We start from the raw sequence: 72089 nt of genomic DNA, 5'->3' as shown, positions 1-72089 counted from the left end.
TATATATATATATATCGTATGATGAATGAGGAGAAAAGAGATGTGTTTGATGTTCACCAAACTGCGAATTTTATAGGCATGTGGGCTGAAAAAGGGGCTCATGCGATCGCATGAGTTTTGCTCCTCCAGGACATGCGATCGCTTGGCCAGCTGGGGAGGCTCACATGTTGTTGTTTTCTTCTGCCGACGGTTTTTATAATATAATATATATATATATTAATTTTAAGAATTAATTATATATTATATTATATTCATGTGCATAGTTGACTTGTAATTTTTAGTCCGTTGCGTCGAGCGTTGAGAGTTGACTCTGGTCCCGGTTCCGGATTTTTGAACGTCCTTGCGTATAATTTAATATCTTGTACTTTGCGTTTTGCTTCATGTACTCTTGTAATTTTGAGACGTTTCTTATCACTAATTGGAACCTCTTTGATTGTACTTTGTACTTTTGAGCTTTTTTGGTCGTTTGCGTCTTCAATTCGTCGAATCTGTCTTTTGTCTTCACCTTTTATTATTTAAACGAATATCACTTGTAAATAGAACAGTTGCAACTAAAATCTTGTCTTTCTTGAGGGATAATGCTATGAAATATATGTTCGTTTTTAGCATTATCAAATATTCCCACACTTGAGCGTTTCTTGTCCTCAAGCAATATAGTCTTGAAATATACTAGAATCACTTCTTTATTCTTCACACTTTGTACATCAGTGATTTCTATACGGCGGTATGAACAATGATAGTAACGTTATGGTTTACAGTCCCACATGACTATAAAAATTTTAGATCTTTTAAGGAAATTGGATCTTTATGAAAATATTTGATCTTTTGAAAATTAAAACTAGTTTTTACCCTAGATAAGTTTTCCGGAATAACCCTTCACCGGTCAAATTATTTTTGTGAGTTTGGTGGGTTTTAGATTTGAAAATTTTAGCTCAAAACTTGCGGTTTTGTGTCACCCACTTGCTAACCTTGTATTGGGAAAGCAACACGTCCAGTATACTTGTTCCGTATATTACCTTTCGGTAAACTACCGTCCGATTGTAAAGGAAAGCGTTGAACAAGCAAATGTTAAGGCAATGTCCCCTGACATGCTTTTAATTATGGTCTATAACGTGTCGGATGCAATTACTATCCTTTGTAGGAGCAATAGTAAAGCTCACCCTTATAATTTTCCGGTCTGGCACAAGGTCCTGTCTTTGACCATGCTATGCAACCACCGTTCTTACGGTTGACACCCGATTTGGTTCAGGTAACCTAATCAATTCCAGGTGAATTCCTAGGATTTTACGTTCAATGGTAATGAACGCATTAAAAATAGGTTTTCAGAAAGCAAATCGGTTTGTAATTTTGATCAAAATATTTTCTCGTTCAAGCTCGAGTTTAGATATCATTGAATTCCATGAGTTTGTAATTCTCAATCTTTAAGGTCAATCTCTAGGATTGAGTAATATCAGGCTTAAAAGCTGATTTTTGATCTTTAAGAAGATTATCCTTTCTGGGAATCTGATTCATTAGTCTTATCCAGCTAATTTGCACGACGTCCTCCCTATTTTACAAGACAGATCCTCTCATGGTTAGGATAAGTCTGACCACTTGGCGACCCTGTTTGATGCTGAGGTCCGTGGATTTCCTGCTGATTTTAGTGATGACTTTTCTAAATTTTTCGTCAACCTACAGCTGGTCTGGACGACAACTTCATGACCTAAATCAAGAAGCGCGTGTCCTTTTCGGAAGACTTTACTTCCTTTTAATGATGGAATTGATTCATCGTGTAGTTCCATCTTTCTTTCAAATATATTACAGTAAATCGGGTAAAACTAATTAAAATCGTCCAAAACAAAAGTATCTTCAGTTATTTGTTACAAAAATATGTGTGATATATGTTTTAAATAACTTGGTAAATTTTCCCACACTCAGCTTTTATTTTCCTTTTTATTGTCCTCTATTCCATTTTAAATGAATTCTAACATTTTGGGTTGTTTCTCAATTTATGTCCTTTCCAAGGTAACAATAATTTCGGTGTTAACACCTAGTTTTATCGTTCATAAATATGTATAAACATGATTTTGAATTCATTTAATTGAAAATTTTGAAAAATTTTACTAGAATTGGGTAGTCAGTATATAAGACTAGGGCTGTTCTTTATTATCAGAGAGCACTAGATTCTAATACAACTACTGCATTACTAGTATTTTTAATGGTAACCAAGTGTATAAGTTAATAATTTTAAAAATTCCGAAAGAATTTAACCCCTTCCCATACTTAAGATCTTGCAATGCCCTCATTTGCAAGAAATCAGTAACATTTTAAATTATTGAGGGTGATTAGCGTAGAAAATTGATTAAATTTTACCAAAATTTCCAAACATATTGGCGTTTGTTTGCTGAATGATAAATGGTGCACATCATTTGTTCATTTCGTCTTGTTGGTACATCACATTTGTTTTTCATTTTGTCGTCAAAAGTACTAGCTTTTGCTGAACTTAATGCCAGTCTTTGAAAATGCGCTGTTTTACCCTGTTTTGTACAATCCACAATATACATACAATACAAATATAAACATCCATGGCAATTTGAAATGGGACTTAAAATCCCACTTTCAAATCCTAAATGTGAAATATTAGTACACAATAATAATAAAAATGATAAAAATTACATAAAAATATCCAATAACATAAGTTTAAACATAAAAAAGTAAAAAGATAAAAATCATAAAAATAACCAGTGGAACCAAACCAGTCTGGATGGGGGTTCCAGTTCATCTCGTCAGGTGGGTTCCATTGTTGGTTATAGGTGTTCTGATAGGCTTGGTTATAGTCATACCGGTTAAAGGGTGGTCGGATGTCGGGGTTGTGTGGCGGAAAATGAGCAGGTCGAGTAGGCACGTAATTATTTGGTACCTGATATGATAGCTGGCTCATGATTTGGTGCTGATGAACTAACCAGCTATCGTGTTGGCGTCGCCTATAGTCCTCATATACTCGCTCGGAGTTCCACTGCTCGTACATACTATGTCTGGCCGCGCTCGTCATTGCTTCCTCATCTATACGAATGTAGACGTCAAGAATAGCATCTCGAAAGACATCCCTAATGTCTTCCGCTTCCTTCATTTCCTCGTCTGAGCCTCTCTCTACCTGAGGATGATTACCTTCATAGGGAATTGCCTGGTTGCGTCTACTCTTCAATACCTTAGCACCCGTATAAACCCGCAATCCTATGGTCTCATCCTGTTCTCTACAAACCTGTAATGGACCCCCTTGGTTCCGATCAACACCTAAATACTCTCCAATGAGAGTAACAAAAATACCTCCTCCTATTATACTCCAGTCCTGCATTCCTTCTACCATTTTAGATAAATAAAAACCAACACAGTAAGGGATATTAACAAAGCTTCTTGGGTCTCGAATACACTTTAGGTAAAATAAATCATGTAAGGTCATTTTCTCCTTATTGTGACCTCTCTGTGTAATCGAGTTAGCCAAAAATCTATGAATTACACGAAGCTCAGCTTTGTTAATATGTAAGTAGGAGTGTTTTCCTCCCAGTGTAAAAACATTATAGTTTGACTTACGCCTCCAAACGGCGTTCACGTCAAAGTTCCTATCTACCCTTTCACCACGATAAATCAAACTCATACAGTCGGGTAGTAGCAATTCACTAGGAGTGTAAATCTGTAATGCCCTGGCCATGTCCATCATGGACATTCTGTACATCCTACCGCCAAGGATAAATCTAAGAAAACTTCTATCATCTAACCTATCTACATCTACATTTAATGCTATAGTACTCATCAGCTCAACACACCATTCCTTATATACAGGTCTACGAATGGTGAAAAGACGTTCTCAATCTGTAAAAGAAGAACTGCCATACCTTTGAATCAAATGCTGTCTAACACGGTCAGCTAGATGGACCATTTCTAAAGGATTCCAATCAATTACCCTCGGTACCTCTACCTCTTTTGTTACTAATTTGAATTTATTACTTTGATATGATGTGTAATCTCTCCATCGTCTATCGAATCTCAAATTAGGATGCAATGTGTGTTCAGGAATAGTTGGGTATTCTACAGGTGGATGTGGTGGAAATACTATGAATTCATTAGGTAACTGTAGTGGGTCATAATAAGGTACGTACTGATCAGGCTGTTGTTGTGGTACTTGTTCAGGTTCATATTGCATTTCTGGTTCTGGTTCTGGAGCTGGAGCAGGTCGTCTAGATGATGATGATCATGAACCTCCAGTATCGGCTTTCTGTAAAAAAACATTAAACACAAAGTTTGTGTATCCAAATATGCATTAGTGTTAGCAAAATAACAACTTAAAACAATCAAAATAACATGTTAAATCAAAATTAAACTTATACACATTTTCACATTTTTTACAATTCTATACTTTTTCAAATAAGCACATATGAAAATGTATACAAAGTTCATAAGCATTTAACTCAAATAACATGTCAAAATAGTTATTACTAATAATTAAACAAGTCTCAAATGGCAATTATATCAAATTAATCAAGTTCATGAATTTTAGACTTAAAAAGTCCACTTTAATCTCCGAAAATCATGTTTAGGATCAATGTTTGGATCATTTAACTACCTAAACATGTTACACTACTTAATTTAGTAATAATTCATGACAAAAATCGGCCATAACCTGTTTATATCAAAAAGCCCCAAATTGCTCAAGAACACAAACCCTAGATTTCTAAAAATTTGAAGTTTTTGGCTTCAAATCATGTTAAATAGCATCAATCTAGGTTATACATGCATAAAATACTAACAATTTAACACTAATTACACTAGAAATTAACAAAATTACATTAGGTAAAATATTGGTAATTTTCACAAATACTAGAAAATTTAAATGTTTAGGGGTGTAATTTTTACCTTTTTGCTGAAGAATGCGAATCTAGGCATGATTAGAGTAAGAAATTTGACGAATTACGGTGAATTTTGGTGAAATTTTGTGAAGATTTGAGAGTATTTTTGGGTATGTGTGTGTGTTGTGGTGTGAAGAACAGAACAGACTGCCTTTTGATCCTGGCCTGATTTTCAGCTCCATGCGATCGCATGGAGTTGAAGTGTAAACCCCATGCGATCGCATGAGGGTCCGGGTACAGTAATTTTGGCTTTTTTTTTATATAAAACCTTACACTTTATAAAACATAAAATTAATAAAATTTTAAAAATTTGTTTCTTTTTAGGATGAGGGCGTTTCGGATCGATGTCCTAGTCCGTCCCTCGACAAAATTTTAAAATTTGTCACTTTTTAATCGCGGTTTTAAAAGTAAAGATTTTTGGGTTTTTTAATATTTTTGGCATACTTTAATTCAATAAGATTAAAAATAATGATAATAAAAGTTGTCGTCCCTCCCTCGGGTAAAGCAATTTCGGTTCAACGACCTAGTCTTCAACTCACGACGAATTTTAAGAATCATATTTTTAACTTAGCGAAATAAAGTAAATTTTTGTTTTTAAATTCACATCAAACTTAAATTTAAAATGCGTAAAATTAAAAATTCATATTAAAAATTTACACCAAACTTAAATTATATTTTTGTTTTTATACATACAAACTTATATTAAAAATATTAATTTTTTAAATATTTACAATTTTAAATATATTGATTTAAAAAGTTTACAATATTATTTTAATATTAATTTTAAAAACAAAGTAAAAATAAAATTAAAAATCTTTTTGGTCTTTTATCCCACTTTAATCAATCAAATATTATCAAAAATATACGCCCCTCTTTTCGGTAAAGTAATTTCGGTTCAAATACCTAATTTAACTCATGACGAATTTTTGAAATATTTTAGGTTGATTGATTAAAGATATTTATACCTTAAGAATAAATGGTAAATTTCGCAGTGATGTAATAAATTTTTGTATGATATCAATAATTTCGGTCGCAAGACCTAATTTTATCGAATACCAATTTAATACTTTATAGCGAACAAATTAGCGTTTATTATCAAAAGGTTAAAAATAAAAATAAAAAATAAAAACTGTACAAACTTACCTGTGAGATAGATTTCTTAGTGATATGCTCTAGCCCACTCATAAGATAGTCGAACTAATTGGTTTTCCATAGCTACATAGGCGTAACCTCGAGCATTCAACGTTTTTTTTTCTAAACATATGAACGGTCCATCTCTGCATAAAGTAACAAATTCGGTATTTGAATATGTCTGATTCGTCGAGCATTTTCCTTCGTGTGACCATTTTCCGCATTTGTGACATCTTTCAAGGTGTCGTGCTCTTCTTTTTGCTGCGGATTTTGATTTTCCTTTACCAAATTGTAACTTATTTTTTTTGCATCTGGATTCTTTTCTTACTCCGTCCAATTTACTTCTGATTAATGATACTATTTCACTTGGAAGGGTGTCATTATTACGTTTAGTGATCAAAGCGTGTAGCATTAGACCATGGTTTAGTTCACCGGAAGTCTTCATTTCGTAAAACCTAAAAAAAATAAAAATTCAGAATGGGGGGAGAAGACTAGTTCTTTAGGGTCTGCTAGGGAAAGACCATTCGGGTTCCATTTTCGAGAACTACACGAAAACAGAAAATCTAACTCTAACAGAAATACATATTATTCTTTAAAGACTTGATTCTCCCCACACTTAGTTAGCTGTGGTGTCGAAATTGTGATTAACTTTGTTGTCAACTTCCATCGGACTATCTATGTAATGTTTAACTCTGTGACCATTAACCTTAAATTCAATCCCATTTGAATTTATTAATTCTACTGTTCCGTACGGGAAAACTCTTTTGACTATGAATGGTCCAGACCATCTTGATTTCAATTTTCCAGGAAATAGCTTGAATCGTGAATTGAAAAGAAGAACTATGTCTCCTTCTTTAAATTCTTTTGAACTTCTGATTCTTTTATCATGCCATTTCTTCGTTCTTTCTTTATAGATTAACGAATTTTCGTATACTTCATGTCTTAATTCTTCTAATTCGTTTAATTGACTTAACCGTAGACGTCCAGCTTAATGTAAATCAAGATTACATGTCTTCAAAGCACAAAATGCTTTGTGTTCAATTTCTACTGGAAGATGACATGCTTTTCCGTAAACGAGTCTAAAAGGTGTGGTTCCAATTGGAGTTTTGTAGGCTGTTCTAAAAGCCCAGAGTGCATCCTCCAATTTTATGGACCATTCCTTCGGATTTGATCCTACGGTTTTCTCTAGAATACGTTTTAAAGCTCGGTTGGTATTTTCAACTTGACCAACTTGTCTGTGGATGATATGCGGTGGAGATTTTATGAGTTACTCCATATCTTTTGAGAACTTTCTCAAGTTGATTATTACAAAAATGAGTTCCCCGATCACTTATTAAAGCTTTCGGTGTTCCAAACCTAGCAAAAAGACGTTTTAAAAAGTTGACTACAACTCGTGCATCGTTAGTTGGGAGAGCTTGTGCTTCCACCCATTTAGATACATAATCAATGGCTACGAGAATGTAGAGATTATTATGAGATTTTGGAAATGGACCCATAAAGTCAATACCCCAAATTTCAAATACTTCACATACTTGAATGACATTTTGTGGCATTTCATCACGTTGACTTATTTTTCCGGCCCTTTGACATGCATCACAAGATTTGCAAAGAAGGTGTGCGTCTTTGTAAATTGTAGGCCAATAGAATCCAGCATCATAAACTTTTCTTCCTGTGAGTTGTGACCCATAATGCCCTCCTGTTGGTCCTGTGTGACAATGGTTTAAAATTTTACTAGCTTCATCTCCGAATACACATCGGCGTATTATTCCATCGGGATAACTTTTAAACAAATGTGGATCTTCCCAGAAATAGTGTTTTATATCACTAAAGAATTTCTTTCGTTTTTGGTACGATAATCCTTTTTCAAGGAATCCACATACTAAGTAGTTTGCATAGTCTGCAAACCATGGAATTTCATTATAATCTATCTTCAATAGATATTCATCAGGAAAGTTGTCTTGTATGGCCGATTCATTTAGAACTTCTAATTCAAGATTTTCAAGACGAGAAAGATGATCACCTGCGAGATTTTCTGCTCCTCTTTTATCTCGGATTTCAATATCGAACTCTTGTAAGAGTAAGATCCAACGGATTAATCGTGGTTTGGCATCTTGTTTTGAAAATAGGTATCTAAGAGCAGAATGGTCAGTATAGACCACCGTTTTAGCTAGAACGAGATATGAACGAAATTTGTCAAAAGCAAAGACAATAGCAAGGAGTTCTTTTTCAGTAGTTGTATAATTCGTTTGTGCTCCTTGTAACGTCTTACTAGCATAATATATAGGTTGAAATTGTTTTTCAATCCTTTGTCCTAAAACGGCTCCCATTGCAAAATCACTTGCATCGCACATTAGTTCAAACGGTAGATTCCAATTTGGAGTTATCATAATCGGTGCATTAGTGAGTTTCTCTTTAAGAATATTAAAAGATTTGATGCATTCATCTGAAAAGATGAATGGAGCATCTTTTTCTAGGAGTTTATTCATAGGAGTGGCAATTTTAGAAAAATCTTTTATGAAACGTCGGTAAAAACCGGCATGCCCTAGAAAACTCCTAACTCCTCTAACATTGGTGGGATGTGGAAGTTTAGCAATTACATCTACTTTAGCTCTATCCACTTCAATTCCTTCCTTTGAAATTTTTTGTCCAAGAATGATGCCTTCTTTAACCATGAAATCGCATTTCTCCCAATTAAGAACTAGATTTGATTGTTCACATCTAATAAGCATTCGTTCAAGATTAACTAGACCTGATTCAAAAGTATCACCGAAGACTGAAAAGTCATCCATGAAAACTTCCATGCATTCTTCTATCATGTCGTGAAAAATCGCCATCATGCACCTTTGATGAAATGTCCCGTTCTTATTGATTAAAAACGTTCCATATTAATTGATTTCGTTGCGAGGTTTTGACCTCTATATGAGACGTTTTTGAAAGACTGCATTCATTTTAAAACAAACCATAACCTTTATTTCATCAATAAAGGTTTAAAAAGCTTTACGTAGATTATCAAATGATGATAATCTAAAATATCCTGTTTACACACGACCATTACATAATGGTTTACAATACAAATATGTTACAACAAAATAAGTTTCTTGAATGCAGTTTTTACACAATATCATACAAGCATGGACTCCAAATCTCGTCCTTATTTAAGTATGCAACAGCGAAGCTCTTAGTATTCACCTGAGAATAAAAATGCTTTAAACGTCAACAAAAATGTTGGTGAGTTATAGGTTTAACCTATATATATCAAATCGTAACAATAGACCACAAGATTTCATATTTCAATACACATCCCATACATAGAGATAAAAATCATTCATATGGTGAACACCTGGTAACCGACAATAACAAGATGCATATATAAGAATATCCCCATCATTCCGGGACACCCTTCGGATATGATATAAATTTCGAAGTACTAAAGCATCCGGTACTTTGGATGGGGTTTGTTAGGCCCAATAGATCTATCTTTAGGATTCGCGTCAATTAGGGTGTCTGTTCCCTAATTCTTAGATTACCAGACTTAATAAAAAGGGGCATATTCGATTTCGATAATTCAACCATAGAATGTAGTTTCACGTACTTGTGTCTATTTTGTAAATCATTTATAAAACCTGCATGTATTCTCATCCCAAAAATATTAGATTTTAAAAGTGGGACTATAACTCACTTTCACAGATTTTTACTTCGTCGGGAAGTAAGACTTGGCCACTGGTTGATTCACGAACCTATAACAATATATACATATATATCAAAGTATGTTCAAAATATATTTACAACACTTTTAATATATTTTGATGTTTTAAGTTTATTAAGTCAGCTGTCCTCGTTAGTAACCTACAACTAGTTGTCCACAGTTAGATGTACAGAAATAAATCGATAAGTATTATCTTGAATCAATCCACGACCCAGTGTATATGTATCTCAGTATTGATCACAACTCAAACTATATATATTTTGGAATCAACCTCAACCCTGTATAGCTAACTCCAACATTCACATATAGAGTGTCTATGGTTGTTCCGAAATATATATAGATGTGTCGACATGATAGGTCGAAACATTGTATACGTGTCTATGGTATCTCAAGATTACATAATATACAATACAAGTTGATTAAGTTATGGTTGGAATAGATTTGTTACCAATTTTCACGTAGCTAAAATGAGAAAAATTATCCAATCTTGTTTTACCCATAACTTCTTCATTTTAAATCTGTTTTGAGTGAATCAAATTGCTATGGTTTCATATTGAACTCTATTTTATGAATCTAAACAGAAAAAGTATAGTTTTATAGTCGGAAAAATAAGTTACAAGTCGTTTTTGTAAAGGTAGTCATTTCAGTCGAAAGAACGACGTCTAGATGACCATTTTAGAAAACATACTTCCACTTTGAGTTTAACCATAATTTTTGGATATAGTTTCATGTTCATAATAAAAATTATTTTCTCAGAATAACAACTTTTAAATCAAAGTTTATCATAGTTTTTAATTAACTAACCCAAAACAGCCCGCGGTGTTACTACGACGGCGTAAATCCGGTTTTACGGTGTTTTTCGTGTTTCCAGGTTTTAAATCATTAAGTTAGCATATCATATAGATATAGAACATGTGTTTAGTTGATTTGAAAAGTCAAGTTAGAAGGATTAACTTTTGTTTGCGAACAAGTTTAGAATTAACTAAACTATGTTCTAGTGATTACAAGTTTAAACCTTCGAATAAGATAGCTTTATATGTATGAATCGAATGATGTTATGAACATCATTACTACCTTAAGTTCCTTGGATAAACCTACTGGAAAAGAGAAAAAATGGATCTAGCTTCAGTGGATCCTTGGATGGCTCGAAGTTCTTGAAGCAGAATCATGACACGAAAACAAGTTCAAGTAAGATCATCACTTGAAATAAGATTGTTATAGTTATAGAAATTGAACCAAAGTTTGAATATGATTATTACCTTGTATTAGAATGATAACCTACTGTAAGAAACAAAGATTTCTTGAGGTTGGATGATCACCTTACAAGATTGGAAGTGAGCTAGCAAACTTGAAAGTATTCTTGATTTTATGAAACTAGAACTTTTGGAATTTATGAAGAACACTTAGAACTTGAAGATAGAACTTGAGAGAGATCAATTAGATGAAGAAAATTGAAGAATGAAAGTGTTTGTAGGTGTTTTTGGTCGTTGGTGTATGGATTAGATATAAAGGATATGTAATTTTGTTTTCATGTAAATAAGTCATGAATGATTACTCATATTTTTGTAATTTTATGAGATATTTCATGCTAGTTGCCAAATAATGGTTCCCACATGTGTTAGGTGACTCACATGGGCTGCTAAGAGCTGATCATTGGAGTGTATATACCAATAGTACATACATCTAAAAGCTGTGTATTGTACGAGTACGAATACGGGTGCATACGAGTAGAATTATTGATGAAACTGAACGAGGATGTAATTGTAAGCATTTTTGTTAAGTAGAAGTATTTTGATAAGTGTATTGAAGTCTTTAAAAAGTGTATAAATACATATTAAAACACTACATGTATATACATTTTAACTGAGTCGTTAAGTCATTGTTAGTCGTTACATGTAAGTGTTGTTTTAAAACCTTTAGGTTAACGATCTTGTTAAATGTTGTTAACCCAATGTTTATAATATCAAATGAGATTTTAAATTATTATATTATCATGATATTATCATGTATGAATATCTCTTAATATGATATATATACATTAAATGTCTTTACAACGATAATCGTTACATATATGTCTCGTTTAAAAATCATTAAGTTAGTAGTCTTGTTTTTACATATGTAGTTCATTGTTAATATACTTAATGATATATTTACTTATCATAGTATCATGTTAACTATATATATATATATATCCATATATATGTCATCATATAGTTTTTACAAGTTTTAACGTTCGTGAATCACCGGTCAACTTGGGTGGTCAATTGTCTATATGAAACATATTTCAATTAATCAAGTCTTAACAAGTTTGATTGCTTAACATGTTGGAAACATTTAATCATGTAAATATCAATCTCAATTAATATATATAAACATTGAAAAGTTCGGGTCACTACAGTACCTACCCGTTAAATAAATTTCGTCCCGAAATTTTAAGCTGTTGAAGGTGTTGACGAATCTTCTGGAAATAGATGCGGGTATTTCTTCTTCATCTGATCTTCACGCTCCCAGGTGAACTCGGGTCCTCTACGAGCATTCCATCGAACCTTAACAATTGGTATCTTGTTTTGCTCAAGTCTTTTAACCTCACGATCCATTATTTCGACGGGTTCTTCGATGAATTGGAGTTTTTCGTTGATTTGGATTTCATCTAACGGAATAGTGAGATCTTCTTTAGCAAAAAATTTCTTCAAATTCGAGACGTGGAAAGTGTTATGTACAGCCGCGAGTTGTTGAGGTAACTCAAGTCGGTAAACTACTGGTCCGACACGATCAATAATCTTGAATGGTCCAATATACCTTGGATTTAATTTCCCTCGTTTACCAAATCGACCAACGCCTTTCCAAGGTGCAACTTTAAGCATGACCATCTCTCCAATTTCAAATTCTATATCTTTTCTTTTAATGTCAGCGTAGCTCTTTTGTCGACTTTGGGCGGTTTTCAACCGTTGTTGAATTTGGATGATCTTCTCGGTAGTTTCTTGTATAATCTCCGGACCCGTAATCTGTCTATCCCCCACTTCACTCCAACAAATTGGAGACCTGCACTTTCTACCATAAAGTGCTTCAAACGGCGCCATCTCAATGCTTGAATGGTAGCTGTTGTTGTAGGAAAATTCTGCTAATGGTAGATGTCGATCCCAACTATTTCCGAAATCAATAACACATGCTCGTAGCATGTCTTCAAGCGTTTGTATCGTCCTTTCACTCTGCCCATCAGTTTGTGGATGATAGGCAGTACTCATGTCTAGACGAGTTCCTAATGCTTGCTGTAATGTCTGCCAGAATCTTGAAATAAATCTGCCATCCCTATCAGAGATAATAGAGATTGGTATTCCATGTCTGGAGACGACTTCCTTCAAATATAGTCGTGCTAACTTCTCCATCTTGTCATCTTCTCTTATTGGCAGGAAGTGTGCTGATTTGGTGAGACGATCAACTATTACCCAAATAGTATCAAAACCACTTGCAGTCCTTGGCAATTTAGTGATGAAATCCATGGTAATATTTTCCCATTTCCATTCCGGGATTTCGGGTTGTTGAAGTAGACCTGATGGTTTCTGATGCTCAGCTTTGACCTTAGAACACGTCAAACATTCTCCTACGTATTTAGCAACATCGGCTTTCATACCCGACCACCAAAAATGTTTCTTGAGATCCTTGTACATCTTCCCCGTTCCAGGATGTATTGAGTATCTGGTTTTATGAGCTTCTCTAAGTACCATTTCTCTCATATCTCCAAATTTTGGTACCCAAATCCTTTCAGCCCTATACCGGGTTCCGTCTTCCCGAATATTAAGATGCTTCTCCGATCCTTTGGGTATTTCATCCTTTAAATTTCCCTCTTTTAAAACTCCTTGTTGCGCCTCCTTTATTTGAGTAGTAATGTTATTATGAATCATTATATTCATAGATTTTACTCGAATGGGTTCTCTGTCCTTCCTGCTCAAGGCATCGGCTACCACATTTGCCTTCCCCGGGTGGTAACGAATCTCAAAGTCATAATCATTCAATAATTCAATCCACGTACGCTGCCTCATATTCAGTTGTTTCTGATTAAATATGTGTTGAAGACTTTTGTGGTCGGTATATATAATACTTTTGACCCCATATAAGTAGTGCCTCCAAGTCTTTAATGCAAAAACAACCGCGCCTAATTCCAAATCATGCGTCGTATAATTTTGTTCGTGAATCTTCAATTGTCTAGACGCATAAGCAATCACCTTCGTTCGTTGCATTAATACACAACCGAGACCTTACTTTGATGCGTCACAATAAATCACAAAATCATCATTCCCTTCAGGCAATGACAATATAGGTGCCGTAGTTAGCTTTTTCTTCAATAACTGAAACGCTTTCTCTTGTTCATCATTCCATTCAAATTTCTTCCCTTTATGCGTTAATGAAGTCAAGGGTTTTGCTATTCTGGAAAAGTCTTGGATGAACCTTCTGTAGTAACCAGCTAGTCCTAAAAACTGGCGTATGTGTTTCGGAGTTTTCAGGGTTTCCCACTTTTCAACAGTTTCTATCTTTGCCGGATCCACCTTAATACCTTCTTTATTCACTATGTGACCGAGGAATTGAACTTCTTCCAACCAAAATGCACACTTTGAAAACTTGGCGTACAATTCTTCCTTCCTCAATACTTCTAACACCTTTCTCAAATGTTCCCCGTGTTCTTGGTCATTCTTTGAGTAAATAAGTATGTCATCAATGAAAACAATGACAAACTTGTCAAGGTATGGTCCACACACTCAGTTCATAAGGTCCATGAACACAGCTGGTGCATTAGTTAAACCAAACGGCATGACCATAAACTCGTAATGACCGTAACGTGTTCTGAAAGCAGTCTTTGGAATATCATCTTCTTTCACCCGCATTTGATGATACCCGGAACGTAAGTCAATCTTTGAATAAACAGACGAGCCTTGTAGTTGATCAAATAAGTCGTCGATTCTCGGTAGTGGGTAGCGGTTCTTGATGGTAAGTTTGTTCAACTCTCGGTAGTCGATACACAACCTGAATGTACCATCTTTCTTCTTGACAAACAAAACAGGAGCTCCCCACGGTGATGTGCTTGGTCGAATGAAACCACGCTCTAAAAGTTCTTGTAATTGGCTTTGCAGTTCTTTCATCTCACTGGGTGCGAGTCTGTAAGGAGCACGAGCTATTAGTGCAGCTCCTGGTACAAGATCTATTTGAAATTCAACGGATCGATGTTGGGGTAATCCCGGTAATTCTTTCGGAAATACATCGGGAAATTCTTTTGCAATGGGAACATCATTGATGCTCTTTTCTTCAGTTTGTACTTTCTCGACGTGTGCTAGAACAGCATAGCAACCTTTTTTTATTAGTTTTTGTGCCTTCAAATTACTAATAAGATGTAGCTTCGTGTTGCCCTTTTCTCCGTACACCATTAAGGGTTTTCCTTTTTCTCGTATAATGCGAATTGCATTTTTGTAACAAACGATCTCTGCTTTCACTTCTTTCAACCAGTCCAAACCGATTATCACATCAAAACTCCCTAACTCTACTGGTATCAAATCAATCTTAAATGTTTCGCTAACCAGTTTAATTTCTCGATTCCGACATATATTATCTGCTGAAATTAATTTACCATTTGCTAATTCGAGTAAAAATTTACTATCCAAAGGCGTCAATGGACAACTTAATTTAGCACAAAAATCTCTACTCATATAGCTTCTATCCGCACCCGAATCAAATAAAACGTAAGCAGATTTATTGTCAATAAGAAACGTACCCGTAACAAGCTCCGGGTCTTCCTGTGCCTCTGCCGCATTAATATTGAAAACTCTTCCGCGGCCTTGTCCATTCGTGTTCTCCTGGTTCGGGCAATTTCTAATAATGTGGCCCGGTTTTCCACATTTATAACAAACTACATTGGCATAACTTGCTCCGACACTACTTGCTCCGCCATTACTCGTTCTGACACCATTTGTTCCTTTCGTTCTATTAACCCCTGGTCCGTAGACCTCACACTTCGCCGCGCTATGACCATTTCTTTTACACTTGTTGCAAAATTTAGTGCAGAACCCCGAGTGATACTTTTCACACCTTTGGCATAGCTGCTTCTGATTGTTGTTGTTGTTGCGGTTATTATTGTTGTTGGGATGATTGTTGTAGTTGCTGTTGTTGTTGTTGTTGTTGTTGTTGTTGTTGGGCCGTTTGTTGTAGTTGCGATTGATGTTGCGATTGTTGGGATAATTGTTGCGATTATTGTTGTAATTGCTGTTGTGGTTGTATTGGTGATTCTTATCACCGTTTTCCTCCCACTTTCTTTTGACTTGCTTCACATTGGCCTCTTCAGCAGTCTGTTCTTTAATTCTTTCTTCAATCTGGTTCACTAGTTTATGAGCCATTCTACATGCCTGTTGTATGGAGGCGGGCTCGTGTGAACTTATATCTTCTTGGATTCTTTCCGGTAATCCTTTCACAAACGCGTCGATCTTCTCTTCCTCATCTTCGAATGCTCCTGGACACAATAGGCACAATTCTGTGAATCGTCTTTCGTACGTGGTAATATCAAATCCTTGGGTTCGTAACCCTCTAAGTTCTGTCTTGAGCTTATTGACCTCGGTTCTGGGACGGTACTTCTCGTTCATCAAGTGCTTGAATGCTGACCACGGTAGTGCGTACGCATCATCTTGTCCCACTTGCTCTAGATAGGTATTCCACCATGTTAACGCAGAACCTGTGAAGGTATGCGTAGCGTACTTCACTTTGTCCTCTTCAGTACACTTACTTATGGCAAACACCGATTCGACCTTCTCGGTCCACCGTTTCAATCCGATCGGTCCTTCGGTTCCATCAAATTCCAAAGGTTTGCAGGCAGTGAATTCTTTGTAGGTGCATCCTACACGATTTCCTGTACTGCCAGATCCAAGGTTATTGTTGGTATGTAGCGCAGCCTGTACCGCGGCTATGTTTGAAGCTAGAAAAGTACGGAATTCCTCTTCATTCATATTCACGGTGTGTCGAGTAGTCGGTGCCATTTCCTTCAAAATAGTCAAATGGAACAAGTTAATCATACAGAATATTAAGAGTAGTTAATAGTATTTCGTAGCATAATATGAACTCATTTATAAAAGCTTTTTCTTCATATTAGCATTTTATAAGTTTAAATTCGGGTAGTACCTACCCGTTAAATTCATACTTAGTAGCTAATATACAATTCAACTACTACAATTCTATATGAAAAACTGATTGTAATAATATTTCACGTTCAAACTTTTATACAATATTTTACAAACTTACAATACCGCTTATTTTACATAAAGCATGAAATATAGCACACAATAACTTTGATACAAGATAGTTGTGAAGATAATTCTAGCTAGTACACAAGTCGTTCAGCAAAGGCAATAAAGACACGTAATTCATACGTCCAGAAACAAGTCATGCATTCTGGTTTTACTAGGACTACTTCCCATCCTTGGTCTTGTGGAACATAACCGTTATGGCCGTTGATAAGACAGCGTGTTGTAATGTCGTCAAAGGGACGAGGGTTACGTAATGACCAACAGTCTCGTAATAACCTAAAAACCTCATTTCTTATCCCAATTACCGACTCCGTTACTTGTGGGAACGTTTTTTTTAATAGTTGTAGCCCGATGTTCTTGTTCTCACTTTGGTGAGAAGCGAACATTACTAACCCGTAAGCATAACATGCTTCTTTATGTTGCATGTTAGCCGCTTTTTCTAAATCACGAAGTCCTATATTCGGATATACTGAGTCAAAATAATTTCTTAACCCGTTGCGTAAAATAGCATTTGGGTTCCCCGCAATATATGCATCAAAGTAAACACATCGTAACTTATGGATTTCCCAATGTGATATCCCCCATCTTCCGAACGAAAGCCTTTTATAAACCAAGGCATTCTTGGAACGTTCTTCGAATGTCTTACAAACTGATCTCGCCTTAAATAGTTGTGCCGAGGAATTCTGACCGACTCTAGACAAGATTTCATCAATCATGTCTCCGGGTAGGTCTCTTAAAATATTGGGTTGTCTATCCATTTTGTGTTTTTATACTGTAAAATAGACAAGAGTTAGATTCATAAAAAAAATACTTATTAATACAAGCAATTTTTACATATATCATAAAGCATAAGCACACTATATTACATATATTACACCACACGAATATAACTATCTTATTCCGACTCGCTCATTTCTTCTTGTTCGGTTTTGGTTCGTTTTGCCAAGTTTCTAGGGATATATGATGTTCCCCTAATACGAGCCGTCGTTGTCCACATTGGTTTAGAAAAACCTGGTGGTTTAGAGGTTCCCGGGTCATTGTTACAACTTAAGGACTTCGGGGGTTGACGATACATATAAAGTTCATCGGGGTTGGAATTAGATTTCTCTATTTTTATGCCCTTTCCCTTATTATTTTCTTTTGCCTTTTTAAATTCAGTTGGGGTAATTTCTATAACATCATCGGAATTCTCGTCGGAATCCGATTCATCGGAGAATTGGTAATCCTCCCAATATTTTGCTTCCTTGGTGGAAACACCATTGACCATAATTAACCTTGGTCGGTTGGTTGAGGATTCTCTTTTACTTAACCGTTTTATTATTTCCCCCACCGGTTCTATTTCTTCTTCCGGTTCCGATTCTTCTTCCGGTTCTGATTCTTCTTCCGGTTCCGACTCTTCTTCCGGTTCCTCTTCGGGAACTTGTGAATCAGTCCACGAATCATTCCAATTTACATTTGACTCTTCATTATTATTAGGTGAGTCAATGGGACTTGTTCTAGAGGTAGACATCTATCACATAATATCAAACGCGTTAAGAGATTAATATATCACATAATATTCACATGTTAAAAATATATAGTTTCCAACAAAATTTGTTAAGCAATCATTTTTCAACTAAACACGGTCGAAGTCCAGACTCACTAATGCATCCTAACAAACTCGATAAGACACACTAATGCAAAATTCTGGTTCTCTAAGACCAACGCTCGGATACCAACTAAAATGTCCCGTTCTTATTGATTAAAAACGTTCCATATTAATTGATTTCGTTGCGAGGTTTTGACCTCTATATGAGACGTTTTTGAAAGACTGCATTCATTTTAAAACAAACCATAACCTTTATTTCATCAATAAAGGTTTAAAAATCTTTACGTAGATTATCAAATGATGATAATCTAAAATATCCTGTTTACACACGACCATTACATAATGGTTTACAATACAAATATGTTACAACAAAATAAGTTTCTTGAATGCAGTTTTTACACAATATCATACAAGCATGGACTCCAAATCTCGTCCTTATTTAAGTATGCAACAGCGGAAGCTCTTAGTATTCACCTGAGAATAAACATGCTTTAAACGTCAACAAAAATGTTGGTGAGTTATAGGTTTAACCTATATATATCAAATCGTAACAATAGACCACAAGATTTCATATTTCAATACACATCCCATACATAGAGATAAAAATCATTCATATGGTGAACACCTGGTAACCGACAATAACAAGATGCATATATAAAAATATCCCCATCATTCCGGGACACCCTTCGGATATGATATAAATTTCGAAGTACTAAAGCATCCGGTACTTTGGATGGGGTTTGTTAGGCCCAATAGATCTATCTTTAGGATTCGCGTCAATTAGGGTGTCTGTTCCCTAATTCTTAGATTACCAGACTTAATAAAAAGGGGCATATTCGATTTCGATAATTCAACCATAGAATGTAGTTTCACGTACTTGTGTCTATTTTGTAAATCATTTATAAAACCTGCATGTATTCTCATCCCAAAAATATTAGATTTTAAAAGTGGGACTATAACTCACTTTCACAGATTTTTACTTCGTCGGGAAGTAAGACTTGGCCACTGGTTGATTCACGAACCTATAACAATATATACATATATATCAAAGTATGTTCAAAATATATTTACAACACTTTTAATATATTTTGATGTTTTAAGTTTATTAAGTCAGCTGTCCTCGTTAGTAACCTACAACTAGTTGTCCACAGTTAGATGTACAGAAATAAATCGATAAGTATTATCTTGAATCAATCCACGACCCAGTGTATACGTATCTCAGTATTGATCACAACTCAAACTATATATATTTTGGAATCAACCTCAACCCTGTATAGCTAACTCCAACATTCACATATAGAGTGTCTATGGTTGTTCCGAAATATATATAGATGTGTCGACATGATAGGTCGAAACATTGTATACGTGTCTATGGTATCTCAAGATTACATAATATACAATACAAGTTGATTAAGTTATGGTTGGAATAGATTTGTTACCAATTTTCACGTAGCTAAAATGAGAAAAATTATCCAATCTTGTTTTACCCATAAATTCTTCATTTTAAATCCGTTTTGAGTGAATCAAATTGCTATGGTTTCATATTGAACTCTATTTTATGAATCTAAACAGAAAAAGTATAGGTTTATAGTCAGAAAAATAAGTTACAAGTCGTTTTTGTAAAGGTAGTCATTTCAGTCGAAAGAACGACGTCTAGATGACCATTTTAGAAAACATACTTCAACTTTGAGTTTAACCATAATTTTTGGATATAGTTTCATGTTCATAATAAAAATCATTTTCTCAGAATAACAACTTTTAAATCAAAGTTTATCATAGTTTTTAATTAACTAACCAAAAACAGCCCGCGGTGTTACTACGACGGCGTAAATCCAGTTTTACGGTGTTTTTCGTGTTTCCAGGTTTTAAATCATTAAGTTAGCATATCATATAGATATAGAACATGTGTTTAGTTGATTTTAAAAGTCAAGTTAGAAGGATTAACTTTTGTTTGCGAACAAGTTTAGAATTAACTAAACTATGTTCTAGTGATTACAAGTTTAAACCTTCGAATAAGATAGCTTTATATGTATGAATCGAATGATGTTATGAACATCATTACTACCTTAAGTTCCTTGGATAAACCTACTGGAAAAGAGAAAAAATGGATCTAGCTTCAATGGATCCTTGGATGGCTCGAAGTTCTTGAAGCAGAATCATGACACGAAAACAAGTTCAAGTAAGATCATCACTTGAAATAAGATTGTTATAGTTATAGAAATTGAACCAAAGTTTGAATATGATTATTACCTTGTATTAGAATGATAACCTACTGTAAGAAACAAAGATTTCTTGAGGTTGGATGATCACCTTACAAGATTGGAAGTGAGCTAGCAAACTTGAAAGTATTCTTGATTTTATGAAACTAGAACTTTTGGAATTTATGAAGAACACTTAGAACTTGAAGATAGAACTTGAGAGAGATCAATTAGATGAAGAAAATTGAAGAATGAAAGTGTTTGTAGGTGTTTTTGGTCGTTGGTGTATGGATTAGATATAAAGGATATGTAATTTTGTTTTCATGTAAATAAGTCATGAATGATTACTCATATTTTTGTAATTTTATGAGATATTTCATGCTAGTTGCCAAATGATGGTTCCCACATGTGTTAGGTGACTCACATGGGCTGCTAAGAGCTGATCATTGGAGTGTATATACCAATAGTACATACATCTAAAAGCTGTGTATTGTACGAGTACGAATACGGGTGCATACGAGTAGAATTGTTGATGAAACTGAACGAGGATGTAATTGTAAGCATTTTTGTTAAGTAGAAGTATTTTGATAAGTGTATTGAAGTCTTTCAAAAGTGTATAAATACATATTAAAACACTACATGTATATACATTTTAACTGAGTCGTTAAGTCATCGTTAGTCGTTACATGTAAGTGTTGTTTTAAAACCTTTAGGTTAACGATCTTGTTAAATGTTGTTAACCCAATGTTTATAATATCAAATGAGATTTTAAATTATTATATTATCATGATATTATCATGTATGAATATCTCTTAATATGATATATATACATTAAATGTCTTTACAACGATAATCGTTACATATATGTCTCGTTTAAAAATCATTAAGTTAGTAGTCTTGTTTTTACATATGTAGTTCATTGTTAATATACTTAATGATATGTTTACTTATCATAGTATCATGTTAACTATATATATATATATCCATATATATGTCATCATATAGTTTTTACAAGTTTTAACGTTCGTGAATCACCGGTCAACTTGGGTGGTCAATTGTCTATATGAAACATATTTCAATTAATCAAGTCTTAACAAGTTTGATTGCTTAACATGTTGGAAACATTTAATCATGTAAATATCAATCTCAATTAATATATATAAACATGGAAAAGTTCGGGTCACTACATTTGAAAGGTTGCAGAGGCATTGCAAAGTCCAAATGGCATGCGTTTGTAAGCAAAAGTACCATAAGGGCACGTGAATGTGATTTTTTCTTGATCCTCGGGTGCTATTGGAATTTGAAAATATCCGGAAAAACCATCAAGAAAACAATAGTAACTATTTTCGGCTAATCTTTCTAACATTTGATCAATAAAAGGTAAGGGAAAGTGATCTTTTCTGGTGGCGTCATTTAATTTTCTATAATCAATACAAACACGCCATCCTGTTACAGTCCTAGTAGGAATAAGCTCATCTTTCTCATTTGTAATGACAGTCATGCCACCCTTCTTAGGCACGCATTGAACTGGGCTTACCCATGGACTATCAGAAATTGGATAAATTAAACCTGCATCTAGCAGTTTAATAATTTCTTTCTTAACAACATCTTGCATATTAGGATTTAGTCTTCGTTGGCGTTGCACATACGTTTTATGACCTTCTTCCATAAGGATTTTATGTGTGCAATACGAAGGACTTATTCCTTTAATGTCATGAATCTTCCATGCAATAGCTGATTTATGAGCTTTTAACACAGAAATGAGTTGAGATTTTTCATTTTCAGTAAGAGAAGACGATATTATTACAGGTAATTCAGATTCACCATGTAAATAAGCATATTCCAAATGGTTTAGAAGTGGCTTTAACTCTAATGTCGGTGGTTCTTCTATCGATGATTTATATCGATATCTGTCTTCTTCTTTTAGCATTTGAATTTCTTCTGTTGTTGGTTCATATCTATTAGCCATAAGTGTAGCTAACATTTCAGTTTCATTAATTGGTTCAGTACCTTCTCCTAAAGAACATTCTCCTGTTCCTTGTAATTCTGGAAATTCTTCTAACAATTCTGTATGTGAATCTATAGTTTGAATATAATAGCATGTATCATCTACAGATTGCGGTTGTGGCATTGCTTTATCAACTGAAAAGGTAACACTCTCGTCCTCTATACTTAGGGTCAGTTTCTTACCGAACACGTCTATTATTGCTTTAGCCGTGTTTAAGAATGGTCTTCCTAATATGAGAGGAACTCAAGAATCTTCTTCCATGTCCAGAACAACAAAATCTACTGGAAATACTAAAGTGCCAACTTTAACTAGCATGTTCTCCATTATCCCTCTAGGATATTTTGCTGATCTATCGGCTAGTTGTATGCTTATTCGTGTTGGTTTCAATTCTCCAAGGTCTAGTTTAGCGTATAGTGAATACGGCATTAGATTTATACTAGCACCTAAGTCTGCCAATGCTTCTATTGAACTAAGACTACCCAGAAAACATGGAATTGTGAAACTTCATGGATCAGATAATTTTTCTGGTATCTTATTCAACAGCACTGCTGAACAATTAGCATTCATAGTAACAGCCGAGAGTTCTTCTATTTTCTTTCTATTTGTGATTAGATCTTTCAAAAATTTAGCATATCTAGGCATTCCTGAAATCACATCAATGAAAGGAAGATTTACATTTATCTGTTTAAACATATCCAAGAATTTGGATTGCTCGGCTTCAAGTCTCTCTTTTTTCATTTTACTTGGGTAAGGAAGTGGTGGTTGGTATGGTTTAACATAAGGTTTAGCCTTAACTGTGTTATCTTCATTAACCTTTTCAACTACCGGTTCTTTTTCCTTATTTTGTTCAGGTTGTAGTTCTTGTGGAGTAGGAATAGTTTCATCAGAAATTACAGGTATTTCAGGTGGTTTATGTGTAATACCACTTCTTGTGGTAATGGCTTTAGCTGTTTCATTCTGGGGGTTAGCATTTGTATCACTAGGTAAACTTCCCGGTTTTCTTTCACCTATTAACCTTGCTAGGTTGCTCACTTCTTGTTCCAAATTTTGAATAGAAGCTTGTTGATTTCTAAATGCTTGAGCATTTTGTTCATTGGTTTGTTTCTGAGATGTGAAAAACTGAGTTTGAGATTCAACTAGCTTCGTCATCATATCTTCTAAATTTGGCTTTTTATCATCGATTTGTGGTGGTTTGTTTTGAAAATTAGGTCTTTGCTGGTTGTATGTATTATTGGATACTTGCTGATTACTAGGACCTTGTTGGTTGTTGTATGGAACATTTCGATTATAATTTTGGTTTTGATTGTAGATCGGTCTTGGCGGTTGATAATTATTCTGATAATTATTTCCAGGCCTTTGGTTTATGTATGAAACATTCTCTCTTTGTTCCATTGTTAGTTCAATACTGAGACAATCTTTTGTCCAATGTGGTCCTCCACACTGCTCACAACTAATTCGTATTGAGTGAATATCTTTAGTCATCTTTTCCATTCGTCTCTCGACAGCATTTATCTTTACGGAAATGGAATCTAAGTCATGGCTAGAATCGGCTCTAGCTGCTTTAGATGATCTAACGATATCTTTTTCTTGGTGCCACTCATATGAGTGGGAAGCAGTGTTATCAATAATTTTGTAAGCATCAGTTTCTGTTTTCTTCATAATAGAACCACCAGCTGCTATATCTATGTATTTCCTTGTAGTGATGTCGCATCCTTGGTAGAATATTTGTACTATTTGATAGGTGTCTAAACCATGTTGCGAACATCCTCTCAATAACTTTCCAAATCTTGTCCAAGCCTCATATAGAGTTTCATTTGGCTTTTGTGTGAACGTAACAATTTCTCCTTGAAGTCTCATGGCTTTAGATGCCGGAAAGAATTATTTGAGAAATTTTTCAACTAAAACGTCCCATGTATCAATCGCCCCTTCAGGTAACGATTCTAACAAATCTTTTGCTTCTCCTTTTAAAGTCCAGGAAAATAACATGAGATATATCTGTTCATCCTCAACTTCTCGAATTTTAAATAGAGTGCAGATCCTATTAAAGGTACGAAGATGTTCGTTTGGATCTTCCATCGGCCACCACTAAATTGGCATTGATTAGTTACCATGTGTAGAATTTGTCCTTTGATTTCATAATCTGGCGCATTAATGTCTGGTTGAGTAATTGCGTGACCTTGACCAGTACGTTTAGCTCTCATTCGATCTTCCATACTTAGAGGTTCCAGATTCTCCATGATTGAATTTGTTGAATCTGAATCACTAGAGGATTCTGATTTAATGGTTCGTTCCTCAACAATCTCTGTTTGAATGATTGGTGGTTCCGGAGGAAAAATTAATGGTTCAGGATCTATGAATCCTCCCTGAATATTCTCCGGATTCTCAATTGTGAGGTTGGGGTCAAAAAATGGATTATCGGAAATTTGAATTGGAGTACTTGGTCGACTGGATGAAGATTCTAAAGAAAAATCAACGGCGACAATATTTGCTAGATGTCTTGATCGAGTTACAGGTGGTGAACGTCTTGCTCGGTGCATTCACTGAATATCCTATTAGTTTTTAAAAGGAAAGAAAAATTATATAAGTTATCCAATTAATAGACTTTTCTGATTTTGCCCACGTTTCGAATAGCCAAAAGATGCAGCAGAGGGGCAGGATTCGTTTGGTCTCAATATAATTGAGTACTGTTTGGCTCCAATAACCCGGTCCACGTACAAATCCAACTATTACTACGAACCAGAAAATTTTGATGTCTATCAATTTAACCACTTAAAATAAATTTTCGTAATTTAAAGAAATTTAGAGAAGAAATAGAATAAAAATCTATGTCCTAAAAACTAGAATGACGAGAAATAAGAAAGAAAAAGAGCGCGTCGAAAAAGGTCGAAAAAGAAAAGGGTTGAAAAATAAAAGGCGTCGAAAAATAAGAAAGAAAAAGAGTGACTATGAAACTTTAAAACACTCGACTAACCCAACCTTTTTATTATCACTGACTTAAAATTAAAATTGCAAATTGAGATTACTAATTGGAGTGATAATTGATACATAGGTAAAAGGCGTCGAAAAATAAAAATAAGAAAGTAGCGCGTCGAAACTTAAAAAGGAACTAAAAACTAAGAATTAAAAGTTGCGTCTAAAAATATTAAAGCTTAAAAGAAATACTATATCCCAAATGGCAATATCTTAAAAAGGTACTAAAACTTAAAAAAGGCGTCGCAAAATTCTAAAACACCTAAATCTTAGTCTAAAGAGAAACCACTTAAGGGATTTTACGGCAAAGCCTAAAAATCTAGAAGTAAAAATAATTATGGCAAAAACTATGACCTAAAACTAATTACGAGCGAAAAATACAAATATTACGAATAAACGATTAAAAGATATAAAATATAAAAAAATATAAAAAGTGATAAATTACTTATTTTTATAAAAATATTATTTTTATATTTTTATTTTTATATTTTATAAAAGTATTAATTTTTATATATAAAAAAACTAATTAAAATTTAAAATACAATTTAATTTAAAAAACTTAAACTAATTATAATAATAATTAAGTAAATAGGGTTAAATAAAAAAATAATAAATAATAATTACTCCGTAATAAATGCGAATTAGGGTTACTGGACACGCGTGTCAGGGCAGCTTCGCGAGTCGCGGTGCCACGTACCAGAAAAACTCCGCGAGTCGCGGGGTTTGAAAATTCAAATGAGGTGCAGGTATAAATTCGATAGTTTCAGTTTTTTTTATAAATTTTTTTCTTTTCTGTTTTTAATTTAATTAAAATATTTATATAAATTAAATAAAAGTTATATTTTAAAAACTAAAATAGAAATAAAATACTTTATAATTTTATAAAAATCTTAAAAATAAATTTATATATTTATTTTTTTATTCGGTTTTTAATTTTTAATTATATTTTTAATATTTAAAATGTATTTTTATAAAAAAAACTAATTAAAACTTAATAAATTTTTTTTTCCTATAGCTTTTCGCTTCGGCGATCCCCGGCAGCGGCGCCAAAAATACTTGATGCTATGCGAGGTGTATATGAAATAGCTTATATTTTACTAGGAAAAACTATTAAATACGATACAATTTTACACAAGATATTTATTTATTTATAGAGTGGATATACTTAAACCTTGCTACAACACTTATAGGCAGTGTACCTAATCGTATAGTAGTGTAGTTTTTAGTAAGTCCGGTTCGTCCACAGGGAATCTTTTAAACAAAGCTTAACGCTATATTAGTTTTAATTTATAAAAATACAAATATATAAATAAGTAATATTATTATTATAAAGGGGGGTTTTTACCGTTTAATGACCGGTTTGTCGATTTTTAAAACTTTAGTCGCAGTTAAAACCTAATGTAAAATATTAAATAAATATAACTTAATTTAAAGCGTAAAGTAAATAACGATAATAAAATTGCGATAAATAAAAGTGCGATGAAATAAAATACAATAATTAAAAAGTGCGTTAATTAAAAGTGTAATTAAATACAATGACAATAAATAAAAGTGCGATAATTAAAAGTGCAATTAAATATAAAATAAAGGAAATTAAATATGAAATAAAAGAATTATGCTTATTTAAACTTCCGTAATCATGATGTTTGACGTGTTGATTTTTAGTTTTATGCCCATGGGTTAATTGTCCTTTGTCCTGGATTATTTAATATGTCCGTCTGGTTTTTGTCCATAACAGTCCATCAGTCATAAATATAAAGTGCGAGTGTCCTCGTCAAATTATCCTTATACCCGAAGTTAAATATTCCAACTAATTGGGGACTTAAACTGTAACAAGATTTTAATACTTTGTTTAATAATTACACCAGGTTATCGACTGCGTGTAATCCAAGGTTTTAATACTTTGTTATCAATTATGCCAAGTGTCCTTGTACATAATTTCACCCATGTTTTAATAATTCTAGTGACTATTAATCCATTCCCGTGTCCGGTTAAATGAACGATTATTCATACATATAATACGATCGAGTGTATATGGTTATTTATAGGGACGTCCAATTGTAAATCTTTGTATTAAAATTAACAAACTATCATTTAGTTAAAAAAAATATAAAGCCCATTAATAGCCTATAGTCTAATTTCCACAAGTGTCGTTCTTTTGTCCAAACCCCAATTATGGTACAAAACCCAATTACCCAATTTTAGTATTTTTTTTAGCCCAACATCATGATTACTTCGGCTTAAATAAGCATAATAATAATTTATCTACGAGACATTAAATTAAAAAGGTTGAACATAACATACAATGATTAAAAATAGCGTAGCGTTACACGGACAGAATTTCGACTTACACCCTTACAACATTCGCTAACATACCCTTATTATTAGAAATTAAAATTAAAATTATAATATAAATATAAATAAATAAATATATATATATATATATATATATATATATATATATATATATATATATATATATATATATATATATATATATATATATATATATATATCGTATGTGAGATAGAGAGATGGATGGATGGATATTTATAACGTTCAGAATGCGCGAGCTTTTATAGGCATTTTTGTCCAGGACATCTCCGCGAGTTGCGGCATTTTTGCACTACAAACTCCGCGAGTCGCGGAGTTCATAAATTAAGCTCACACAAGTTTGGATCCTAGTCTGCCGACGGTTTTAATATATAAATATAATATATATATATATATATATATATATATATATATATATATATATATATATATATATATATATATATATATATATATATATATATATATATATATATATATATATATATATATATATATATATAATTTATATAATTAATTATATATTATATTATATTTATATACATAGTTAACTTGTAATTTTTAGTCCGTTGCGTCGAGCGTTGAGAATTGACTCTGGTCCCGGTTCCGGATTTTCGAACGTCCTTGCGTACTATTTTATATCGTGTACTTTGCGTTTTAAATCTTGTACTTTTGTAATTTTGAGACGTTTCTCATCAATAATTGGAACCTCTTTGATTGTATTTTGTACTTTTGAGCTTTTTGGTTGTTTGCGTCTTCAATTCGTCGAATCTGTCTTTTGTCTTCATCTTTTATTATTTAAACGAATATCACTTGTGTATAGAACAATTGCAACTAAAAACTTGTCTTTCTTGAGAGATAATGCTATGAAATATATGTTCGTTTTTAGCATTATCATCAACTATGCACATGAATATAATATAATATATAAATAATTCTTAAAAATTATATATATATTATATATATTTATAAAACCGTCGGCAAGAAAGCAAAAAAAAGTATGTCAGCTGGATCCTACCTCCATGCGATCGCATGGCCTGGAAGGTTAATTTCCATGCGATCGTATGGCCCCAATTTGAGGGTCAGGTCCTATAAATTTCGCAGTTTTGGTTGAACAAAAACACATCTTTTTTTTTTCCTTTCTCTCAACGTATACATATATATATATATATACATATATATATATATATATATATATATATATATATATATATATATATATATATATATATATTAATTTTAATTTTAATTTTAATAATAAAGGTATGTTAGCGAATGTTGTAACGGTGTAAGTCGAAATTCTGTCCGTGTAACGCTACGCTATTATTAATCATTGTAAGTTATGTTAAACCTTTTTAAATTAATGTCTCGTAGCTAAGTTATTATTATGCTTATTTAAGCCGAAGTAATCGTGATGTTGGGCTAAATATTAAAATTGGGTAATTGAGCTTTGTACCATAATTGGGGTTTGGACAAAAGAACAACACTTGTGGAAATTAGACTATGGGCTATTAATGGGCTTTATATTTGTTTAATTAAATGATAGTTTGTTAATTTAATATAAAGATTTACAATTGGATGTACCTATAAATAACCATATACACCCGATCGGACACGATGGGCGGGATATTTATAAGTACTAATAATCGTTCATTTAAACAGACACGGGAATGGATTAATAGTCAATGGACTTATTAAAACAGGGGTGAATTATATACAAGGAAAATTGGTGTAATTATAGATTAAGTCCCCAATTAGTTGGAATATTTGACTTCAGATATAAGGATAATTTGACGAAGACACTCGCACTTTATATTTATGACTGATGGACTGTTATGGACAAAAACCAGACGGACATATTGAATAATCCAGGACAAATGACAATTAACCCATGGTAATAAACTAAAATCAACACATCAAACATCAAGATTACGGAAGTTTAAATAAGCATAATTTCTTTATTTCATATTTAATTGCACTTTTAATTATCGTACTGATGTGCGTAGGGGTGTATACAAAATAGTTATATTTTTACTACGGAATACGACGAATATGATACAAGTTTTAATTAATTTATTTACAAATGGGATATACCTAAACTCTGCTACAACACTATAGGCAGTGTACCTAATCGTACAATAGTATAGTTTTTAGTAAGTCTGGTTCGTTCCACGGGGAGACGACTTATTTTACACTATATTTTAAACAACTATATTTGTACAAAATATATATTTTTATATATAATAATAATATAAAAGGGGGTTTACCGTTTAATGACCGGTTTGTTGATTTTATATTTTAAGTCACAATTAAAACCTAATGAAAAATATAAATGACGATAATTTAAGTACGTAAAATAAAATGCGATAAGAAATAAGATAAAATTATTATACTTATTTAAACTTCCGTAATCATGATGTTTGACTTTTTAATTTTAATTGATTATCCTGGGTTAATTGTCTTTTGTCCTGGATTATTTAATATGTCCATCTGGTTTTTGTCCATAACAGTCCATCAGTCATAAATATAAAGTGCGAGTGTCCTCGTCAAATTATCCTTATATCCGAAGTCAAATATTTCAACTAATTGGGGACTTAAACTATAATTACACCAATTTTCCTTGTATGTAATTCACCCATGTTTTAATAAGTCCATTGACTATTAATCCATTCCCGTGTCCCGTTAAATGAACGATTATTAGTACTTATAAATATCCCGCCCATCGTGTCCGATCGAGTGTATATGGCTATTTATAGGTACGTCTAATTGTAAATCTTTATATTAAATTAACGAACTATCATTCAATTAAACAAATATAAAGCTCATTAATAGCCTACAGTCTAATTTCCACAAGTGTCGTTCTTTTGTCCAAACCTCAATTATGGTACAAAGCCCAATTACCCCATCTTTAATATTTAGCCCAACATCATGATTACTTTGATTTAAATAAGTATAATAATAACTTAGTTACAAGACATTAATTTAAAAAGGAGAACATAACTTACATTGAGTATTTATCGCGTAGCTTTACACATACAGAACTTCGACCTTAAAACCCGTAAAATAACCTTTACATAACCCAAACTAATCTAATATAAAACTAAACTAATATATATTATATATATATATATATATATATATATATATATATATATATATATATATATATATATATATATATATATATATATATATATATATATATATATATATATATATATATATATATTACAGAGGGAGTATTATTATTATTGTGTAATTATTCTGGCCGAATTCGTTGGTATTTATAGATGTGGCCAGAATTTTCAGCCCATGCGATCGCATGGAAAAATGGCTTCTAGGCCATGCGATCGCATGGCCACCTGGATCCAGCCCACATGCCTTGTTTTCTAGCTTGTCGACGTTATTTAATATAATAAATATATAATATATAAATAATTTATATAATTATTTAAATATTATATTATATTCTTGTGCATAGTTGACTTGTAATTTTTGGTCCGTTGAGTCGGGCATTGATATTGGCTCAGGTCCCGGTTCCGGCTTTTCGAACGTCCTTTCATACTATTTATTATCTTGTACTTTGCGTTTTGCAATTTGTAATTTGCAAAAAAAATTATTTTTCTTAACTCCCAAAATCCGCGCAAGTCTTTAACTCACTTTTAGTGGCACTTTTGAGTGCACTATGGCTTTAGTGGCACTTTTCAGGCTTTAGTGGCACTTTTTCTTCAATTCTTTAATCTTCGTGCTTTGTCTTCACATTTATTTATTTAAACGATAACAACTTAAAAATAGAATAATTACAACTGAAAACTTTACATATTAGGATGATATTGCGACTAAATATATGTTCGTTTGGAGCACTATCAAATATCCCCACACTTAAGCGTTGCTTGTCCTCAAGCAATACAGAACTTGAAATTAAATCACACGAATCACTTCTTTATTCTTCACACTTTATACATTAGTGATTTTGATACGACGGTATAAACAATGATAGTAACGATGTGGTTTACAGTCCCACATGACTATAAAAATTTAGATCCTTAAGGAAATTGGATCTTTATGAAAACATTTGATCTTTTGAAAATTTATTCTAGCTTTTACCCTAGATAAGTTTTCCGGAATAACCCTTCACCGGTGTTTGCAAAATGTTTTTGTGGGTTTGGTGGGTTTTAGATTTGAAAATTTTAGCTCAAAACTTATGGTTTTGTGTCACCCACTTGCTAGCCTTGTATTAGGAAAGCAACACGTCCAGTATACTTGCTCCGTATATTACCTTTCGGTAAACTACCGTCCGATTGTAAAGTAAAGCGTTGAACAAGCAACTTTTAAGGCGATGTCTAATGACATGCAGATGTTCATGGTCTACAACGTGTCGGATGCAATTACTATCCTTTGTAGGAGCAATAGTAAAGATCACCCTATAATTTTTTCAGTCTGGCACAAGGTCCTGTCTTCGACCATGTTATGCTACCACCGATCTTACGGTTGACACCCGAATTGGTTCAGGTGACCTAATGAATTCCAGGTGAATTCCTAGGATTTTACTTTCAATGGTAATGAACGCATTGAAAATGGGTTTTCAGAAAACAAATCGGTTTTAATTTGATCAAAATATTTTCTCGTTCAAGCTCTAGTTTAGATATCATTGAATTCCATGAGTTTGTAATTCTCAATCTTTAAAGTCAATCTCAAGGATCGAGTAATATCAGTCTTAAAAGCTGATTTTTAATCTTTAAGAAGATTATGCTTTCTGGGGGTCTGATTCATTAGTCTTATCAAGATAATTTGCACGGCGCCCTCCCCATTTTACGAGACAGATCCTCTCATGGTTAGGATAAGTCTGACCACTTGGCGACCCTGTTTGATGCTGAGGTCCGTGGATTTCCTGCTGATTTTAGAGATGACTTTTCTAGATTTTTCGTCAACCTACAGCGGGTCTGGACGACAACTTCCTGACCTAAATCAAGAAGCGCGTGTCTTTTTCAAAAGACTTTACTTTCTTTTAATGATGGAATTGATTCATCGTGTAGATCCATCTTTTCTTTTATCTTTATTATAATATTGCGGATAGAACAGTCAATTTAGTTTAAAACAAAATCACCTGCAATAACTTTACAGAAACATGTGATAGATAGTTTTTTAATTGAATAACTTGGTACATTCTCCCCACACTTAGTTTCTTTCTTTGCCTTTTTATTCTCCTTTATTCCATTTTAAATGAATTCAAGTGTTTTAGGGTGTTTCTCAATTTATGTCCTTTCCGAGGTAACGATAATTTCGGTATTAACACCTAGTTTTCATCGTTCATAAATATGTATAAACATGATTTTGAATTCATTTATTTGAAAATTTTTTAAAATTTTCACAAAATTTGGCAAATAAACCAAGTGTAAACCTGTGAGAATTTATAACCCTTCCCCACACTTGAGATCATGCAATGCCCTCATTTGCATGAAATGAGACTATAATTATAAATTCACGAGGGTGATAAGTGTAGAAAAGTGATTAAAAATACCCAGTTTGTAATTACAAAGCTCGTCGAATGATAGATGGCGTGCCTCATTGTTCATTCCTTCTTGTTTTATCACACATGTTTTTCTTCAAAAATGGGTGTTTTTCTGAACTGTTTGCTAATCTTTGAAAATGCGTCTTTTACCCTAACTTATTATGCATGTTTATTAACGAGTTATGCACTAATCCGAACCCCGAATTTAACGTTAAGTGGGGTTAGACTTCCCCATACTTAGCTGACGATATGTGAAGTCGGTAGAATAAGTTCCAAGAAATTAAAATAGTGAGCCAGTTATTTACATCTCGGGTGGTATAAAATATATCAATGGGTTTAAAGTTTAGACCCACCCGATCGTCACTACTTAATTCTTTTTTAAGTGTAGCTTTTAGTAATTGGATATATCTCTTTTCTGGTTCTTGGTCAAATGGATCGATATACACTAACATACATATTTCTATAGGGTGGACAATTCCTAACATTTCATTCCGTTTATTCTAGGGATCAAAGTTTTCACCTCTATTACCCAATTGGGTGAAATTCGAGGTGTCAATATCTATTACAGCTTGTAGTTCATCTTTAGTAGATGACTCATCTATTGAGAATATTGGGTTGGAAGGTTGTGGAATGGTGAATTTCGGGATCGAAGCAAATTCTTCTTCATTAATGGTACTTATCGGTCCCACCATTTTGGTCTCGGGGGTAAAATTTTCAACGTTATCATTTTCCCGAGAATACCAATTTGTCACCCTTACTTCTTCTTCATCCATTGATGGATCGATGATTTCGTCGGTAGAGGCTAATGTGTCGATATATTGTGAAATTGGTAAAGCTGAATTAAAAGTATCATCGGGATAATTGGTGATTTCGGAGCTCTCGAATTCATCAAAATTCGATGATATGAGATTTTCTTGCACAATACTCCTCAGATCAACAGGTGTGTAATCTGATAGAGTTTCAGCTTGCCGATTCACAAACTCTCTAATTTGTTCATTTTGAGCATCGAGTTCTTCGAGTTTGATTTTCATATTGTCTAAAAGATTTTCAGACACATAATTTTCCTCGTCTTCTGGTTGTTGAGTTTGGATATATTCTTGGGAATAATCCCAATTTGAATTGTATTCTTCATAATCATTCCATTCAGGTTCTATGGGTGCATAATTTTTCATAGGAACGTAATAATAACATTCCCATGTTGAGTGATAATCTCCACATATTTCACAACCAGTTATTGTTTCGTCATTCGTGATCCAAGATTGACCGAACGAATTGTCATCAACACCCGTTTGAGAGTATTGATTAAATTGATTTCGGATATCATAAAGAGTTCCCAAGATATTTTCGAGGTTTTCCATACTACACTTATTACAAAATTTTAGCTACAATGTGGTGCATTTATTAATTATCCTATTAGTTATAAAATAAAAAAAATTATATAAGTTATCAAATTAATAGACTTTTCTGATTTTGCCCACGTTTCGAATAGCCAATAGATGCAGCAGGTAGCCAGGACCCTTTAAATCGAAAGCCCACAACTCGCCACTAACAAATCCAACTATTACTACGAATCAGAAAATTTTGGATGTCTATCAATTTAACCACTTAAAATAATTTTTCGTCGAAATTTTGAAATTTTAGAGAAGAAATAGAAAATTCTATGTCCTAAAACTAGAGCGAAGAGAAATTAGAAAGAAAAACAGCGCGTCGAAAAACGTCAAAAAATAAAAGGTCGAAAAATAAAAATAAGAAAGAAAAACGTCGAAACTTAAAAGTCTAAAAATTATATCTAAAAAGTTGCGCCTAAAGGTCTAAAGGTAAATGCAATTTTATTCGGAAAACGGCAATCACTTAAAAGGCACTAAAATCTATTTAAAACTCAAGCGATAAGCGACGTCGTAAAATTCTAAAGCGCCTAAATCTTAATTCTAAAGAAAAAGCACTTAAGGGATTTTACGGCAAAGCCTAAAAATCTAGAAATATAAAATAACTACGGCAAAAACTAAGTTTAAAACTAATTACGAACGATAAATATACAAATGTTTAAAATATACAAATTATAAAAAAATGATAAACTTACAATTTTTATATAAATATTATTTTTATATTATTATTTTATAAGAGTATTAACTCTTTTAATTTAATAAAACTAAATTAAAACTTAATATTACAAATAATAATAAAATTATATATTTAATTAAAACCCTAAATTAATTAAATAATATTACTTAAAAATAAACCATATACGTAATAAATGCTGTGATCAGAACTGTCAGGGAACCCCATACGATCGCATGGGGTTTTGGCTTTTAATCCATGCGATCGCATGGAACACGAGTCCAGGTTTTTTTTTTAATTTTATATTGTTTTTTTAAAATTATATACAATTATATTTTTACAAATATATATTAAAAATATAGCGTTTCGCCGAGTCCCCGGTAGCGGCGCCAAAAATACTTGATGTGCGTAGAGGGTGTATACAAAATAGTTATATTTTTACTACGAAATAGGACAAAATATGATACAAGTTTTAATTAATTTATTTACAAATGGGATATACCTAAACTCTGCTACAACACTATAGGCAGTGTACCTAATCGTAGAGTAGTATAGTTTTTAGTAAGTCTGGTTCGTTCCACAGGGAGACGACTTATTTTACACTATATTTTAAACAACTATATTTGTACAAAATATATATTTTTATATATAATAATAATATAAAAGGGGGTTTACCGTTTAATGACCGGTTTGTCGATTTTATATTTTAAGTCACAATTAAAACCTAATAAAAAATATAAATGACGATAATTTAAGTACGTAAAATAAAATGCGATAAGAAATAAGATAAAATTATTATACTTATTTAAACTTCCGTAATCATGATGTTTGACTTTTTGATTTTAATTAATTATCCTGGGTTAATTGTCTTTTGTCCTGGATTATTTAATATGTCCATTTGATTTTTGTCCATAACAGTCCATCAGTCATAAATATAAAGTGCGAGTGTCCTCGTCAAATTATCCTTATATCCGAAGTCAAATATTCCAACTAATTGGGGACTTAAACTATAATTACACCAATTTTCCTTGTATGTAATTCACCCCTGTTTTAATAAGTCCAATGACTATTAATCCATTCCCGTGTCCGGTTAAATGAACGATTATTAGTACTTATAAATATCCCGCCCATCGTGTCTGATCGAGTGTATATGGCTATTTATAGGTACGTCCAATTGTAAATCTTTATATTAAATTAACGAACTATCATTCAATTAAACAAATATAAAGCCCATTAATAGCCCACAGTCTAATTTCCACAAGTGTCGTTCTTTTGTCCAAACCCCAATTATGGTACAAAGCCCAATTACCCCATCTTTAATATTTAGCCCAACATCATGATTACTTCGATTTAAATAAGCATAATAATAACTTAGTTACAAGACATTAATTTAAAAAGGAGAACATAACTTACATTGAGTATTTATCGCGTAGCTTTACACATACAGAACTTCGACCTTAAAACCCGTAAAATAACCTTTACATAACCCAAACTAATCTAATATAAAACTAAACTAATATATATTATATATATATAAATAATATATATATATATATATATATATATATATATATATATATATATATATATATTACAGAGGGAGTATTATTATTATTGTGTAATTATTCTGGCCGAATTCGTTGGTATTTATAGATGTGGCCAGAATTTTCAGCCCATGCGATCGCATGGAAAAATGGCTTCCAGGCCATGCGATCGCATGGCCACCTGGATCCAGCCCACATGCCTTGTTTTCTAGCTTGTCGACGTTATTTTATATAATATATATATAATATATAAATAATTTATATAATTATTTAAATATTATATTATATACTTGTGCATAGTTGACTTGTAATTTTTGGTCCGTTGAGTCGGGCGTTGATAGTTGGCTCAGGTCCCGGTTCCGGATTTTCGAACGTCCTTTCGTACTATTTATTATCTTGTACTTTGCGTTTTGCAATTTGTAATTTGAAAAAATTAGTGGCACTTTTGAGTGCACTATGGCTTTAGTGGAACTTTTCAGGCTTTAGTGGCACTTTTTCTTCAATTCTTTAATCTTCATGCTTTGTCTTCAAATTTATTTATTTAAACGATTATAACTTAAAAATAGAATAATTACAACTGAAAACTTTATATATTGGGATGATATTGTGACTAAATATATGTTCGTTTGGAGCACTATCAAATATCCCCACACTTGAGCGTTGCTTGTCCTCAAGCAATACAGAACTTGAAATTAAATCACACGAATCACTTCTTTATTCTTCACACTTTATACATTAGTGATTTTGATACGACGGTATAAACAATGATAGTACCGATGTGGTTTACAGTCCCACATGACTAGAAAAATTTAGATCCTTAAGGAAATTGGATCTTTATGAAAACATTTGATCTTTTGAAAATTCATTCTAGCTTTTACCCTAGATAAGTTTTCCGGAATAACCCTTCACCGGTGAAATGTCCAGTTCATATTGATTATAAACGTTCCATATTAATTGATTTCGTTGCGAGGTTTTGACCTCTATATGAGACGTTTTTCAAAGACTGCATTCATTTTTAAAACAACCATAACCTTTATTTTATCGATAAAGGTTTAAAAAGCATTACTTAGATTATCAAATAATGATAATCTAAAATATACCGTTTACACACGACCATTACATAATGGTTTACAATAAGAATATATTACATCAAAAATAAGTTTCTTGAATGCAGTTTTTACATAATATCATACAAGCATGGACTCCAAATCTTGTCCTTATTTTAGTATGCAACAGCGGAAGCTCTTAATAATCACCTGAGAATAAACATGCTTAAAACGTCAACAAAAATGTTGGTGAGTTATAGGTTTAACCTATATATTATCAAATCATAATAATAGACCACAAGATTTCATATTTCAATATACATCTGGTGTTATACGAGGTGTATATGAAATAGCTTATATTTTACTAGGAAAAACTATTAAATACGATACAATTTTACACAAGATATTTATTTATTTATAGAATGGATATACCTAAACCTTGCTACAACACTTATAGGCAGTGTACCTAATCGTACAGTAGTGTAGTTTTTAGTAAGTCCGGTTCGTTCCACAGGGAAATCTTTTAAACAAAGCTTAACGCTATATTAGTTTTAATTTATAAAAATATAAATATATATAAGTAATATTATTATTATAAAAAGGGGGGTTTTTACCGTTTAATGACCGGTTTGTCAATTTTTAAAACTTTTAGTCGCAGTTAAAACCTAATGTAAAATATTAAATAAATAAAAGACTTAATTTAAAGCGTAAAATAAATAACGATAATAAAAGTGCGATAATTAAAAGTGCAATTAAATACAATGACAATAAATAAAAGTGCGAAAATTAGATGTACAATTAAATATGAAAATAAAGGAATTATGCTTATTTAAACTTCCATAATCATGATGTTTGACGTGTTGATTTTAGTTTATTCCCATGGGTTAATTGTCCTTTTTCCTGGATTATTTAATATATCCGTCTGGTTTTTGTCCATAACAGTCCATCAGTCATAAATATAAAGTGCGAGTGTCCTCGTCAAATTATCCTTATACCCGAAGTCAAATATTCCAACTAATTGGGGACTTAAACTGTAACAAGGTTTTAATACTTTGTTTAATAATTACACCAGGATATCGACTGCGTGTAACCCAAGGTTTTAATACTTTGTTATCAATTATGCCAAGTGTCCTTGTACATAATTTCACCCCTGTTTTAATAATTCTATAGACTATTAATCCATTCCTGTGTCCGGTTAAATGAACGATTATTCGTACATATAAATATCCCCCCCATCGTGTCCGATCGAGTATATATGGTTATTTATAGGGACGTCCAATTGTAAATCTTTATATTAAAATTAACAAACTATCATTTAGTTAAACAAGTATAAAGCCCATTAATAGCCCATAGTCTAATTTCCACAAGTGTCGTTCTTTTGTCCAAACCCCAATTATGGTGCAAAGCCCAATTACCCAATTTTAATATTTTTAGCCCAACATCATGATTACTTCGGTATTAAATAAGCATAATAATAACTTAGCTACGAGACATTAAATTAAAAAGGTTGAACATAACTAACAATGATTAAAAATAGCGTAGCGTTACACGGACAGAATTTCGACTTACACCCTTACAACATTCGCTAACATACCCTTATTATTAGAAATTAAAATTAAAATTAAAATTAAAATATAATATATATATATATATATATATATATATATATATATATATCGTATGATGAATGAGGAGAAAAGAGATGTGTTTGATGTTCACCAAACTGCGAATTTTATAGGCATGTGGGCTGGAAAAGGGGCTCATGCGATCGCATGAGTTTTGCTCCTCCAGGACATGCGATCGCTTGGCCAGCTGGGGAGGCTCACATGTTGTTGTTTTCTTCTGTCGACGGTTTTTATAATATAATATAATATATATATATTAATTTTAAGAATTAATTATATATTATATTATATTCATGTGCATAGTTGACTTGTAATTTTTAGTCCGTTGCGTCGAGCGTTGAGAGTTGACTCTGGTCCCGGTTCCGGATTTTCGAACGTCCTTGCGTATAATTTAATATCTTGTACTTTGCGTTTTGCCTCATGTACTCTTGTAATTTTGAGACGTTTCTTATCACTAATTGGAACCTCTTTGATTGTACTTTGTACTTTTGAGCTTTTTTGGTCGTTTGCGTCTTCAATTCATCGAATCTGTCTTTTGTCTTCACCTTTTATTATTTAAACGAATATCACTTGTAAATAGAACAGTTGCAACTAAAATCTTGTCTTTCTTGAGGGATAATGCTATGAAATATAGGTTCGTTTTTAGCATTATCAAATATTCTCACACTTGAGCGTTTCTTGTCCTCAAGCAATATAGTCTTGAAATATACTAGAATCACTTCTTTATTCTTCACAATTTGTACATCAGTGATTTCTATACGGCGGTATGAACAATGGTAGTAACGTTATGGTTTACAGTCCCACATGACTATAAAAATTTTAGATCTTTTAAGGAAATTGGATCTTTATGAAAACATTTGATCTTTTGAAAATTAAAACTAGTTTTTACCCTAGATAAGTTTTCCGAAATAACCCTTCACCGGTCAAATTATTTTTGTGGGTTTGGTGGGTTTTAGATTTGAAAATTTTAGCTCAAAACTTGCGGTTTTGTGTCACCCACTTGCTAACCTTGTATTGGGAAAGCAACACGTCCAGTATACTTGTTCCGTATATTACCTTTCGGTAAACTACCGTCCGATTGTAAAGGAAAGCGTTGAACAAGCAAATGTTAAGGCAATGTCCCCTGACATGCTTTTAATTATGGTCTATAACGTGTCGGATGCAATTACTATCCTTTGTAGGAGCAATAGTAAAGCTCACCCTTATAATTTTCCGGTCTGGCACAAGGTCCTGTCTTTGACCATGCTATGCAACCACCGTTCTTACGGTTGACACCCGATTTGGTTCAGGTAACCTAATGAATTCCAGGTGAATTCCTAGGATTTTACGTTCAATGGTAATGAACGCATTAAAAATAGGTTTTCGGAAAGCAAATCGGTTTGTAATTTTGATCAAAATATTTTCTCGTTCAAGCTCGAGTTTAGATATCATTGAATTCCATGAGTTTGTAATTCTCAATCTTTAAGGTCAATCTCTAGGATTGAGTAATATCAGGCTTAAAAGCTGATTTTTGATCTTTAAGGAGATTATCCTTTCTGGGGATCTGATTCATTAGTCTTATCCAGCTAATTTGCACGACGTCCTCCCCATTTTACAAGACAGATCCTCTCATGGTTAGGATAAGTCTGACCACTTGGCGACCCTATTTGATGCTGAGGTCCGTGGATTTCCTACTGATTTTAGTGATGACTTTTCTAAATTTTTCGTCAACCTACAGCTGGTCTGGACGACAACTTCATGACCTAAATCAAGAAGCGCGTGTCCTTTTCGGAAGACTTTACTTCCTTTTAATGATGGAATTGATTCATCATGTAGTTCCATCTTTCTTTCAAATATATTACAGTAAATCGGGTAAAACTAATTAAAATCGTCCAAAACAAAAGTATCTTCACTTATTTGTTACAAAAATATGTGTGATATATGTTTTAAATAACTTGGTAAATTTTCCCACACTCGGCTTTTATTTTCCTTTTTATTGTCCTCTATTCCATTTTAAATGAATTCTAACATTTTGGGTTGTTTCTCAATTTATGTCCTTTCCAAGGTAACAATAATTTCGGTGTTAACACCTAGTTTTATCGTTCATAAATATGTATAAACATGATTTTGAATTCATTTAATTGAAAATTTTGAAAAATTTTACTAGAATTGGGTAGTCAGTATATAAGACTAGGGCTGTTCTTTATTATCAGAGAGCACTAGATTCTAATACAACTACTGCATTACTAGTATTTTTAATGGTAACCAAGTGTATAAGTTAAAAATTTTAAAAATTCCGAAAGAATTTAACCCCTTCCCATACTTAAGATCTTGCAATGCCCTCATTTACAAGAAATCAGTAACATTTTAAATTATTGAGGGTGATTAGCATAGAAAATTGATTAAATTTTACCAAAATTTCCAAACATATTGGCGTTTTTTTGCTGAATGGTAAATGGTGCACATCATTTGTTCATTTCGTCTTGTTGGTACATCACATTTGTTTTTCATTTTGTCGTCAAAAGTACTAGCTTTTGCTGAACTTAATGCCAGTCTTTGAAAATGCGCTGTTTTACCCTGTTTTGTACAATCCACAATATACATACAATACAAATATAAACATCCATGGCAATTTGAAATGGGACTTAAAATCCCACTTTCAAATCCTAAATGTGAAATATTAGTACACAATAATAATAAAAATGATAAAAATTACATAAAAATATCCAATAACATAAGTTTAAACATAAAAAAGTAAAAAGATAAAAATCATAAAAATAACCAATGGAACCAAATCAGTCTGGATGGGGGTTCCAGTTCATCTCGTCAGGTGGGTTCCATTGTTGGTTATAGGTGTTCTGATAGGCTTGGTTATAGTCATACCGGTTAAAGGGTGGTCGGATGTCGGGGTTGTGTGTCGGAAAATGAGCAGGTCGAGTAGGCACGTAATTATTTGGTACCTGATATGATAGCTGGCTCATGATTTGGTGCTGATGAACTAACCAGCTATCATGTTGGCGTCGCCTATAGTCCTCATATACTCGCTCGGAGTTCCACTGCTCGTACATACTATGTCTGGCCGCGCTCGTCATTGCTTCCTCATCTATACGAATGTAGACGTCAAGAATAGCATCTCGAAAGACATCCCTAATGTCTTCCGCTTCCTCCATTTCCTCGTCTGAGCCTCTCTCTACCTGAGGATGATTACCTTCATAGGGAATTGCCTGATTGCGTCTACTCTTCAATACCTTAGCACCCGTATAAACCCGCAATCCTATGGTCTCATCCTGTTCTCTTCAAACCTGTAATGGACCCCCTTGGTTCCGATCAATACCTAAATACTCTCCAATGAGAGTAACAAAAATACCTCCTCCTATTATACTCCAGTCCTGCATTCCTTCTACCATTTTAGATAAATAAAAACTAACACAGTAAGGGATATTAACAAAGCTTCTCTGGTCTCGAATACACTTTAGGTAAAATAAATCATGTAAAGTCATTTTCTCCTTATTGTGACCTCTCTGTGTAATCGAGTTAGCCAAAAATCTATGAATTACACGAAGCTCAGCTTTGTTAATATGTAAGTAGGAGTGTTTTCCTCCCAGTGTAAAAACATTATAGTTTGACTTACGCCTCCAAACGGCGTTCGCGTCAAAGTTCCTATCTACCCTTTCACCACGATAAATCAAACTCATACAGTCGGGTCGTAGCAATTCACTAGGAGTGTAAATCTGTAATGCCCTGGCCATGTCCATCATGGACATTCTGTACATCCTACCGCCAAGGATAAATCTAAGAAAACTTCTATCATCTAACCTATCTACATCTACATTTAACGCTATAGTACTCATCAGCTCAACACACCATTCCTTATATACAGGTCTACGAATGGTGAAAAGACGTTCTCAATCTGTAAAAGAAGAACTGCCATACCTTTGAATCAAATGCTGTCTAACACGGTCAGCTAGATGGACCATTTCTAAAGGATTCCAATCAATTACCCTCGGTACCTCTACCTCTTTTGTTACTAATTTGAATTTATTACTTTGATATGATGTGTAATCTCTCCATCGTCTATCGAATCTCAAATTAGGATGCAATGTGTGTTCATGAATAGTTGGGTATTCTACAGGTGGATGTGGTGGAAATACTATGAATTCATTAGGTAACTGTAGTGGGTCATAATAAGGTACGTGCTGATCAGGCTGTTGTTGTGGTACTTGTTCAGGTTCATATTGCATTTCTGGTTCTGGTTCTGGAGCTGGAGCAGGTCGTCTAGATGATGATGATCATGAACCTCCAGTATCGGCTTTCTGTAAAAAAACATTAAACACAAAGTTTGTGTATCCAAATATGCATTAGTGTTAGCAAAATAACAACTTAAAACAATCAAAATAACATGTTAAATCAAAATTAAACTTATACACATTTTCACATTTTTTACAATTCTATACTTTTTCAAATAAGCACATATGAAAATGTATACAAAGTTCATAAGCATTTAACTCAAATAACATGTCAAAATAGTCATTACTAATAATTAAACAAGTCTCAAATGGCAATTATATCAAATTAATCAAGTTCATGAATTTTAGACTTAAAAAGTCCACTTTAATCTCTGAAAATCATGTTTAGGATCAATGTTTGGATCATTTAACTACCTAAACATGTTACACTACTTAATTTAGTAATAATTCATGACAAAAATCGGTCATAACCTGTTTATATCAAAAAGCCCCAAATTGCTCAAGAACACAAACCCTAGATTTCTAAAAATTTGAAGTTTTTGGCTTCAAATCATGTTAAATAGCATCAATCTAGGTTATACATGCATAAAATACTAACAATTTAACACTAATTACACTAGAAATTAACAAAATTGCATTAGGTAAAATATTGGTAATTTTCACAAATACTATAAAATTTAAATGTTTAGGGGTGTAATTTTTACCTTTTTGCTGAAGAATGCGAATCTAGGCATGATTAGAGTAACAAATTTGACGAATTACGGTGAATTTTGGTGAAATTTTGTGAAGATTTGAGAGTATTTTTGGGTATGTGTGTGTGTTGTGGTGTGAAGAACAGAACAGACTGCCTTTTGATCCTGGCCTGATTTTCAGCTCCATGCGATCGCATGGAGTTGAAGTGTAAACCCCATGCGATCGCATGAGGGTCCGGGTACAGTAATTTTGGCTTTTTTTTATATAAAACCTTACACTTTATAAAACATAAAATTAATAAAATTTTAAAAATTTGTTTCTTTTTAGGATGAGGGCGTTTCGGATCGATGTCCTAGTCCGTCCCTCGACAAAATTTTAAAATTTGTCACTTTTTAATCGCGGTTTTAAAAGTAAAGATTTTTGAGTTTTTTAATATTTTTGGCATACTTTAATTCAATAAGATTAAAAATAATGATAATAAAAGTTGTCGCCCCTCCCTCGGGTAAAGCAATTTCGGTTCAACTTCCTAGTCTTCAACTCACGACGAATTTTAAGAATCATATTTTTAACTTAGCGAAATAAAGTAAATTTTTGTTTTTAAATTCACATCAAACTTAAATTTAAAATGCATAAAATTAAAAATTCATATTAAAAATTTACACCAAACTTAAATTATATTTTTGTTTTTATACATACAAACTTATATTAAAAATATTAATTTTTTAAATATTTACAATTTTAAATATATTGATTTAAAAAGTTTACAATATTATTTTAATATTAATTTTAAAAACAAAGTAAAAATAAAATTAAAAATCTTTTTGGTCTTTTATCCCACTTTAATCAATCAAATATTATCAAAAATATACGCCCCTCTTTTCGGTAAAGTAATTTCGGTTCAAATACCTAATTTAACTCATGACGAATTTTTGAAATATTTTAGGTTGATTGATTAAAGATATTTATACCTTAAGAATAAATGGTAAATTTCGCAGTGATGTAATAAATTTTTGTATGATATCAATAATTTCGGTCGCAAGACCTAATTTTATCGAATACCAATTTAATACTTTATAGCGAACAAATTAGCGTTTATTATCAAAAGGTTAAAAATAAAAATAAAAAATAAAAACTGTACAAACTTACCTGTGAGATAGATTTCTTAGTGATATGCTCTAGCCCACTCATAAGATAGTCGGACTAATTGGTTTTCCATAGCTACATAGGCGTAACCTCGAGCATTCAACGTTTTTTTTTTCTAAACATATGAACGGTCCATCTCTGCATAAAGTAACAAATTCGGTATTTGAATATGTCTGATTCGTCGAGCATTTTCCTTCGTGTGACCATTTTCCGCATTTGTGACATCTTTCAAGGTGTCGTGCTCTTCTTTTTGCTGCGGATTTTGATTTTCCTTTACCAAATTGTAACTTATTTTTTTTGCATCTGGATTCTTTTCTTACTCCGTCCAATTTACTTCTGATTAATGATACTATTTCACTTAGAAGGGTGTCATTATTACGTTTAGTGATCAAAGCGTGTAGCATTAGACCATGGTTTAGTTCACAGGAAGTCTTCATTTCGTAAAACCTAAAAAAAATAAAAATTCAGAATGGGGGGAGAAGACTAGTTCTTTAGGGTCTGCTAGGGAAAGACCATTCGGGTTCCATTTTCGAGAACTACACAAAAACAAAAAATCTAACTCTAACAGAAATACATATTATTCTTTAAAGACTTGATTCTCCCCACACTTAGTTAGCTGTGGTGTCGAAATTGTGATTAACTTTGTTGTCAACTTCCATCGGACTATCTATGTAATGTTTAACTCTGTGACCATTAACCTTAAATTCAATCCCATTTGAATTTATTAATTCTACTGTTCCGTACGGGAAAACTCTTTTGACTATGAATGGTCCAGACCATCTTGATTTCAATTTTCCAGGAAATAGCTTGAATCGTGAATTGAAAAGAAGAACTATGTCTCCTTCTTTAAATTCTTTTGAACTTCTGATTCTTTTATCATGCCATTTCTTCGTTCTTTCTTTATAGATTAACGAATTTTCGTATACTTCATGTCTTAATTCTTCTAATTCGTTTAATTGACTTAACCGTAGACGTCCAGCTTAATGTAAATCAAGATTACATGTCTTCAAAGCCCAAAATGCTTTGTGTTCAATTTCTACTGGAAGATGACATGCTTTTCCGTAAACGAGTCTAAAAGGTGTGGTTCCAATTGGAGTTTTGTAGGCTGTTCTAAAAGCCCAGAGTGCATCCTCCAATTTTATGGACCATTCCTTCGGATTTGAACCTACAGTTTTCTCTAGAATACGTTTTAAAGCTCGGTTGGTATTTTCAACTTGTCCACTTGTCTGTGGATAATATGCGGTGGAGATTTTATGAGTTACTCCATATCTTTTGAGAACTTTCTCAAGTTGATTATTACAAAAATGAGTTCCCCGATCACTTATTAAAGCTTTCGGTGTTCCAAACCTAGCAAAAAGACATTTTAAAAAGTTGACTACAACTCGTGCATCGTTAGTTGGGAGAGCTTGTGCTTCCACCCATTTAGATACATAATCAATGGCTACGAGAATGTAGAGATTATTATGAGATTTTGGAAATGGACCCATAAAGTCAATACCCCAAATTTCAAATATTTCACATACTTGAATGACATTTTGTGGCATTTCATCACGTTGACTTATTTTTCCGGCCCTTTGACATGCATCACAAGATTTGCAAAGAAGGTGTGCGTCTTTGTAAATTGTAGGCCAATAGAATCCAGCATCATAAACTTTTCTTCCTGTGAGTTGTGGCCCATAATGCCCTCCTGTTGGTCCTGTGTGACAATGGTTTAAAATTTTACTAGCTTCATCTCCGAATACACATCGGCGTATTATTCCATCGGGACAACTTTTAAACAAATGTGGATCTTCCCAGAAATAGTGTTTTATATCACTAAAGAATTTCTTTCGTTTTTGGTACGATAATCCTTTTTCAAGGAATCCACATACTAAGTAGTTTGCATAGTCTGCAAACCATGGAATTTCATTATAATCTATCTTCAATAGATATTCATCAGGAAAGTTGTCTTGTATGGCCGATTCATTTAGAACTTCTAATTCAGGATTTTCAAGACGAGAAAGATGATCAGCTGCGAGATTTTCTGCTCCTCTTTTATCTCGGATTTCAATATCGAACTCTTGTAAGAGTAAGATCCAACGGATTAATCGTGGTTTGGCATCTTGTTTTGAAAATAGGTATCTAAGAGCAGAATGGTCAGTATAGACCACCGTTTTAGCTAGAACGAGATATGAACGAAATTTGTCAAAAGCAAAGACAATAGCAAGGAGTTCTTTTTCAGTAGTTGTATAATTCGTTTGTGCTCCTTGTAACGTCTTACTAGCATAATATATAGGTTGAAATCGTTTTTCAATCCTTTGTCCTAAAACGGCTCCCATTGCAAAATCACTTGCATCGCACATTAGTTCAAACGGTAGATTCCAATTTGGAGTTATCATAATCGGTGCATTAGTGAGTTTCTCTTTAAGAATATTAAAAGATTTGATGCATTCATCTGAAAAGATGAATGGAGCATCCTTTTCTAGGAGTTTATTCATAGGAGTGGCAATTTTAGAAAAATCTTTTATGAAATGTCGGTAAAAACCGGCATGCCCTAGAAAACTCCTAACTCCTCTAACATTGGTGGGATGTGGAAGTTTAGCAATTACATCTACTTTAGCTCTATCCACTTCAATTCCTTCCTTTGAAATTTTATGTCCAAGAATGATGCCTTCTTTAACCATGAAATCGCATTTCTCCCAATTAAGAACTAGATTTGATTGTTCACATCTAATAAGCATTCGTTCAAGATTAACTAAACCTGATTCAAAAGTATCACCGAAGACTGAAAAGTCATCCATGAAAACTTCCATGCATTCTTCTATCATGTCGTGAAAAATCGCCATCATGCACCTTTGAAAGGTTGTAGAGGCATTGCAAAGTCCAAATGGCATGCGTTTGTAAGCAAAAGTACCATAAGGGCACGTGAATGTGGTTTTTTCTTGATCCTCGGGTGCTATTGGAATTTGAAAATATCGGGAAAAACCATCAAGAAAACAATAGTAACTATTTTCGGCTAATCTTTCTAACATTTGATCAATAAAAGGTAAGGGAAAGTGATCTTTTCTGGTGACGTCATTTAATTTTCTATAATCAATACAAATACGCCATCCTGTTACAGTCCTAGTAGGAATAAGCTCATCTTTCTCATTTGTAATGACAGTCATGCCACCCTTCTTAGGCACGCATTGAACTGGGCTTACCCATGGACTATCAGAAATTGGATAAATTAAACCTGCATCTAGCAGTTTAATAATTTCTTTCTTAACAACATCTTGCATATTAGGATTTAGTCTTCGTTGGCGTTGCACATACGTTTTATGACCTTCTTCCATAAGGATTTTATGTGTGCAATACGAAGGACTTATTCCTTTAATGTCATGAATCTTCCATGCAATAGCTGATTTATGAGCTTTTAACACAGAAATGAGTTGATATTTTTCATTTTCAGTAAGAGAAGACGATATTATTACAGGTAATTCAGATTCACCATGTAAATAAGCATATTCCAAATGGTTTGGAAGTGGCTTTAACTTTAATGTCGGTGGTTCTTCTATCGATGATTTATATCGATATCTGTCTTCTTCTTTTAGCATTTGAATTTCTTCTGTTGTTGGTTCATATCTATTAGCCATAAGTGTAGCTAACATTTCAGTTTCATTAATTGGTTCAGTACCTTCTCCTAAAGAACATTCTTCTGTTCCTTGTAATTCTGGAAATTCTTCTAACAATTCTGTATGTGAATCTATAATTTGAATATAATAGCATGTATCATCTACAGATTGCGGTTGTGGCATTGCTTTATCAACTGAAAAGGTAACACTCTCGTCCTCTATACTTAGGGTCAGTTTCTTACCGAACACGTCTATTATTGCTTTAGCCGTGTTTAAGAATGGTCTTCCTAATATGAGAGGAACTCAAGAATCTTCTTCCATGTCCAGAACAACAAAATCTACTGAAAATACTAAAGTGCCAACTTTAACTAGCATGTTCTCCATTATCCCTCTAGGATATTTTGCTGATCTATCGGCTAGTTGTATGCTTATTCGTGTTGGTTTCAATTCTCCAAGGTCTAGTTTAGCGTATAGTGAATACGGCATTAGATTTATACTAGCACCTAAGTCTGCCAATGCTTCTATTGAACTAAGACTACCCAGAAAACATGGAATTGTGAAACTTCATGGATCAGATAATTTTTCTGGTATCTTATTCAACAGCACTGCTGAACAATTAGCATTCATAGTAACAGCCGAGAGTTCTTCTATTTTCTTTCTATTTGTGATTAGATCTTTCAGAAATTTAGCATATCTAGGAATTCCTGAAATCACATCAATGAAAGGAAGATTTACATTTATCTGTTTAAACATATCCAAGAATTTGGATTGCTCGGCTTCAAGTCTCTCTTTTTTCATTTTACTTGGGTAAGGAAGTGGTGGTTGGTATGGTTTAACATAAGGTTTAGCCTTAACTGTGTTATCTTCATTAACCTTTTCAACTACCGGTTCTTTTTCCTTATTTTGTTCAGGTTGTAGTTCTTGTGGAGTAGGAATAGTTTCATCAGAAATTACAGGTATTTCAGGTGGTTTAAGTGTAATACCACTTCTTGTGGTAATGGCTTTAGCTGTTTCATTCTGGGGGTTAGCATTTGTATCACTAGGTAAACTTCCCGGTTTTCTTTCACCTATTAACCTTGTTAGGTTGCTCACTTCTTGTTCCAAATTTTGAATAGAAGCTTGTTGATTTCTAAATGCTTGAGCATTTTGTTCATTGGTTTGTTTCTGAGATGTGAAAAACTGAGTTTGAGATTCAACTAGCTTCGTCATCATATCTTCTAAATTTGGCTTTTTATCATCGATTTGTGGTGGTTTGTTTTGAAAATTAGGTCTTTGCTGGTTGTATGTATTATTGGATACTTGCTGATTACTAGGACCTTGTTGGTTGTTGTATGGAACATTTCGATTATAATTTTGGTTTTGATTGTAGATCGGTCTTGGCGGTTGATAATTATTCTGATAATTATTTCCAGGCCTTTGGTTTATGTATGAAACATTCTCTCTTTGTTCCATTGTTAGTTCAATACTGAGACAATCTTTTGTCCAATGTGGTCCTCCACACTGCTCACAACTAATTCGTATTGAGTGAATATCTTTAGTCATCTTTTCCATTCGTCTCTCGACAGCATCTATCTTTACGGAAATGGAATCTAAGTCATGGCTAGAATCGGCTCTAGCTGCTTTAGATGATCTAACGATATCTTTTTCTTGGTGCCACTCATATGAGTGGGAAGCAGTGTTATCAATAATTTTGTAAGCATCAGTTTCTGTTTTCTTCATAATAGAACCACCAGCTGCTATATCTATGTATTTCCTTGTAGTGATGTCGCATCCTTGGTAGAATATTTGTACTATTTGATAGGTGTCTAAACCATGTTGCGAACATCCTCTCAATAACTTTCCAAATCTTGTCCAAGCCTCATATAGAGTTTCATTTGGCTTTTGTGTGAACGTAACAATTTCTCCTTGAAGTCTCACGGCTTTAGATGCCGGAAAGAATTATTTGAGAAATTTTTCAACTAAAACGTCCCATGTATCAATCGCCCCTTCAGGTAACGATTCTAACCAATCTTTTGCTTCTCCTTTTAAAGTCCAGGAAAATAACATGAGATATATCTGTTCATCCTCAACTTCTCGACATTTAAATAGAGTGCAGATCCTATTAAAGGTACGAAGATGTTCGTTTGGATCTTCCATCGACCACCACTAAATTGGCATTGATTAGTTACCATGTGTAGAATTTGTCCTTTGATTTCATAATCTGGCGCATTAATGTCTGGTTGAGTAATTGCGTGACCTTGACCAGTACGTTTAGCTCTCATTCGATCTTCCATACTTAGAGGTTCCAGATTCTCCATGATTGAATTTGTTGAATCTGAATCACTAGAGGATTCTGATTTAATGGTTGGTTCCTCAACAATCTCTGTTTGAATGATTGGTGGTTCCGGAGAAAAGATTAGTGGTTCAGGATCTACGAATTGTCCCTGAACATTCTCCGAATTCTCAATTGTGAGGTCGGGTTCAAAAAATGGATTATCAGAAATTTGAACTAGAGTACTTGGTCGACTGGATGACGATTCTAAAGAAAAATCAACGGCGACAATATTTGCTAGATGTCTTGATCGAGTTACAGGTGGTGAACGTACAAAAGGTGGTGAACATTTTGCTCGGTGCATTCACTGAATATCCTATTAGTTTTTAAAAAGAAAGAAAAATTATATAAGTTATCCAATTAATAGACTTTTCTGATTTTGCCCACGTTTCGAATAGCCAAAAGATGCAGCAGAGGGGCAGGATTCGTTTGGTCTCAATATAATTGAGTACTGTTTGGCTCCAATAATCCGGTCCACGTACAAATCCAACTATTACTACGAACCAGAAAATTTTGATGTCTATCAATTTAACCACTTAAAATAAATTTTCGTAATTTAAAGAAATTTTAGAGAAGAAGATAGAAAATTCTATGTCCTAAAAACTAGAATGGCGAGAAATAAGAAAGAAAAAGAGCGCGTCGAAAAACGTCAAAAAATAAAAGGTCGAAAAATAATAGGCGTCGGAAAATAAAAATAAGAAAGTAGCGCGTCGAAACTTAAAAAGGAACTAAAAACTAAAAATTAAAAGTTGAGTCTAAAAATATTAAAGCTTAAAATAAATACTATATCCCAAATGGCAATAACTTAAAAAGGAACTAAAAACTAAAAATGACGTCGCAAAATTCTAAAGCACCTAGATCTTAGTTTAAAGAAAAAGCACTTAAGGGATTTTATGGCAAAGCCTAAAAATCTAGAAATAAAAATAACTATGGCAAAAACTATGTCTTAAAACTAAATACGAGCGAAAAATACAAAAATTACGCTAAAATAATTAAAAAGAGACAAAATATAAAAATATACTTAAAGTTGTAAAAAGTACAATTTTTTATAAAAATATTATTTTTATATTATTTATTTTATAAAACTATTAATTTTATAATTTATTTAAACTAATTAAACTAAATATATAAATTAAATCTAAAAACTAAACTAAATAATAAATAATTAAAAACCTAATTAGGGTTTAAATAATAATAATAAATAATACATCGTAATTAATGTTGATTAGGGTTGACTGTTGGCGTGTCAGACACACTCATGCGATCGCATGAGTTCTAAGTTACCCAGCCATGCGATCGCATGGTCTAGGGTTTCGGGCCAGTGAGTGGGCTGCTACAGTACGGGCCGAGTGTTTTTATATTTATTTTTTTTTCTGTTTTAATTTCTGATTTATATAATTAAAAAATATTTAAATAAAATTTATATTTTTACAAAAATAAAAATAAAGAAACTTTATAACACTTATATATATATTTTTAACAAACTATTAAAAATATATAAAAAAAAATTTTATATGGCTATTTATATGGCTGATCGAGTGTATATGGCTATTTATAGTTACGTTCAATTGTAAATCTTTATATTAAATTAACGAACTATCATTCAATTAAACAAATATAAAGCCCCTTAATAGCCCACAGTCTAATTTTCACAAGTGTCGTTCTTTTGTCCAAACCCCAATTATGGTACAAAGCCCAATTACCCCATCTTTAATATTTAGCCCAACATCATGATTACTTCGATTTAAATAAGCATAATAATAAATTAGTTACAAGACATTAATTTAAAAAGGAGAACATAACTTACATTGAGTATTTATCGCGTAGCTTTACACATACAGAACTTCGACCTTAAAACCCGTAAAATAACCTTTACATAACCCAAACTAATCTAATATAAAACTAAACTAATATATTATATATATATATATATATATATATATATATATATATATATATATATATATATATATATTACAGAGGGAGTATTATTATTATTATGTAATTATTCTGGCCGAATACGTTGGTATTTATAGATGTGGCCAGAATTTTCAGCCCATACGATCGCATGGAAAAATGGCTTCCAGGCCATGCGATCGCATGGCCACCTGGATCCAGCCCACATGCCTTGTTTTCTAGCTTGTCGACGTTATTTAATATAATATATATATATATATATATAATATATAAATAATTTATATAATTATTTAAATATTATATTATATACTTGTGCATAGTTGACTTGTAATTTTTGATCCGTTGAGTCGGGCGTTGATAGTTGGCTCAGGTCCCGGTTCCGAATTTTCGAACGTCCTTTCATACTATTTATTATCTTGTACTTTGCGTTTTGCAATTTGTAATTTGCAAAAAAAAATTATTTTCCTTAACTCTCAAAATCTGCGCAAGTCTTTAACTCACTTTTAGTGGCACTTTTGAGTGTACTATGGCTTTAGTGGCACTTTTTTGAGGCTTTAGTGGCACTTTTTCTTCAATTCTTTAATCTTCGTGCTTTGTCTTCACAGTTATTTATTTAAACGATTACAACTTAAAAATAGAATAATTACAACTGAAAACTTTACATATTGGGATGATATTGCGACTAAATATATGTTCGTTTGGAGCACTATCAAATATCCCTACACTTGAGCGTTGCTTGTCCTCAAGCAATACAGAACTTGATATTAAATCACACGAATCACTTCTTTATTCTTCACACTTTATACATTAGTGATTTTGATACGGCGGTATAAACAATGATAGTAACGATGTGGTTTTCAGTCCCACATGACTATAAAAATTTAGATCCTTAAAGAAATTGGATCTTTATGAAAACATTTGATCTTTTGAAAATTCATTCTAGCTTTTACCCTAGATAAGTTTTCCGAAATAACCCTTCACCGGTGAAATGTCCCGTTCATATTGATTATAAACGTTCCATATTAATTGATTTCGTCGCGAGGTTTTGACCTCTATATGAGACGTTTTTCAAAGACTGCATTCATTTTTAAAACAACCATAACCTTTATTTTATCGATAAAGGTTTAAAAAGCATTACGTAGATTATCAAATAATGATAATCTAAAATATACCGTTTACACACGACCATTACATAATGGTTTATAATAAGAATATATTACATCAAAAATAAGTTTCTTGAATGCAGTTTTTACATAATATCATACAAGCATGGACTCCAAATCTTATCCTTATTTTAGTATGCAACAGCGGAAGCTCTTAATAATCACCTGAGAATAAACATGCTTAAAACGTCAACAAAAATGTTGGTGAGTTATAGGTTTAACCTATATATTATCAAATCATAATAATAGACCACAAGATTTCATATTTCAATATACATCTGGTGTTATGCGAGGTGTATATGAAATAGCTTATATTTTACTAGAAAAAACTATTAAATACGATACAATTTTACACAAGATATTTATTTATTTATAGAATGGATATACCTAAACCTTGCTACAACACTTATAGGCAGTGTACTTAATCGTACAGTAGTGTAGTTTTTAGTAAGTCCAGTTCGTTTCACAGGGAAATCTTTTAAACAAAGCTTAACGCTATATTAGTTTTAATTTATAAAAATACAAATATATATAAGTAATATTATTATTATAAAAAGGAGGGTTTTTACCGTTTAATGACCGGTTTGTCAATTTTTAAAACTTTTAGTCGCAGTTAAAACCTAATGTAAAATATTAAATAAATAAAAGACTTAATTTAAAGCGTAAAATAAATAACGATAATAAAAGTGCGATAATTAAAAGTGCAATTAAATACAATGACAATAAATAAAAGTGCGATAATTAAAAGTGCAATTAAATATGAAAATAAAGGAATTATGCTTATTTAAACTTCCATAATCATGATGTTTGACGTGTTGATTTTAGTTTATTCCCATGGATTAATTGTCCTTTGTCCTGGATTATTTAATATATCCGTCTGGTTTTTGTCCATAACAGTCCATCAGTCATAAATATAAATTGCGAGTGTCCTCGTCAAATTATCCTTATACCCGAAGTCAAATATTCCAACTAATTGGGGACTTAAACTGTAACAAGGTTTTAATACTTTGTTTAATAATTACACCAGGATATCGACTGCGTGTAACCCAAGGTTTTAATACTTTGTTATCAATTATACCAAGTGTCCTTGTACATAATTTCACCCCTGTTTTAATAATTCCATAGACTATTAATCCATTCTCGTGTTCGGTTAAATGAACGATTATTCGTACATATAAATATCCCGCCCATCGTGTCCGATCGAGTATATATGGTTATTTATAGGGACGTCCAATTGTAAATCTTTATATTAAAATTAACAAACTATCATTTAGTTAAACAAGTATAAAGCCCATTAATAGCCCATAGTCTAATTTCCACAAGTGTCGTTCTTTTGTCCAAACCTCAATTATGGTGCAAAGCCCAATTACCCAATTTTAATATTTTTAGCCCAACATCATGATTACTTCGGTATTAAATAAGCATAATAATAACTTAGCTACGAGACATTAAATTAAAAAGGTTGAACATAACTTACAATGATTAAAAATAGCGTAGCGTTACACGGACAGAATTTCGACTTACACCCTTACAACATTCGCTAACATACCCTTATTATTAGAAATTAAAATTAAAATTAAAATTAAAATATAATATATATATATATATATATATATATATATATATATATATATATATATATATATATATATATATATATATATATATATATATATCGTATGATGAATGAGGAGAAAAAGATGTGTTTGATGTTCACCAAACTGCGAATTTTATAGGCATGTGGGCTGGAAAAGGGGCTCATGCGATAGCATGAGTTTTGCTCCTCCATGTCATGCGATCGCATGGCCAGCTGGGGAGGCTCACATGTTGTTGTTTTCTTCTGCCGACGGTTTTTATAATATAATATAATATATATATTAATTTTAAGAATTAATTATATATTATATTATATTCATGTGCATAGTTGACTTGTAATTTTTAGTCCGTTGCGTCGAGCGTTGAGAGTTGACTCTGATCCCGGTTCCGGATTTTCGAACGTCCTTGCGTATAATTTAATATCTTGTACTTTGTGTTTTGCTTCTTGTACTCTTGTAATTTTGAGACGTTTCTTATCACTAATTGGAACCTCTTTGATTGTACTTTGTACTTTTGAGCTTTTTTGGTCGTTTGCGTCTTCAATTTGTCGAATCTGTCTTTTGTCTTCACCTTTTATTATTTAAACGAATATCACTTGTAAATAGAACAGTTGCAACTAAAATCTTGTCTTTCTTGAGGGATAATGCTATGAAATATATGTTCGTTTTTAGCATTATCAACATCCCATACATAGAGATAAAATTCATTCATATGCTGAACACCTGGTAACCGACATTAACAAGATGCATATAAGAATATCCCCTATCATTCCGGGAAATCCTTCGGACATGATAAAAACGAATTCGAAGTACTAAAGCATCTGGTACTTTGGATGGGGTTCGTTAGGCCCAATAGATCTATCTTTAGGATTCGCGTCAATTAGTAGATCGGTTTACTAATTCTTAGGCTACCAAGCAAAAGGGGCATATTCGGCTTCGACCATTCACCCATATAATGTAGTTTCATTTACTTGTGTCTATTTCGTAAAACATTTATAAAACTGCATGTATTCTCATCCCAAAATATTAAATTTTAAAAGTGGGACTATAACTCACTTTCACAGATTTTTTACTTCGTCGGGAAGTAAGACTTGTCCACTGGTCGATTCACGAACCTATAACAAATATGTACATATATATCAAAGTATGTTCAAAATATATTTACAACACTTTTAATACATTTTGATGTTTTAAGTTTATTAAGTCAGCTGTCCTCGTTAGTAACCTACAACTAGTTGTCCACAGTTAGATGTACAGAAATAAATCGATATATATTATCTTGAATCAATCCACGACCCAGTGTATACATGTCTCAGGCTAGATCACAACTCAAAGCATATATATTTTTAGAATCAACCTCAACCCTGTATAGCTAACTCCAACATTACTGCATATAGAGTGTCTATGGTTGTTCCAAATAATATATATACATGGGTAGATATGATATGTCAAAACATTTGCATACGTGTCTATGGTATCTCAAGATTACATAATATATTAGAATACATGTATAATATAATATAAGTTAGCTAGGATATGATTTGTATAGAATTGTTAATATTTTCCGTAGCTACAAAAATCAAAAAATATCCAATCTTGTTTTACCCATAACTTCTTCATTTTAAATCCATTTTGAGTGAATCAAATTGCTATGGTTTCATATTGAACTCTATTTTATGAATCTAAATAGAAAAAGTATAGGTTTATAGTCGGAAATATAAGTTACAAGTCATTTTGTAAGAGGTAGTCATTTCAGTCGAAAGAACGACGTCTTGATGACCATTTTGAAAAACATACTTCCACTTTGAGTTTAACTATGATTTTTGGATATAGTTTCATGTTCATAAGAAAAATAATTTTCCCAGAAGAACAACTTTTAAATCAAAGTTTATTATAGTTTTTAATTATCAAACCCAAAACAGCCCGCGGTGTTACTATGACGGCGTATGTTCGGTTTTACGGTGTTTTTCCTGTTTCCAGGTTTTAAATCATTAAGTTAGCATATCATATAGATATAGAAAATGTGTTTATTTGATTTTAAAAGTCAAGTTAGAAGGATTAACTTTTGTTTGCGAACAAGTTTAGAATTAACTAAACTATGTTCTAGTGATTTCAAGTTTAAACCTTCGAATAAGATAGCTTTATATGTATGAATCGAATGATGTTATGAACATCATTACTACCTCAAGTTTTGTGGATAAACCTACTGGAAAAGAGATAAATGGATCTAGCTTCAAAGGATCTTGGATGGCTTGAAAGTTCTTGAAGTAGAATCATGACACGAAAACAAGTTCAAGTAAGATTTCCACTCGAAAAAAGATTGTTATAGTTATAGAAATTGAATCAAAGTTTGAATATGAGTATTACTTTGTATTAGAAAGATATCTTACTGTAAATAAGAAAGATTTCTTGAGGTTGGATGATCACTCTACAAGATTGGAAGTAAGCTAGCAAACTTGGAAGTATTCTTGATTTTATGAAACTATAACTTGTAGAATTTATGAAGAACACTTAGAACTTGAAGATAGAACTTGAGAGAGATCAATTAGATGAAGAAAATTGAATAATGAAAGTGTTTGTAGGTGTTTTTGGTCGTTGGTGTATGGATTAGATATAAAGGATATGTAATTTTGTTTTCATGTAAATAAGTCATGAATGATTACTCATATTTTTGTAATTTTATGAGATATTTCATGCTATTTGCCAAATGATGGTTCCCACATGTGTTAGGTGACTCACATGGGCTGCTAAGAGCTAATCATTGGAGTGTATATACCAATAGTATATACATCTAAAAGCTGTGTATTGTATGAGTACGAATACGGGTGCATACGAGTAGAATTGTTGATGAAACTGAACGAGGATGTAATTGTAAGAATTTTTGTTAAGTAGAAGTATTTTGATAAGTGTCTTGAAGTCTTTTAAAAGTGTATGAATACATATTAAAACACTACATGTATATACATTTTAACTGAGTCGTTAAGTCATCGTTAGTCGTTACATGTAAATGTTGATTTGAAACCTTTAAGTTAACGATCTTGTTAAATGTTGTTAACCCAATGTTTATTATATCTAATGAGATGTTAAATTATTATATTATCATGATATTATGATATATTAATATATCTTAATATGATATATATACATTAAATGTCGTTAAAACGATAATCGTTACATATATGCCTTGTTTCGAAATCATTAAGTTAGTAGTCTTGTTTTTACATATGTAGTTCATTGTTAATACACTTAATGACATGTTTACTTATCATTTATCATGATTAAACATAGTGTATCAATATCTTAATATGATTCATATGTATTTAGTAAGACGTTGTTATAACGATAATCGTTATATATATCGTTTCGAGTTTCTTAATTCAATAAACTCAATTTTATGTATATAACTCATTGTTAAAATACCTAATGAGATACTTACTTATCATAATATCATGTTAACTATATATATAATCATATATATGTCATCATATAGTTTTTACAAGTTTTAACGTTCGTGAATCACCGGTCAACTTGGGTGGTCAAATGTCTATATGAAACCTATTTCAATTAATCAAGTCTTAACAAGTTTGATTGATTAACATGTTGGGAAACACTTAATCATGTAAATATCAATTTCATTTAATGTATATAAACATGGAAAAGTTCGGGTCACTACAACCGGTGTTTGCAAAATGTTTTTGTGGGTTTGACGGGTTTCAGATTTGAAAATTTTAGCTCAAAACTTATGGTTTTGTGTCACACACTTGCTAACCTTGTATTAGGAAAGCAACACGTCCAGTATACTTGCTCTGTATATTACCTTTCGGTAAACTACCGTCCGGTTGTAAAGGAAAGCGTTGAACAATCAACTGTTAAGGCAATGTCTAATGGCATGCAGATGTTCATGGTCTACAACGTGTCGGATGCAATTACTATCCTTTGTAGGAGCAATAGTAAAGATCACCCTATAATTTTTTCGGTCTAGCACAAGGTCCTGTCTTCGACCATGCTATGCAACCACCGTTTTTACGGTTGACACTCGAATTGGTTCAGGTGACCTAATGAATTCCAGGTGAATTCCTAGGATTTTACGTTCAATGGTAATGAACGCATTGAAAATGGGTTTTCAGAAAATAAATCGGTTTTAATTTGATCAAAATATTTTCTCGTTCAAGCTCGAGTTTAGATATCATTGAATTCCATGAGTTTGTAATTCTCAATCTTTAAAGTCAATCTCAAGGATTGAGTAATATCAGCCTTAAAAGCTGATTTTTAATCTTTAAGGAGATTATCCTTTCTGGGGGTCTGATTCATTAGTCTTATCAAGCTAATTTGCACGGAGCCCTCCCCATTTTACGAGACAGATTCTCTCATGGTTAGGATAAGTCTGACCACTTGGTGACCCTGTTTGATGGTCCGTGAATTTCCTGCTGATTTTAGAGATGACTTTTCTAGATTTTTCGTCAACCTACAGCTGGTCTGGATGACAACTTCCTGACCTAAATCAAGAAGCGCGTGTCTTTTTCAAAAGACTTTACTTCCTTTTAATGATGGAATTGATTCAGCGTGTAGATCCATCTTTTCTTTTATCTTTATTATAATATTGTGGGTAAAATAGTCAATTAATCCAAAACAAAAGCACCTGCAATAACTTTACAGAAACATGTGATAGATAGTTTTTTAATTGAATAACTTGGTACATTCTCCCCACACTTAGTTTCTTTCTTTGCCTTTTTATTCTCCTTTATTCCATTTTAAATGAATTCAAGTATTTTAAGGTGTTTTTCAATTTATGTCCTTTCCGAGGTAACGATAATTTCGGTATTAAAACCTAGTTTTCATCATTCATAAATATGTATAAACATGATTTTGAATTCATTTATTTGAAAAAAATTAAAAATTTTCACAAAAGTTGGCAAATAAACCAAGTGCAAACCCGAGAGAATTTATAACCCTTCCCCACACTTGAGATCATGCAATGCCCTCATTTGCATGAAATCAGACTATAATTATAAATTCACGAGGGTGATAAGTGTAGAAAAGTGATTAAAAATACCCAGTTTGTAATTACAAAGCTCGTCAAATGATAGATGGAGCGTCTCATCGTTCATTCCTTCTTGTTTTATTACACATGTTTTTCTTCAAAAACGATTGTTTTTCTGAACTGTTTGCTAATCTTTGAAAATACGCCTTTTACCCTAACTTATTATGCATGTTTATTAACGAGTTATGCACTAACCCGAACCCCGAATTTAACGTTAAGTGGGGTTAGACTTCCCCATACTTAGCTGACGACATGTGAAGTCGGTAGAATAAGTTCCGCGAATTAAAATAGTGAGCCAGTTATTTACATCTCGGGTGGTATAAAATATATCAATGGGTTTAAAGTTTAGACCCACCCGATCGTCACTACTTAATTCTTTTTTAAGTGTAGCTTTTAGTAATTGGATATATCTCTTTTCTGGTTCTTGGTCAAATGGATCGATATACACTGACATACATATTTCTATAGGGTGGACAATTCCTAACATTTCCTTCCGTTTATTCTCAGGATCAAAGTTTTCACCTCTATTACCCAATTGGGTGAAATTCGAGGTGTCAATATCTATTACAGCTTGTAGTTCATATTTGGTAGATGACTCATCTATTGAGAATATTGGGTTGGAAGGTTGTGGAATGGTGAATTTCGGGATCGAAGCAAATTCTTCTTCATTAATGGTACTTATCGGTCCCACCATTTTGGTCTCGGGGGTAAAATTTTCAACGTTATCATTTTCTCAAGAGTACCAATTTGTCACCCTTACTTCTTCTTCATCCATTGATGGATCGATGATTTCGTCGGTAGAGGCTAATGTGTCGATATGTTGTGAAATTGGTAAAGCTGAATAAAAAGTATCATCGGGATAATTGGTGATTTCGAAGCTCTCGAATTCATCAAAATTCGATGATATGAGATTTTCTTACACAATACTCCTCAGATCAACAGGTGTGTAATCTGATAGAGTTTCAGCTTGCCGATTCACAAACTCTCTCATTTGTTCATTTTGAGCATCGAGTTCTTCGAGTTTGATTTTCATATTGTCTAAAAGATTTTCAGACACATAATTTTCCTCGTCTTCTGGTTGTTGAGTTTGGATATATTCTTGGGAATAATCCCAATTTGAATTGTATTCTTCATAATTATTCCATTCAGGTTCTATGGGTGCATAATTTTTCATAGGAACGTAATAATAACATTCCCATGTTGAGTGATAATCTCCACAGATTTCACAACCAGTTATTGTTTCGTCATTCGTGATCCAAGATTGACCGAACGAATTGTCATCAACACCCGTTTGAGAGTATTGATTAAATTGATTTCGGATGTCATAAAGAGTTCCCAAGATATTTTCGAGGTTTTTCATACTACACTTATTACCAAATTTTAGCTACAATGTGGTGCATTTATTAATTATCCTATTAGTTATAAAATAAAAAAAAATTATATAAGTTATCAAATTAATAGACTTTTCTGATTTTGCCAACGTTTCGAATAGCCAATAGATGCAGCAGGTAGCCAGGACCCTTTAAATCGAAAGCCCACAACTCGCCACTAACAAATCCAACTATTACTACGAACCAAAAAATTTTGGATGTCTATCAATTTAACCACTTAAAATAATTTTTCGTCAAAATTTTGAAATTTTAGAGAAGAAATAGAAAATTCTATGTCCTAAAACTAGAGCGAAGAGAAATAAGAAAGAAAAACAGCGCGTCGAAAAACGTCGAAAAATAAAAGCTCGAAAAATAAAAATAAGAAAGAAAAATCGAAACTTAAAAGTCTAAAAATTATATCTAAAAAGTTGCGCCTAAAGGTCTAAAGGTAAATGCAATTTTATTCGGAAAACGGCAATCACTTAAAAGGCACTAAAATCTATTTAAAACTAAAGCGATAAGCGACGTCGTAAAATTCTAAAGCGCCTAAATCTTAATTCTAAAGAAAAAGCACTTGAGGAATTTTACGGCAAAGCCTAAAAATCTAGAAATATAAAATAACTACGGCAAAAACTAAGTTTAAAACTAATTACGAACGATAAATATACAAATGTTTAAAATATACAAATTATAAAAAAATGATAAACTTACAATTTTTATATAAATATTATTTTTATATTATTATTTTATAAGAGTATTAACTCTTTTAATTTAATAAAACTAAATTAAAACTTAATATTACAAATAATAATAAAATTATATATTTAATTAAAACCCTAAATTAATTAAATAATATTAATTAAAAATAAACCCTATGCGTAATAAATGCTGTGATCAGAACTGTCAGGGCACCCCATGAGATCGCATGGGGTTTTGGCTTTTAATCCATGCGATCGCATGGAACACGAGTCCAGGTTTTTTTTTTAATTTTATATTGTTTTTCTAAAAATTATATACAATTATATTTTTACAAATATATATTAAAAATATAGCGTTTCGTCGAGTCCCCAGCAGTGGCGCCAAAAATACTTGATGTGCGTAGGGGTGTATACAAAATAGTTATATTTTTACTACGAAATACGACGAAATATGATACAAGTTTTAATTAATTTATTTACAAATTGGATATACCTAAACTCTGCTATTACACTATAGGCAGTGTACCTAATCGTAGAGTAGTATAGTTTTTAGTAAGTCTGGTTCGTTCCACAGGGAGACGACTTATTTTACACTATATTTTAAACAACTATATTTGTACAAAATATATATTTTTATATATAATAATAATATAAAAGGGGGTTTACCGTTTAATGACCGGTTTGTCGATTTTATATTTTAAGTCACAATTAAAACCTAATGAAAAATATAAATGACGATAATTTAAGTACGTAAAATAAAATGCGATAAGAAATAAGATAAAATTATTATACTTATTTAAACTTCCATAATCATGATGTTTGACTTTTTGATTTTAATTAATTATCCTGGGTTAATTGTCTTTTGTCCTGGATTATTTAATATGTCCATCTGGTTTTTGTCCATAACAGTCCATCAGTCATAAATATAAAGTGCGAGTGTCCTCGTCAAATTATCCTTATATCCGAAGTCAAATATTCCAACTAATTGGGGACTTAAACTATAATTACACCAATTTTCCTTGTATGTAATTCACCCCTGTTTTAATAAGTCCATTGACTATTAATCCATTCTCGTGTCCGGTTAAATGAACGATTATTAGTACTTATAAATATCCCGCCCATCGTGTCTGATCGAGTATATATGGCTATTTATAGGTACGTCCAATTGTAAATCTTTATATTACATTAACGAACTATCATTCAATTAAACAAATATAAAGCCCATTAATAGCCCACAGTCTAATTTCCACAAGTGTCATTCTTTTATCCAAACCCCAATTATGGTACAAAGCCCAATTACCCCATCTTTAATATTTAGCCCAACATCATGATTACTTCGATTTAAATAAGCATAATAATAACTTAGTTACAAGACATTAATTTAAAAAGGAGAACATAACTTACATTGAGTATTTATCGCGTAGCTTTACACATACAGAACTTCGACCTTAAAACCCGTAAAATAACCTTTACATAACCCAAACTAATCTAATATAAAACTAAACTAATATATATTATATATATATATATATATATATATATATATATATATATATATATATATTACAGAGGGAGTATTATTATTATTGTGTAATTATTCTGGCCGAATTCGTTGGTATTTATAGATGTGGCCAGAATTTTCAGCCCATGCGATCGCAAGGAAAAATGGCTTCCAGGCCATGCGATCGCATGGCCACCTGGATCCAGCCCACATGCCTTGTTTTCTAGCTTTTCGACGTTATTTAATATAATATATATATATATATAATATATAAATAATTTATATAATTATTTAAATATTATATTATATTCTTGTGCATAGTTAACTTGTAATTTTTGGTCCGTTGAGTCGGGCGTTGATAGTTGGCTCAGGTCCCGGTTCCGGATTTTCGAACGCTCTTTCGTACTATTTATTATCTTGTACTTTGCGTTTTGCAATTTGTAATTTGCAAAAAAAATTATTTTCCTTAACTCTCAAAATCTGCGCAAGTCTTTAACTCACTTTTAGTGGTACTTTTGAGTGCACTATGGCTTTAGTGGCACTTTTCAGGCTTTAGTGGCACTTTTTCTTCAATTATTTAATCTTCGTGCTTTGTCTTCACATTTATTTATTTAAACGATTACAACTTAAAAATAGAATAATTACAACTGAAAACTTTACATATTGGGATGATATTGTGACTAAATATATGTTCGTTTGGAGCACTATCACGCACTTTAATTTATTATCATTTATTTATCGTACTTTTTAATTTTCGCAATTTTATTATCGTTATTTACTTTACGCTTTAATTTAAGTTATATTTATTTTTAATATTTTACATTAGGTTTTAACTGAGACTAAAGTTTTAAAATCGACAAACCGGTCATTAAACGGTAAAAACCCCTTTTATAATAATAATACTACTTATATTTATATTTATATTTATATTTATATTTATACAAATATAGTTTTAAAAATATAACGTTAAACTTGGCTAGCTCCCTGTGGAACGAACCGGACTTACTAAAAACTACACTACTGTACGATTAGGTACACTGCCTATAAGTGTTGTAGCAAGGTTTCGGGTATATCCACTCTATAAATAAATAAATAACTTGTGTAAAATTTTATCGTATTTAATAGTATTTTGTAGTAAAAATACTACTATTTTGTACCCCTTCGCTTTAACATCAAGTATTTTTGGCGCCGCTGCCGGGGACTGCTTAAACGCTGGAAGTGAAACGCTATATATATATATATATATATATATATATATATATATATATATATATATATATATATATATATATATATATATATATATATATATATAATAAAAAAATATATCTATATTTTTAAGTTTAGTTAAATTAAAAAGTTTATATTTTTTTTATTGTGAAAAGTTATAAAAACTAATAAGTATTTTTTTTTAAATATAAGTTTTTATTATAAATTATATTTCATATATTAAAAAAAAAATATATATATATATATATATATATATATATATATATATATATATATATATATATATATATATATAAGTAAAATCACTCGGCCTGGTACTGTAGCAGCCCATATTCAAGCCTGGAACCCTAGCGCATGCGACAGCATGAAAATTTAATGGGATATCCATGCGATCGCATGGCCTGATCTGACACGCCAGGTTTGACTGATTTCTGCAATAATTACGGTGTATTAATTATTATTATTATTAATTAAAACCCTAATTAGGGTTAGTTTATTTAATTATTTAGTTTTAGTTTTATTTATTTAATTTGTATTTTTAATTTTAATTAGTTTTAATAAATTATAAAATTGATACTTTTATAAAATATATAATATAAAAATAATATTTTTATAAAAAGTGTACTTTTTACAACTTTAAGTTTATTTTTATATTTTGTATCTTTTTATTTGTTTTAGCATAATATTTGTATTTTTCGTTCGTATTTAGTTTTAAGTCATAGTTTTTGCCATAGTTATTTTTATTTCTAGATTTTTAGGCTTTGCCGTAAAATCTCTTAAGTGCTTTTTCTTTAGATTAAGATTTATGTGCTTTAGAATTTTGCGACGCCGTTTTATAAATTTTAGTACTTTTTAAGTTATTGCCATTTTGGATATAGAATTTATTTAAGCTTTAATACCTTTAGAAGCAACTTTTAATTCTTAGTTTTTAGACTTTTAAGTTTCGACGCGCTACGTTCTTTTTATTATTTTTCGACCATTTATTTTTCGACGTTTTTCCGACGCGCTCTTTTTCTTTCTTATTTCACGACGCTCTAGTTTTTAGGATAGAGAATTTTCTATTTCTTCTCTAAAATTTCTTTAAATTTTGACGAAAAATTATTTTAAGTGGTTAAATTGATAGACATCCAAAATTTTCTGGTTCGTAGTAATAGTTGGATTTGTTAGTGGCGAGTTGTGGGCTTCCGATTTAAAGGGTCCTGGCTACCTGCTGCATCTATTGGCTATTCGAAACGTGGGCAAAATCAGAAAAGTCTATTAATTTGATAACTTATATAATTTTTATCTTTTATAACTAATAGGATATTCAGTGAATGCACCGAGCAAAACGTTCCCCACCTTTCATACCTTCACCACCTGTAACTCGATCAAGACATCTAGCCAATATTGTCGCCGTTGATTTTTCTTGAGAATCATCATCAAGTCGACCAAGTACTCCAATTCAAATTTCCGATAATCCATTTTTTGAACCCGACCTCACAATTGAGAATCCGAAGGATATTCAGGGACAATTCAGAGATCCTGAACCATTAATCTTTCCTCCGGAACCACCAATCATTCAAACAGAGATTGTCGAGGAACAACCCATTAAATTAGAATCCTCTAGTGATTCAGATTCAACAAATTCAATCACGGAAAATCTGGAACCTCTAAGTATGGAAGACCGAATGAGAGCTAAACGCTCTGGCCAAGGTCACGCAATTACTCAACCAGACATTAATGCGCCAGATTATGAAATCAAAGGACAAATCCTACACATGGTAACTAATCAATGCCAATTTAGTGGTGCGCCGAAGGAAGATCCAAATGAACATCTTCGTACCTTTAATAGGATCTGTACTCTATTTAAAATAAGAGAAGTGGAGGATGAACAGATATATCTCATGTTATTTCCCTGGACTTTAAAGGGAGAAGCCAAAAATTGGTTAGAATCGTTACCTGAAGGGGCGATTGATACATGGGATGATTTAGTTGAAAATTTTCTTAAACAATTCTTTCCGGCATCTAAAGCCGTGAGACTTCAAGGAGAAATTGTTACGTTCACACAAAAGCCAAACAAAACTCTATATGAAGCGTGGATAAGATTTGGAAAGTTATTGAGAGGATGTCCGCAACATGGTTTAGACACTTGTCAAATAGTACAAATATTCTACCAAGGATGTGACATCACTACAAGAAAAGACATCGATATAGCAGCTGGTGGTTCCATTATGAAGAAAACCGCAACTGACGCTTACAAAATTATTGATAACACTGCTTCCCACTCACATGAGTGGCATCAAGAAAAAGATATCGTTAGATCATCTAAAGCAGCTAGAGCCGATTCTAGCCATGACTTTGATTCCATTTCTGCAAAGATAGATGCTGTCGAGAGACGAATGGAAAAGATGACTAAAGATATCCACTCAATACGAATTAGTTGTGAGCAGTGTGGAGGACCACATTTAACAAAAGATTGTCTCAGTATTGAACAAACAATGGAACAAAGAGAGAATGTTTCATACATGAACCAAAGGCCTGGAAATAATTATCAGAATAATTATCAACCGCCAAGACCAATCTACAATCAAAACCAGAATTATAACCGAAATGTTCCATACAACAACCAACAAGGTCCTAGCAATCAACAAGTATCCAATAATACTTACAATCAGCAAAGGCCTATTTTTCAAAACAAACCACCACAAACCGATGATAAAAAGCCAAATTTAGAAGATACGATGTCGAAGCTAGTTGAATCTCAAACTCAGTTTTTCACATCTCAGAAACAAACGAATGAACAAAATGCTCAAGTATTTAGAAATCAACAAGCTTCTATTTAAAATTTGGAACAAGAAGTAAGTAACCTAGCAAGGTTAATAGGTGAAAGAAAACCGGAAAGTCTACCTAGCGATATAAATGCTAACCCCCGGAATGAAACAGCTAAAGCCATTACCACAAGAAGTGGTATTACACTTAAACCACCTGAAATGCCTGTAATTTCTGATGACTCTATTCCTACTCCACAAGAACCACAATCTGAGCAAGATAAGGAAACAGATCCGGTAGTTGAAAAGGTTAATGAAGATAACACAGTTAAGGCAAAACCTTATGTTAAACCATACCAACCACCACTTCCTTACCCAAGTAAAATGAGAAAAGAAAGACTTGAAGCCGAGCAATCCAAATTCTTGGATATGTTTAAACAAATAAATGTAAATCTTCCTTTCATTGATATTATATCAGAAAGGCCTAGATATGCTAAATTCTTGAAAGATCTAATCATAAATAGAAAGAAAATGGAAGAACTCTCGGCTGTTACTATGAATGCTAATTGTTCTACAGTACTGTTGAATAAGATACCAGAAAAATTATCAGATCCAGGAAGTTTCACAATTCCATGTTTTCTGGGTAGTCTTAATTCAATAGAAGCATTGGCAGACTTAGGTGCTAGTATAAATTTAATGTCATATTCACTATACGCTAAACTAGACCTTGGAGAATTGAAACCAACACGAATAAGCATACAACTAGCCGATCGATCAGTAAAATATCCTAGAGGGATAATGGAGAACATACTAGGTAAAGTTGGTACTTCAGTATTTTCAGTAGATTTTGTTATTCTAGACATGGAAGAAGATTCTTGAGTTCCTCTCATATTAGGAAGACCATTCTTAAACACGGCTAAAGCAATAATAGATGTGTTCGGTAAGAAACTGACCCTAAGTATAGAGGACGAGAGTGTTACCTTTTCAGTTGATAGAGCAATGCAACAACCGCAATCTGCAGATGATACATGTTATTATATTCAAACTATAGATTCACATGCAGAATTGTTAGAAGAATTTCCAGAATTACAAGGAACAGGAGAGTGTTCTTTAGGAGAAGGAACTGAACCAATTGATGAAACTGAAATGTTAGCTACACTTATGGCTAATGGATATGAACCAACAACAGAAGAAATTCAAATGCTAAAAGAAGAAGATAGATATTGATACAAATAATCGATAGAAGCACCACTGACATTAGAGTTAAAGCCACTTTCAAACCATTTGGAATATGCTTATTTACATGGTGAATCTGAATTACCTGTAATAATATCGTCTTCTCTTACTAAAAATAAAAAATCTCAACTCATTTCTGTGCTAAAAGCTCATAAACCAGCTATTGCATGGAAGATTCATGACATTAAAGGCATAAGACCTTCGTATTGCACACATAAAATTCTTATGGAAGAAGGTCATAAAACGTATGTGCAACGCCAACGAAAACTAAATCCTAATATGCAAGATGTTGTTAAGAAAGAAATTATTAAACTGCTAGATGCAGGTTTAATTTATCCAATCTCTAATAGTCCATGGGTAAGCCCAGTTCAATGCGTACCTAAGAAGGGTGGCATGACTGTCATCACAAATGAGAAAAATGAGCTTATTCCTACTAGGACTGTAACAGGATGGCGTGTTTGTATTGATTATAGAAAATTAAATGACGCCACCAGAAAAGATCACTTTCCCTTACCTTTCATTGATCAAATGTTGGAAAGATTAGCCGAAAATAGTTACAATTGTTTTCTTGATGGTTTTTCCGGATATTTTCAAATCCCAATAGCACTCGAGGATCAAGAAAAAACCACGTTCACGTGCCCTTATGGTACTTTTGCTTACAAACGCATGCCATTTGGATTTTGCAACACCCCTGCAACCTTTCAAAGGTGCATGATGGCAATTTTTCACGACATGATAGAAGAATGCATGGAAGTTTTCATGGATGACTTTTCAGTTTTCGGTGATACATTTGAATCATGTCTAGTTAATCTTGAACGAATGCTTATTAGATGCGAACAATCAAATCTAGTACTTAATTGGGAGAAATGCCATTTCATGGTTAAAGAAGGCATCGTTCTTGGTCATAAAATTTCAAATGAAGGAATTGAAGTGGATAGAGCTAAAGTAGATGTAATTGCTAAACTTCCACATCCCACCAATGTTAGAGGAGTTAGGAGTTTTCTAGGGCATGCTAGTTTTTACCGACGTTTCATAAAAGATTTTTCTAAAATTGTCACTCCTATGAATAAACTCCTAGAAAAGGATGCTCCATTCATCTTTTCAGATGAATGCATCAAATCTTTTAATATTCTTAAAGAAAAACTCACTAATTCGCCGATCATGATAACTCCAAATTGGAATCTACCATTTGAACTAATGTGCGATGCAAGTGATTTTGCAATGGGAGCCGTTTTAGGACAAAGGATTGAAAAACGATTTCAACCTATTTATTATGCTAGTAAGACGTTACAAGGAGCACAAACGAATTACACAACTACTGAAAAAGAACTCCTTGCTATTGTCTTTGCTTTTGACAAATTTCGTTCATATCTCGTTCTAGCAAAAATGGTGGTCTATACCGATCATTCTGCTCTTAGATACCTATTTTCAAAACAAGATGCCAAACCAAGATTAATCCATTGGATTTTACTCTTACAAGAGTTCAATATTGAAATCCGAGATAAAAAGGGAGCAGAAAATCTCGCCGCTGATCATCTTTCTCGTCTTGAAAATCCTGAATTAGAAGTTCTAAATGAATCGGCCATACAAGATAACTTTCCTGATGAATATCTATTAAAGATAGATTATAGTGAAATTCCATGGTTTGCTGTCACGACCCGGAAAATTTCCACTAATTTTGAACAAAACTCTCGATACGATTTAATATTTCTGACACAATAAGAAAAGTCTGTTAGGATGAG

This window comes from Rutidosis leptorrhynchoides, chromosome 4, assembly GCF_046630445.1.
Source record: "Rutidosis leptorrhynchoides isolate AG116_Rl617_1_P2 chromosome 4, CSIRO_AGI_Rlap_v1, whole genome shotgun sequence".
NCBI lineage: Eukaryota > Viridiplantae > Streptophyta > Magnoliopsida > Asterales > Asteraceae > Rutidosis > Rutidosis leptorrhynchoides.
This window is presented reverse-complemented; position numbering follows the sequence as displayed.